At 44.7% G+C, this 72,089-nt stretch overlaps 2 protein-coding genes, 1 long non-coding RNA gene and 1 pseudogene across 3 annotated transcripts in view; 2 read left to right on the top strand and 2 right to left on the bottom strand.

Annotated features, from left to right (window-relative positions):
- Positions 1-19,979: 19,979 nt before the first annotated feature.
- Positions 19,980-20,073, top strand: LOC114691756 (annotated as a pseudogene).
- A 5,219-nt stretch (positions 20,074-25,292) lies between these two features.
- Positions 25,293-27,649, bottom strand: LOC119088167. Its single transcript, XR_005091764.1, has 2 exons — positions 26,483-27,649; positions 25,293-26,342 (listed from the first exon to the last, which is right to left on the bottom strand). It is a non-coding gene; the product is annotated as an uncharacterized LOC119088167 (long non-coding RNA).
- Positions 27,650-27,676: 27 nt separating this feature from the next.
- Positions 27,677-60,074, top strand: Rarres1 (retinoic acid receptor responder 1). Its single transcript, XM_028867234.2, has 6 exons — positions 27,677-28,018; positions 45,899-45,964; positions 51,265-51,448; positions 54,545-54,681; positions 59,308-59,370; positions 59,469-60,074. The coding sequence occupies exons 1-6, from the start codon at positions 27,773-27,775 to the stop codon at positions 59,616-59,618; spliced, it is 846 nt and encodes a 281-aa protein (XP_028723067.1). The 5' UTR covers positions 27,677-27,772; the 3' UTR covers positions 59,619-60,074.
- Positions 60,075-65,177: 5,103 nt separating this feature from the next.
- The window catches only part of Gfm1 (G elongation factor mitochondrial 1), a 48,315-nt gene continuing 41,403 nt past the window's right edge, over positions 65,178-72,089 (bottom strand). The window contains 4 exon segments of the mRNA XM_028867235.2: positions 65,178-65,524; positions 65,725-65,778; positions 66,918-67,078; positions 71,177-71,321. Coding sequence (XP_028723068.1) covers positions 65,393-65,524; positions 65,725-65,778; positions 66,918-67,078; positions 71,177-71,321 — 492 coding nt within the window. The 3' untranslated portion in view covers positions 65,178-65,392.

Genomic DNA, 72,089 nt, shown 5'->3' with positions numbered 1-72,089 from the left:
ATGATACAATTCTTTTTTAAACTGTTTATCCTCATCAGGAACTTTCTCCCTCACACGAAAAGGGAAGGAGGGATAAGAAGGGGAAACGTGACCAGGGTATGTGAGACACATACCACGGTGGAAATAGCTATTTTGTACACTAAGGAAAAGAAAACTACTATCATTTTAAAAGAGAGCAATCCTCCCCAGGCAATCAGGTTGCGGCACATTCCCAGGTCAAGGTTAAGGATCAGCATACTGAATGTGGGAAAAACCATTTGCAGTGTGAGCCAGCACAAGTTGGTGAAGACTCGGGCCTGGCCAAGCTCCAAATCCAGCCTAAATGACCTGTTCACTCCTCACGGAGATGGGCCGGGGATCACGTATGCTCCCGTTTAAAGTCTTTAGTCTGATGCCTGCGGCAGATGCTTGGAAAGCGGTGGTCTCTCTGATGGTATTATTTCTCTCTGAGCCAGCTGTTGGGGTACTCATCTTGTGGGTAGTATTCGACTGAAGCCACAGGTTAGGATGAGCAAAATAAATCTGCTGATGAAGCACTGAAATTTGTTCATTTAAGGATTAATTTGATTGACAGAAATAATGTTGGCAAAAATAACAAGGTGCAGTTGCAAGTTAGAGAAAAAGGGAGGAGCTAGGAGCAGACAGAAGTAAGGCAGGTTGGAGCCAGAACCCTTGACCTACTTTGGGGAAAGTTTCCACCCATCCGTGGAAAAATCAGTGAGTCAATGGGCAAGTGAGTTCAGTGCTACGGGAGATTAAGCTAAATTAAGTATAAGTCCTTATTGAGGACTAAGCCAAAGCCTTAAGCATTCAAAATGGCATGCCTCCATCAAGAAGTCAAAGGAAAATCCTATACTCACATATTTAAAAAATTGCCCCACCCCGTCCCTACTCACTCTAAATATAGCACACTGTGGTTACTTGTTTCTTCATTCAGAGTGATTACAGTCCTGAATTAGGACCTACCAAGGCTTCCATCCATCTGTGAGGATGCCTGGAGGTCAAATGCATTCCAGTCTTCTCAGTAGGATGTGATGTGTAATCAATGACACAGTAGACGGAATTGTATAGTCCCCATTCCATAGACTATGCAGTCTGTTTTATTCTGTTTTGTTTTTAAGCAGGAAGAAAATCTTGGGACTACCTGGTTCACAGCCAATCTGTCCTAATTAAAGCCAATCTGTTTCTGTGGCTACAAATTCATGATAAACATTTCCTTCCAGTTTCTCAAGTACAGAATGAGTTATCCAAGCTAGCTCTCTCTGGCTGACCCAGTTAATGACTGGAGCCAATCGGGTGGCATTTTAAAAATATATGATTAGTAATTCTGTCAAGTTCAAAAGCAGATGTTTGAAATGTACTAGTCATGTGCAACAGAGAGAACCCAAACCTGTGTTGGGGTTGGGGTGGGGTGGGAGGGCGATCGTCACAACCCAGCCAAGTATTCATGGGATATTAGCCTGTCTAACAAATGTAGCACAAGCCTCGGAGCTGCATGAGACAGGGCTACAACAAGTGTGCGCACAAACACACTTCACTCCTTCCTGACGGGTTTCAGGGAGTTTGTCATCCTGCCTGTGGGCCTGAAAAAAGAAGAAGAAGTTCTGTGGTTGCTGGTGTTCGTTTTGCAGTGCTGAGGATGAAAAATGTTTTTTATGTGAACTCAAACCCCAAGCCTACCCTACTTAAAGGGATAGAGTTCACATTTACAATTTTACTGGAGCACAGGAATCTCTTTTTTAATGACAAAATTCTTCATTAATTCTTTGGAAATGTCACATCATGTACCCCAATCCTGCCCACCTCCCCTTCTTCCATATTCCACCCCTCACTCCTGCAGCATCCCTTCAGAAGAAACACAAAAAAAATCAATTAAAAACAAAACAAACAAACCAACAAACCGCCTCGATCCTCTGTCTTTCCAACACCTCTCCATTCATCCTAGTGGCATCGGGAGCTGCTGTGTGTCACACAGTATACGCTTTTGTCCAGTCAGTCCCACCTGTAAAGTGTTCATTGCAATGAGTCATTGCTCTGGTTCAAGGCCTCTGGCACACCATCATCACTGGACCCTCACCAAATCTCTTCCTGGACATCCTGCTGTTGCCCTATGTCAAGGAGATCCAGCAGCTATCATTCCACAAGACCAGTCCCTTCACACACAGGTCATAGATGGGGTAGATGTGAAGGGGGGCCAACCCAAGGCCTAGGATGTGGGTCTGGGTGGTAGCTGAGCTGGTCTGTCCGGGCCACTATCTGGACCTCACTGTCAAGTGAGGGGCAGAACCACCTCCCCTAGGCCCATGCCATCTGGGCCAGCCCTCCCCTGCTCATGGTGAGGAGCAGGCCATCTCTCCCAAACATCATCAACTCAGACCCTGGCTGCTGCTGGGCCACAGACTCGGATATGGTCCTAGACAGCAGCAGTCCAGGCCCAGATGACACCATGGCTCCATGTGGCATCACAGGGCACACAGCTTAGCATGGCCCTGGTGGTGGCACTGCTCTCAGACACCAGCATGGCCACAGGTTGTGGCCTAGAACCCAGGCAACCATGTGGCCTTTGGTGTTACGATGGGCCACAGACATCAACACAGACCCTAGCTGGAGTAGGGCCATGGCCTACACAGACAAGGCCCTCAGCAGCAGCCCTGACCCAGACAACACCATGGCCCCAGGGAACAATGCAGGTCACTCAGATTGGTGTGGCCCTGGTGGCAGCATAGCCCTCAGGTGCCAACATGGCCACACATTGTAGCCTCGAACCCCGGCACAGGCCACAGACATCAATGCAGACCCTGGCTGTGGTAGGACCATGGCCCAGACATGGTCCTCATCGGCAGCCTGGGGAGCATAAGAATCTTGATCCAAGAATGTAAAATAAGTGCTGATCTGGGACCTCTCAAACTCTGAAAAATTAATGAAAAACAAATACTTTGGGAGATTACACAAAGGAATTAAGAACTAAATTTAGACAAGTGAACCATGTACCTAACATCAGAAGTTATTTTCCATCACATCTAAAACTTAGAAAATCAGCCACCTAGTAAGCAACAAAAGGTCTCTCCTATGTATCCAAATCCAAAGTATGCAGCAGAGCACACCTGAAATCATAGCACCCAGGAGGACAGCAGGAAAGTCAAGAGTTCAAGACAGCCCTCAGGTACATAGAAAGTTCAAAGCCAGTCTGAGATATATAAAGCCCTGTCTCATAGAAGCAAAAAACAAACAAACAAACAAACATTTCGCTATTATTCCGATCAAGGTCTCTAACTGCAGTAAAGTACAATTAAAATAAAAAACGAAAAAAGTTGATGTATTTGACTCTTTTCTAAATATCTCATGAGTAAAAAAATAATTTAAAATAATAAAAAGGTTTACAAATATACCAAAGAAAACCCCACTTTCATGGATGTGGCTAATGAAGGACATAGATGAAAATAGACATACTCGAAAAGAAGGAAAAAATTAATGATAGCTTTCAGTCCATGAAATGATAAAATTAGTAAGAAAAGCAGAAGGAACTAGCAAAACGGAAGAATAAAGTCAATGAAGTCAAACAAAACCTCAGAACTAAAAACGACAGATGTAATAAAACCCCAAGCTGACTGTCTTGGAATCTTTTCTGGCTGCTGTGATAACACAGTCTGAAAAGGCAACTTAGGGGGAAGAGGATTTCTTCGGGTCACAGCGCCAGCTGACAGCCCATCCTTGTGGGGAGCCAGGCAGGCGGGAGGCAGGAGCTCAAGGCGGAAGCTGGTCACACTCCACCCGTTGTCAAGAAGCAGACAACAACCTGTGGTCAGCTAATGCTCTCCTACCCACGCAGTACAGGACCCAGCCCATGAAGTGGTCTCACCACAATTAGGATGTTTCATCCGACTGAGGGTGGAGAGATGGCTCAGTGGATAAGAGCACCAGCTGCTCTTCTGGAGGTTCCAGCTTCCAAGCAACCCCCTCGAAACCATCTGTAACTCCAATTCCATGGGATCTAACGCCCTCTTCTGGCCTCCATGGGCACTGCAGGCACATGGTGCACAAACTTGCTGGCCAAAAACACCCTTATGCATGAAACAAAAATAAAGTCCATCTTAAAAAGGAAAAAGATAGTATCTAAAGGCCCATGTCTCGGCTGACTTTAGATTCTGTCAAACTGACAATTAATACTAAGCACACACAGACAATTTATAAAGAAATAAAAAAATGAGAAAACCTTCACAGAACCGCTCCATGATAAAGGAGAAAACTGAAAGGCAGTTAAGTGCATTTGCTGTTCCTGTAGTAGATCTGGGTTTTGTTTGCCACACCCACATGAAGCCTCACAACCATCTGTAACTCTAGTTCCAAGGCATATGATGCCCTTTCCTGGTCTCCTCTGGTTCAAAACACACACATACATACATGCAGGTAAACACTCCCAGAGGTACTTTTTTTAGGATCTAAAAAAAAGGGGAAAAAAGTTCATTATATTAAATATGCAATTTCAATATAAAGATGGAAAATTTTTATAATTTCATCAAAAAATACTATGAGTATTGAAAGTATTAAAATATTAAAAGTAGAAAATCATATGGAAACAATATTATAAAAAATAGAAATCAACTTGACTTAAGAATTTAAAGACCTGAAAGGATTTAAAAACAATTAGCTAATAATTTATAAAGTAAAAATGAATAAGGAAGCCATGCATGGTGGCACATACCTTTAATCCCAGCACTCAGGAGGCAGAGGCAGATGGATCTCTGAGAGTTCAAGGCCGACCTGGTCTACAGAGCAGGTTCCAGACCACCCAGAGTTACATGGCGAGACCTTGTTTCAAAAATGAAAAAATAAATAAAATAAGGAATTTTTAAAAATCAACAATGAACCAAACAACAGTGGGGATTTCTTATAAAAACTAAATATTCTCTTACAGTTTAGCAATCACACCACTTGGTGATTACCCCATGAGTCATAAATTTACCTCATACCCCAAAGTCCCCAGATGGGTGTTTATAGCACCTTTGTTCATCACGACTGCCAGACTTCGTGTGACCCGAGAGGACCTTTGGTAACAAACCGTCACATATCCAGATAATGGAAATGTACTGAACACCAAAGAGAAACCATACCTTGTAACTACGTGGAGAAAACTCAAACCCACACCACTCGGTCAAAGAAGGCAATCTGAAAATCATACTCAGCTATGTGGCGCTCTGGAAAAGGCAAAGCTATGGAGACATAAAAGGCTCCGTGGTTGCTAAGGGCTGAGGAGAAGGGAAAATGAATAGGCAGAGTGGAAGTTTGAGGGGGTAAAGCTGCTCTGTGTGGAACTATGATCCCATACATGTCGTTACACATTTGTGCAAATCCATCAAATGTGCAAGCACTGTGGGTGAATTTACTGTTTCCGACGTACTTGGGTTAACGATGTGCGCATGTGGACTCATGCAATCAGCAGACCACGGCAGTTAGGCACGTTGGCTGTGGAAGAAGTGGTGTATGCAGGGTGCAAGGGATGCTCAAAGATGCTGTACCTCCTCAATGGGGACCTACGGCTGATCTAACGGCGTCTCTTCTGTTTAAAATGGGAAAAGCAACAGCAAGACAATGATCTTATGATTGTGCCAATCTTTGAAGTCATGATAATCTTCAATGAAGAATTAGAAGACTAAATCCACCAATGTATTCAATGCTTGTTTTATGTGCACTCACGAGTGTGTGGGGGGGACCCACACATTCAGTGGATACGTGTCAAGGTCAAAGGACAGACATGGGTGTCAGTCCTTTCCTTCCACCTTGTTTGAGACCGGTTCTGTCTTGTTCACTGCTGCAGACGCCGAGCTGGCTGGCTGTGAGCTTCCAGTCATTCATTCCAGCTTTGCCTTCACATGCCAGGAGGAGCGCTCTGCAACTGCAGAGGTGTGTACTCCTGTGTCTTGCGCTGTGTGTGTGTGTGTGTGTGTGTGTGTGTGTGTGTGTGTGTGTGTGTTCATGTGTCCATGTGTCCATCCAGCTTTTACCTGGGTTGTCAGGTTTATATGGCAAATGCTTTGCCCACTGAAGTATCATATTAACTAACTCAGCATAAGGTTTATTCCAAAAACAAAATGATCATTTAACTTTAGAAATGTAACCAGCTGAATGTGCTAAAAGAGAAAATAATATAATTTAATGGAGTAAAAAAAATAAATTGAACAAAATTCAACCCCTCTCATAGTCAAGCTGCTGGTGTGGGAAGCAGACGACATGGAGGAAACACTCCCATTGGTGGCCCTGCTGGAGCAGGACATCCTGGGGGCTTCCTTTGCTCACTCTCTTTTCAAATGAGAGTTTTTCAAATGAATTGGCATGGCTGTAACCTGGAACCCTTTACGGATGTGTTCTTGCCTCTGAAGAATCTTTTCCATTTTCCAGTGAAAAGTTGAAAGCTTCTCTTTAACAGTGTTAATCTCCTTAAAAATTTTAGATGCTTCATTTGTACCCAGTATATCCACAACTCAAAACCCACTCAAGCTCTTTTCTTCCAAGCTGCATATTTTTCATTCATCTCTGCTCTCTGTCTGCTTGTAAATCTGGACAATAGCAGTGAGCATTAACCATTCCACAGCTTAAATGTTATGCTATCCTGAAATTTCCTCTGCCCCTACCCCCCCCCAACACACACCAAAATAGTCCTTTTTTTAATTCAGTCTTATTTAAAGCTTCAAGGCACAGCCAGGCTCATCCAGATTCTTTGCAGGAATATGAGATGAATAAGGTGTTCCTGATAAAGACCTTTGCTTCCCTCTGAAAGCACATGAGCACATCTTCTACTGTTGCCATTATGGTCTTCTAAAAAATGACCCATCAAGCTCTGCCTACAGTTTCTAGGGTTTCCCTAGCTCATTTCTCCAAATTCTTCCACATTATCCTCACAATCCCTATTCGAATACCTGTGAAATACATGACCAGTTGATCACTAAATGCACAGCAAGGAGCTTAAGGAAGGAGAGAGGTCATTTGCACTTGCTTTGAGACAGGGTCTCACTGTGGAGCTCTGGATGGCCTGGGACTTGCTATGTAGACCAGGCTGGCTTCAAACTTGTAAACCACCTGCCTTTCTGCCTCTCAAGTGCTGGGATTAAACATATGCACTACCATACCTAACTCAAGAGGGGTTTCATGTATCTCATAGTTCTTGTGTCTCATAGTTTGATGCCAGGAAAACCACAGTGGCAGGTAGCTCTATGGTAACAGGAACTATGGCAACTGCTAGCTCACATCTCTGTAAACGAGGAAGAAGTGAAAGCAGGAATCTGGCACTTGACTATCTCTCCCCTTTCCTCCTTTTTCTACCTTCTAGGATCTCAGCTCATGGCTCCTCTGGAAGAACAGACTGTATTCTTAACCACCGAGCCATCCCTCCATACCTTACTATCATGAATTTAGTAGCTTAAAATAACACGTACTTTATTATCTCACAGTAATAGCGTCCCGAAACTTGTTCTGTGTCCCAGGTCTCAGAGACCACAGTCAAGAAAGATATCGAGGCTTCCTTTCTCCACCATAAGCAGCTGTTTTTGGCCAGGCTTATTTGGCGGTGGTGGGGTTTGGTGGTTTGTGTTTGTCCGACAATTGTTTCCACTTTTTAAATTGTTGTTGCCTAGTGGTTATCCACAGGCTCTTGAAGCTGCCCGCAGTCCCTTACCAGCTGACCTTCTCACGGCCACCAGGGGGACCTCCTCCTTCACAGTTAGAACAGAGTTATTAGGCTGTAACAGGAGTGGCTATCCCATAATATACTCAGATCTTACACACACCCAAGAAAAGTTTATGCAGAATGTATATATCAGGAAGGAAATCTCGGGTGCTCTTCCGGCTTACCACAAAATAGAAAACCCATAGACAAACACTATTAATGATTATAACTAAGGTGATAGATTAACAGGACTCCCAGATAGATCATGGGCAAAACACAAAACATTTAGACTAGAATCAACTAATTAAATAACAACAGAAAAGGAAATGCTCATCCTGAGACAAGGTCAAAATTAATCATCACCAACCTGGTGGAAAAGCTCTTAACAAACCAGGTGTAAGATCCGGAGGACATTATAAAACAGATTAATGAGAAAGAAAAATTGTAACAAGTGGATTCATTCATCTCCATGGTAAGAAATACTAGAACTTAGCATAGTAAATGCATACATTTTCTTTACATTAGTCAATAAATGCAATGCAATTCCATTCAACACTTAAGAGATATTCTTCCAGAGAACATGCCAAGTTCATCCTCAAACTAATAGTAAAAAATATAAAATAAAAGGAAAAGAATCATGAAGAAAAAACACTGATAAGGAGCAGGAAGATCATGAGGAAGGAGATCACACACAGAAAATATGGCAGACAAATAGACCATGGTCTACATATCCATGTGGTTCTTAACACACGAAAAGCCAATTATGACAGAGGGGGCTTTACTATTTAGAACAATAAATGATGCGGAGGAAGTTGGCTCATTTATTTGGGGAAAAACTTTTCCAAAATTATTCTAGATAAATACTCCATGTGTGTTGGGGGTAGATCTTAAGGAAGAAGAATAGCAGAACTTCACACTCTGTGCTCCCAGAAAGAGGGGATCTCAAAAGGAAGATGTACCCCAGAACATGGTGTGGGCTTTTCTGGGTCTCTGCTGTCCTTACAGAAGTCACAGGTGGCACTGTCATGATGTGACTGTCTTCAAAGGGACACCATGAATCTAAATTAGATCCTGAGTGGTTCCTGAGGAGGAAACTGACAGGATTACAATGAGTAAGGTAAAAGTCTGACCCACAGGGATACAAGAAGTCAGCACATGTTTACTGGAAACAAAATTAACTGTCCTTTTAGAACATCTTGGGCAACGTCTGGAAAAGAATGAGACTCTCTCTACTCAAGGTCATCCACTTTCGGGCATTAAGACTGGTTTAATGTTCCTTACCACAAAATATTTATATATGGAAGTGTGTTGCCAGGCTTCTCTGGAGGAACAGAACTTATTATATATATATAAAAGCCATATCAATATGGCTTCAAGGCTTTGGTCCAGCTAGTCCAACAATGACTGTTTACTGACAGAAGTTCCAATAATCCAGTAGTTGTTCAGTCCACGAGGCTGGATGTCTCCGCTGGTCTTCAGTACATGTCAGAATCCTGAAGATGTAAGCTTTAATGCCAGTGAAGGAATGGACTCGCCAGCAAGAGCAAGAGTGAGCAAGAGCAAGCAGCCAAAGAGAGGCAGCTACCTTCTTCCATGTCCTTCACATGGGCTGCCAGCAGAAGGTGGGGCCCAGATTAAAAGCTATCTTGCCACCTGAAAAAATCTGGATTAAGGGTGCCTTTTTCTACATCAAAAGAACCAGATTAGAAATGAGCCCTCCCAGTTCAAATGTTTGAATTAAGAAAAAAATCCCCTACAGATGTGCCATCATTTGAGTTTTAGCTAATTCCAGATGTAGTCAAGTTGACAACCAAGAATAGCCATCCAAGTCTACTCCTTGTTAACTTGACACACAATTCTATCCCTTTATGTCATGCTTAATTTCTAAATGAAAACAATAGCCAGGTCATAATTACACTTAACACAATATAACTATCCCTTGTACAACTGCAAACACATTATAAATTTAGAGTAAGTGGTAATGTCTCTAGAGGAACATTTCTTCAGTATCTCAAACTTAAATATGATAACCACTGACATTCTCTTAACTGATTTTACATTACAAAATAGAGAAATAGAGGAAAAAAACATAAATATCTGTACAAACGTATTTTTAACAAAATATGACAGAAACACTCATGGCAATTATAATCCCCATTTCTGCAACTGGTCATGTGGCCTGAGCTGGTATGTAAACTACCTTCCTCTACTACCCATTCTGTACTTCCTCCACCCCCAGCAAGCACCTCAGCAGGTCTTGGTTCTTTTCCTGGAGGAGTGACCCGCACCTTCATTCCTGAAGGGTCTGTGCCCTTTGTCATCCTCGATCAGGCTGTTGTAGTTTCCCATTGACCTTAATCACAGGACATGGTAGCACCAAGAGATGCCCTAAAGGAGTCTCTGAACTCCAAACATAAGCGCCTTACCTTCACTGTGGAGAAGCAATTCAATGTCCCCTTGGTAATATGGATTCAATCACTGCTCCTAACTCTGTTATTCTTTTCTTAGCCTATTGGCTTAAGGGCAGCAGAAACCCAAAGTGGCCAGGGGGAAATCTGAACTTCCAGTTTAATGGAATATTTTCTGTGGCTCCTGGCAGGAGTGCTCCCAACTCTGGAACCAAAACTTCTAGGACAGCCAAACTTAAAGTAGGGGAACAGGAAGCAAAAATTTTCCTAGTGGGTCGATAGGGGTGATAATGAGTGAAACTATTCCCATTTCCACCCATTGATTCCTGGACCCATGGATTCTGTCTATGGGAGAAATAGTACCATATATTGGATGCTGACTGAAAGCATATACCACTTTCTGAAGGACCTCACCCTAGCACTCCAGGCTGTTGCCACCTAGTTGGCATTGGGCTGTGTCTTTAAAAGGCTATTTCATCTTTCTATGAGGCCAGCAGCTTCTGGATGTTGGGGACCATGGCAAGATCAGTGAATTCCATGATCATGGTTCCACTGTTGCACTTCCCTGGCTGTGAAGTCAGTTCCTTGGCCAGAAGCAACACTGTGTGGAATACCATGGCAGTGGATACGGAATTCTATAACTCCACATGTGGTGGTTTGGGCAGAAGCATTACATGCAGGAAAGGCAAATCCATAACCAGAATAAGTATCTACACTCCAATAAGAACAGAGCATTGTCCTTTCCATGGAGAAAGTGATCAAAAAATAGTCAACCTGCCACCAGGTTGCTAGCTAATCACCCTGGGGAATGGTGCCAGCTCCGGGGCTCTGTGTTGGTCTCCACTATTGGCAGATTGAGCACTCAGCAGCAGCCGTAGCCAAGTCAGCCTTGGTGAGTGGAAGTCCATGTTGTTGAGCCATGCACAAGCCCCATCTCTGCCTCCATGGTCCAACTGGGCAATGACAGGAATGGCTGGGGGAGAGACTGACTGTCCACAGAACAGGTCATCCTTCTACTTGATCATGGAACCCCTCCTCAGCTGAAGTCACCTTTTGATGAGCATTTACATGAGACGAGTAACTTCACATCTTTCACCCATTTGGAGAGAGCCATATACATACATTTTCCCCCAGCTGTCTTTCTTACCAGTTTTCCAATCGTCTTCTTTCTAAGTCCCTGACTATCCAGGTAATCCACTGGCAACATCCCATAAATCAGTGAACAATCACGCATCTGGCCATCTCTTCCAAATAAAATATATGACCGTGTACTGCCTGAAGTTCTGTCCACTGTGAAGGTTTCCCTTTACCCACGTCTTTTAGGGTTGTCCCAGAAAGGGGTTGTAATGTTACAGCTGTCCACTTCTGGGTGGTCCCTGCATAACATACAGAATCATCAGTAAACCAGGCCCTCAGCTCCTCTTCATCAGTCAATCAATCATAATGAACACTTTATGAGGCTGTAGGTACATGCTTAGCAGCAGATAGCATTGTAACCAGAGTAGAAACCATAGGCATTTGGGCAACTTCATGTAACTTTTTGTGCCTTCAGGACCTGCTTGGGCCTGATCACGTGTATACCACTTTCATTTGATAATGCAAGGACAATGTGCACATCCTACCTTATGACTTGGTGGGTCAGATAACACCCAGCTCATGAGGCGCAGCTCAGGTCACATTTTAGCTTGGTGGCCCATTGTCAAACATTCAGTTTCCACCAAGGCCCAATAGCAGGCCAAGAGCTGTCTCTCAAAAGAATAATTGTCTGCAGATAATGGCAGAGCCTTGCTCCAAAATTCCAAAGGTCTCTTCTGTGATTCCCCTAGAGGGGCCTGTCCAAGGCTCCAAACAGCATCCCTATCAGTCTGCCACTGACACTTCAGTTAACACCATGTCTGCTGGATCACATGGTCCAAGTGGTCGAGCAGCCTGCACAGCAGCCTGGACCTGTTGAAGAGCCTTCTCCTGTTCTGGGCAGGCCCCACTCAAAGCTAGCAGCTTTCAGAGTCACTGGAATATGGGCTGGAGTAATACACCCAAGTCAGGAGTGTGCTGTCTCCAGAATCCAAATAGGTCCATAAATATTGTGCTTTTCTGTCTTGAAGGTAGGAGTAGCCAAATGCAATAATTTATCCCTCTCTTTAGAAGGAATATCTCTGCATGCCCCACACCACTGACTCTTAACAATTTCCTTGAGGTAGCAGGCCCTTGAATTTGGGCTGGATTTATTTCCCATCTTCTGATGTACACGTGTTACCAACAAGTCCAAAGTGGTTGCTACCTCCTGCTCAGTTGGTCCAACTGGCATAATGCTGTCAATACAGTGAACCAATGTGATATTTTGTGGAAGAGACAGACAACCAAGATCTCTTAGTTAAGTTGTGACACAGGACTGGAGAGTTAATACATCCTTGAGGTAAAACTGTAAATGTGTACTGCTGGCCTTGCCAACTGAAGGCAGATTGCTTCTGGCTGTCCTTATGGACAGGTACCAAGAAAAAGGCATTTGCTAGATCAATAGCTACAGACCACGTACCGGGAGATGTGCTAATCTGCTCAAGTAAGGACACCACATCTGGTACAGGAGCCGCAATTGGAGTCACTACTTGACTGAGTTTTCAATAGTCAACTGTCACTCTCCATGATCCATCTGTCTTTTGCACTGGTCAGATAGGAAAGTTAAAGGGAGATGTGGTGGGAACCACCACCCTGAATCTTTTGAGTCCTTGATGGTGGCACAAATTTCTACCACTCCTCCAGGGATGTGATACTGTTTCTGATTCACTATTTTCTTTGGCAGAGGCAAATCTAAAAGCTTCCATTTGGCCTTTCCAACCATAATAACCCTCACTCCACAGGTCAGAGAACCAATGTGAGAATTCTGATAGCTTCTAAGTATATCTAACCCATTTATACAATTTGGGACTGGGGATATAACCACAGGATGAGTTCAGGGACCCACTGGACCTACTGTGAGTTGGATTTCAGCCAAAACTCCATTAATCACCTGACCTCCATAAGACCCCACTTTAAATGGAAGACCACAATGTTTCTTGGCATCTCCTGGAATCAGTGTCTATTTAGAACCAATGTTTACTAGACCCCAGTGTAGTGGGTAGCCATTCCAGCTTGGATCTGGAAGTTCCAACCCCCATTGAGACTCTGGCAACTGTCACGCCTACGAGCTGGGGCCAAGGGAGGCGCCTGGAGACCCCAGAGCTGGATGGGCCAGAGCTCTCTCTGTGCGCTCTCTCTGTGACGGGACCCTGAACATTGGAGGTGGACTGAGCAGAGCTCCAGAGAACACCGCTGGACTGCGATACACCTTTCCCAGACCCTGTGCGTGACCTACCTATAACTTAATTTGTGAGTTACACCATTAAATAAATACCCTTTTAACTACGTGGAGTGGCCATAATAATTTCACCAATACCCCAGAAAGTCTGATTCTTTCCTTTCCCCAAGTGTACAGTTACCCTTGTAAGAGGTCATAAGGTACTTATGTGGAAGGAATGGAGAAAAGCTAACAGTAAAGCTCTTGAGTATTTTATCAAGGTCCTTTCTCAGGATAATCTGGCCATCCCTTCATTCGAGGAGTTCTGGGTCTGCAAACTGGCTCAAGTCTGGAAATTGGTTCATGGGCCACGATTTCCTTTTGTCATGATCCACTGGAGCCTTTCCTTCACTTGAGAATGCTCTCACTTACACAGCTCAAACAGGAATGTTGAAGCTTCTTGTCTACTTCATGCCTGGAAACAACATGATTGATAAGCCGGTACCAAAGGTCCACACAAGTCATGCTACCATAAAATTCACTTTGCCTGTGCTGACCATTACAGGTTAGCCTTTTATGAACATTACTTTGTCTACACTGCCCAGGATGATAACTATCATGACCGTGCCTTTGGTGTTCAGTGCTGCCACCTGGCCCCTGCTACTTTGGGGCCCAATTAAACCCATTGCATTTAATCCACCCAACTGAGCCGCAGTGCCACCAACCCTAAGGTCTGGCACAAAGAGAAGGGTGATGACAGAGCTCTTCAGATACGCGTCCTGTAGGATTAGGGAAGGGTGTGTCTTCTCAGCCTTCCCGCTGGGGAAGACTAGGTTTTACAGCAGTCTCACTCTAGCATTTCAATTTCCTTGAGCCTTCAATTCCCTTCATCAACACTAAGCCGAGAGAATTCAGGCATCTCCAACCCCTTTTCAGGGGGCCATCTTTTGACAACTGCTTCAGCCAATCATTTAAACAAAACTTTAACACCCTTTTAACTGTTCAAGCTTCCATATTAAACCTAGAGTCTCCACTCAGTGAGCCCTTATCAATAAACTCAGCCTGATCCAGTTTTATGTTCCTTCCACCATGATCCCACACTCTTAAAATCCATCCCCACACACATTCCCCAGACTTCTCCTTGAATGAATTAGCACATTCATTAAGCTCTTTAGTAGTGTAGCACACCCCCTCATGGACTACACTTTCTACCTCTCCTCCAGGAGCCTGCATAGCTTTAAGTCTGGTTATAGGTCTAGAAGCAAGCATTGGTGGGGCCCAAGGGACATCAGTATTGTCTTGCCTGGAATCTCCTTCAGAGAAAGTCATTGCTAGTTTAGCAGACACTGAAGGATTATGGAAAAGGCAATATTTCAGGGATTGAGGTGGGAGTACTTCTTCTCTTGGGGGTGGAATGACTACTTCCTCAGGGAAGACAAACCCTTGAGATTGGAGGGTTCAAAGTTCCCAGCCTCAAAAGGGTCCTCCCACACATCCTCATCCCAAGATACAGGTCCCATTCTTTACCAGTTAACACCCTAACTTAAACTGCCCACACCCTCTGAGGCTGGAACTTCCATTTCACTGTAATTCTGCCAACCTTAAACGAGGGCTTTTGTTTGATTTTCTACAACCTGAGTTCTGTGGCTGCTGGAGAGCAATTCTCTTCCAGGACACACGTAGAAACCTTTAGACTATGAGCATCTGGAGCCAGTCAATTTTATCACCAAGTTCATTGCCCTTCACCATATTCTGAGATGCTAGAAGCTGGTTAATTTTACCATGGAGCTCATTTTTTTTTCCTTTGTCAGTTTATCCAGAGATGTTAAAAGCAACCAGCCAGTATCATCATTTTCCTTATTTTTCCACAAATTGTTAAAAATTTTATGTACAGAATCACCAAATCCATTGCCTTTCACAAATGGTGATTTAGGATAATCAAATGTAAAACAGCTCATACTATTGGGTTTTAGTACACTCTGAGCTCCCAGGAGAGGCTTCAGCAACTGTAGCTGTTGGCAAATGGAAAGCCTACTCTAGATACTTAAAGAATTCATCCTTACACTTCTGTTGCTCTAGAATCACTCTAGGTACCAAATCTGTATTAGTTAGGGTTCTCTAGAGGAGCAGAACTTATTGAATGAACCTATTTATACATAGAAAGGGATTTATTAGAATGGCTTACAGGCTGTGGCCCAGCTAATCCAACAATGACTGTCTATCAATGGAAGGTCCAAGAATTCAGTAGTTATTCAGTCCAAGAGGCTGGATGTCTCAGCTGGTCTTAAGTATACGTCAGAATCCTGAAGAAGAAGACTCTAAAGCCAGTGAAGGTGTAGACTTGCTAGTGAGGGTGAGAGCAAGCAGGCAAAGAGAGAGCACCTTCCTTCTTCCATGTCTTTTATATAGGCTGCCGGCAGAAGCTGTGGCCCAGATTCAAGGTGAATTTTCCCACCTCAAAGATTGAGATTAGAAATGGCTCTTCCTACTTCAAGTGATTTAATTAAGCAAAGGTCCCTCACAGGTGTACCCAGTCATTTGGGTTTTAGTTAAATACAGATGTGGTCAAATTGACAACCAAAAACAGCCATCACAGAAAGGAATATTAACTATCAGTCTCGGTCTTTATGGCAAATATTAATCAAGCTGGAATTCTTGCTTCTTGGCTGGTGAGAGGCTGCAATAAGACTTGGGTGTGTAGCTGCTTTCCTTTCTCAAGTACTCCAAGTTTGCCTGTCCGTCTTGCCTCATTCCAAAGTTTCCTTCACATCAAATTATAGCGATAAACATGGAATGGTCCTTACAAGGTGACATTGTATGGCATTGCCTTCTGCACACCCAAATGGGCCTGTCTAGTTCATACACAGGCTCCATTTACTGCTTCCTTTTACATAAAAACGCTTAGGAGCTCTGGGAAGAGATATGAAACAGAGGAGGGAAGGTACAGGGTGAAGGTCGGACATGCTTGTAACACCAAAGAATCAAAATTCTAACAGACAACACTGCCAGGCACCCAGATCCATTGGTAACCACAGCCTTAGATTCCCTGTATCCCAAAGGTCATTAGGAAACAGAAATTGGTAAAGAAAGTAGATTTATTTACAGTTTAGGCAAACAGAGGGAAAAAATCTATTTCCTCTTCAGTGTGCATGTGGCTGTTTTACAATCGATAGAAAACCATGAGGCAAAGGCCAGAAAACATGTAGATTTAGCTGTGAAGTGGGTGAACCCATCCTTTCCTCTCAGGAAGAGACCATTCTCCATTGTCTCCCTTCTCAGCAGGCTGATTCCATTCTCTGTGTGGAAGACACAGCATCTCCTTTCAGAATTTAGAATATCTCTTCTAGTTTGCCAGGGTTCTGGGCCATTCTCTCAGCATGGGAGCACGGAACAGAGTTGAGCCTGTCCTCAATCCTGACAGGAGGGTGAGGAAGCAAACAGAAGAGGTGATAAGCATCATCCTCCAGGAATAACCAGAGAGATGGTAGGACACTGGTAGGAAAGGTCTTGGGATAAGGATTCAAGGAGGACATTGAGATGGATTGTTGGGGATATAGAGTTAGACAAGAAATTGTTAACATCTTGATAGACAAACAGACCACAGCATGGTGGGGCTCTGAGGAGAGTTCAGGCTCCAGAACCAAACAGTATATTAAGGGCTCTGAAGAGAGCCCACAAGGCAGGAGTAGGGGGTCTCACCTTATCCATATCTGAGAATGGAGATGGGTCTACAAGGCTCTCCGGTACTCAGGAGAGAAGCAGGGAAGAGATCAGGGAACAGGATGTATGGCCACCAGCACTCACTTGGGTGTCAATTCACTTCCCCAGGGAAGAAACCCTGGCCCTGGAAGTCTATCAGCTTGAGATTCACAGGCAATGAGATAGGGACACCCACATGACAGTACAATCCCTTCTCTTCTTCCATAGACTTCATACTGGTGAGGCAGCGTATGCATTACTGTGGCCCTGGTAAGAAAGGCATTCTATAGAGAAATGCTTTATCACTATCAGATTAGAAAAACAGTGGACCCTAAAGAATTCTTCTAGAATCCCATGCTAGGTCACAGAAAAGACTGAGGCCCTGCTGCCAACAGGATGGGAACCTATTTCCCAGGAAGAGGTGTCACATTTATGACAAATTGACATGAATATTTCCTAGCTTTGGTTCATTTTTTTTTCCTACAAAATGGCCGCTATAATTCACACTACAAGAAAAGACAGAAAGAACCTAGGAGTCCCTCCCCCTGGTTTGGCAAAACTGTAAATAAATCTATTTTCCCTTGTGAATTCTCCTCCTGATTCCTTTTAAGATGTGCAGGGTTTGTGGCTCTGGGGAGCACTCCTGTGATACCATCCCAGAGAGGACTCAAGGACTCTAAGTGGGGAGTCAGGTAGAGGCCAGAGTGTTGTGCTTGGCAAGGGACTCCAAGACTTCCGAGGAAGAGGGTGCAGTTAGCCCTCACCCCGGGGACTTGTTTATGAGAAGCCGAAATGCTGGAACTAGAAAAAGGATTAAGTCTTTTTTTTTTTTTTTCCCCTCAAGACTTCAGTGAAATTTGCATAATTTTTAAAAAGAATGTTCTACTGAAACCCTCTGTTCTATAAACAAGAACAAAGCAACTGGAGGGTGAGCCAAGAGGAAGCGGGCCTCGCGAGGAGGGGTATTAAATGGTTTGTGTTGGGACTGAGAAATGCGGAAGAGCTGGTCCTGTTTGGCCCTTTCTAGCTCACGGTTCTGACTTAATGCTTTTGTCGTGTTAACTATGGCATCCCACCCCACCCATCGCACCCCACCCCACCCCATCCCCTCCACCCCACCCCACCCCCCAAACACCTAGTGTTGGGGGAACATGGGAAGCCGGTTTCCCAGCAGCTCACCTACAATTTCCTGCATCATGCTCCTGGAGTGTTTTGTGGCCAAACTGGGACCCACAGTATTACTGTCTCCTGGGCACTTGCCAGAAATGCTGTATCTTAACCCGTTCCAGACCCACTGACCTGGAATGCTCGGGGACAGGCTCAGCAGTTTGGGTTTTGCTCAGCAGAGGATTCTGATGCACACTCAAGTCTGAGAGGCACTAGCTAAAATAGTGCCTGATTGTAAATAGTCCGTGAAAGTAACCAGTCTATGATTTTCTAACATATAGCGTGAAAGAAATATTAAAGTCAGTTAAATAACCGAAAGTATTGTAGAGCAGCCAACCAGTGTAAAATCACCCTGCCCTGGCCTGGCCCCGAGCTCCTTAACAGCCAATGTTTGAGTGAATGGTCAAGCAACACGTGCAAACACTCCGTGCTTTTCCACTAGCTCACCGCGCATGCTCCAAAGCCCCTGTGAAAGCCTACCCCCCACCCAGCCCTCCACTGTCTCCATTCCGAGTCAAAGGCAACCACCATTCTGTTCTCCCCATTAAGTCTCCTGTGGAGTTTGTTGTGTTGTGACTTTGTGGTATTCCTTGGCTCCTAACTGCCTAGAAGCCCTTGTGCCACAAAAACCCTTACCCATACACTAATCTTTTGCATTTCTGTTGTATTTGTTCTATTTGGAGACAGTTTGGGGTGGGAGACAATTAGAGAAGTCTTCACACCTGCAATTATTTGTTTTTAATTTCAATCATATCATCTCTTTCTGACCACCATGAAGGACGTAGTGGGAGATGATATAATGGTTTTTTACTGTGTTCTGCTCCATAGACAGCACCACACATGTAAGAGCTGGGAAAGACTGCAGAGCCCCTAAGGACAGGAGATGCAGTGTATCCACATGTATGTGTAATCTTTGCAAGAGTAGTTCAAGCATCTTTCAGTTCACATAGACTTTCTGAAAACTCTGCAAAGAAAAGAAGTGTTCAGAAGAAAGACCCGATAAGCTAGAGAAAGGAAAGTTTGAAGGCATCGTCAGGAAATGTGAAAACCAGTATCTCCTAAAGGGTTCAACAGAAGTTCAGCAAGCCCTGTGTACCCAGGAGGCCTCTGTTGACCCCGTGCTTGCTCTGTTTTCTTTAGGAAACTTAATTTTTTCAGGATGCTTATGACAATGCCCAAGTTCTTCCAGATGTCGTTGTTTCCAGGGGTGGAGAACTGATACCATGTTAAGTAGCACACATGCTCAGCTGTGGTGACTGGAGGTGAGGCCAGCAGTCTCCTGAGCAGAGTGTTTTTGTATCAGTCTGGAAAGGCATCAACCTACTGACTCAGTTGTGCCTGAGAAATTGGAAGCCTCAGGAGTCTCATGCTGGGAGAAGGAAAGGCTGGAGTCTGGGGTCAGCCGGGAAAGAGATTTCTGACAAGTTTGTGAGACCCCCTCAGAGCAGAGACAGGAGATGACATACTGTTGGGTCACAGTGATGGGTGGGACCACACCTTGATCAGAACTTCTTAGTTATAAATACCGCTTACCCCTATTTAAACCTAAATCTCCTGTCTGGACTCCCAAAGATGGACTTAGGCAGTCATTGGATTTCCTTGCTACACTTAATTACCTCCTCTCTCTGGTTTTATCTATTGTCTGTTCAACTGGCTGATTGAGGACAGGTGGCTGTTAGGAATGTCTGAGCCCGGGCTCTGACTCTAACAACTCCAGTAACTCTATGACATGTTTTTTTTTAAAAAAAAAAAATCATATTTTTGTGCTCACTTTGTCAACAATACATACCAAAATAGGAATGATGCAGAGATTAGCAAGGGCCCTGTGTGATGACATACAAATTCTTGAGACATTCCTTTTTTTTTTTTTTCTTTAGAGAAAAGTCTTAATGATTACGATCACTTGCTGCTCTTCCAGAGGACCCGGGTTCGGTTTCCAGCATTCCCATGGCAGCCCACAAGTGTCACTCCAGTTCCAGAGGACCCAACATCTTCTTCTGGTCTCCTCAGGTACTACATGAATGTCAGGCACTTACATATGTGTAGGCAAAATACTAACACACATGAAATAAAGACAAAAAATCTTAAACATACTTTGCATTATCTCCCAGTCTTTTTTTAAAAACCTGGCTTTGTATTATTTCTATACTTATTTATGTGTATATATTTACATAAATATATCTTATACTTATTATGTGCACACGCACATGGGACATGTGGAAATCAGAAGACAGCTTGAGGGAATTGGTTTTCTGCTTCCACCTTGTGGGCCCTGCGGAGTGAACTCAGATCATCAAGCTTGGCAGCAAGCTCCTTTACCCACTGAGCCATATTGTTGACCCTGAATAACAGAAGGCGAATAGAGGCAACACATGTCTCCACTGGTCAGGAACATAAGAGTCTAACTATGCTTACTACGCTTTCTTTTTCATTTGGTCATAGCAATGCTCTATGCTCCACTAAAGTCTGCTCCATCCATCTGCCTCATAAAATTAAGACAATGGGAAATCACACAGTGATGCTTCCAGCCAGACTGGCATGTACATATAGTAAGACACACAATGAACCTTTGTTATGAAGCCCTGACGTACAGGCACCGTGTTATTGCAGAATAGCCTCACCTGTCCGGACTGCAACATCAATTTTCTCACAGTTTAAAATGAATCGTAGAGTTTATCACATTTCTAACGCCCAATAGCTTTATTTAATTTAAACAATAGACATATCAAAATTACTGATCTTTGGGGGTTTGGATTTTTAAAAACTTAAAATATCTTACTAATTAGGCAATGTGTGGCACCTGCAGGGTAGTCAGAGAATGCATAGCTTCTTGCAGAACGTGGAAAATGTGACTTAGTCCAAAGAAAAGACATTTTAACCAAGCTCTCCTCAGAGAACAGGTGCAGCTAAATGAAGATGCTTCACAGTGGACATTCCCTCCAAATATCACGTAATCCACTCCTCATCCATCATTCTGCACAGAAGAGGTCGAGCCAATCAGGTTAGCTGTGTTGGAACCAGACCCCATTCTGTCGTGCCATGCTTCTCAGTTCTTTTCTTTCTTTTTAAGATTTTTTTTTTGTTCAAATATGGGAATCGAGGTGAACATGAGTGCAAGGCCCCTTAGAGGCCAGAAGAGGACATCGGATCCCCTGGAACTGGAGTTCAGTGTTCACAGAATCAAGTTAACCCTGTGCAAGCTCTTGCAGCCCTGATACATGGATGCTTTTGAGCTGTCTGCCAGGCGCTGTCCATCGTGGAACCCCGGATTCTCCTTTCCTTTACCTCAGGAAGTTACTGGTCCTGTTCCAGCTGACCTCACTATTCTCCTTCCTGATGCCCCTGTAACTCGCTCTCTCAAGGCCCCCTCTGTCTGGAGCAGCTGCCCCTGGCTCGCTCTTCTGAAACACCACAAACCCAGATTTGCTTGATTGGCTTCCTAACACGAAGATCCAGCCATGGGATCACTGCATTCAGAGGGACTCAACCCACTGGAGTCTTCATGTGTCCGAGGTGATGGTGTCACCTCCCTACCAGTGCCGCTTGTGTTTACCCCACTCACTAGTGTAAACACGCCCTGTAATGCGTGCTGCGGAAAGAATGGCAAGACGGGAAAAACAGACCACGCACTCTAACCCACTGCTGCTATCTAGGCCATGCATGGTATGTGGGCAGCCACCTTCCTCTGCGGCATGAAAGGCGGGCTTTGATCCGCCTTGATAGTATAATCTATGCAAACTTAACTCACAAGCACTAATATCACAGTTTTCCCAAATCAACCAATCCACGAAGGTCATGTACACACACAGTAAAAATTATTCATTTTTAATTATGACCTTTTAATTCATTATGATCTTCTGTCTTTGGAATTTTCTTTGAAGAACATAAAATTCTAAGTACCATTTCTTGAGCGGGGGACTTTTTTATTATGTGATTCTGTCTGTAATGAATATACCAGATTCTTAACCAGAAAATAATATAGTTTACTATTTCAAGCTTGATTTCAGTGTTCTTTGGCTGAAAAAAGTGAAGTAGTCCCAATGAATAACCTATTTGACATCTCAGTTTATAGATGACAAGGTGTAGTGTAGACAAGGTGTAGTGTTAATTCATTCTTGGAATGGCAAATGTCCTGCCTTAACTGACTGATAGGAAACAAAACACCGTGCCAAAATCACCAGACTCACATGGCTTAGCTTTATTTATAGACACATCTTCTGAACTAGCATGACATGCCAACATTGATGGCTTGCGCCAGAAAATTGCAAAATCTAACAGAGATTACTGGCTGTTTCCATTTCATTATATTAAAAAACAAAGCAAACCATCTGTTGGCAATGACATGTCAAAATGAGTTTATTGAGTCTGAATGAGCAGTGCTTTTTTTTTCTTAAATCCATATAACTTAAATTACTTTGAGCTTCAAGCATGAGTACACGTGGATTTTAAAAGAACTGTATCATGTCCACAGCTAAGTGGAGTACCAAATTGCTAACAGGTCTTCTAATCATCTCCTACTTAGAGATACTCCTACATCCAGAGCGGGGACACGCAAACACAGACTGCCCTGCTGAGTCATGTACAGGCAACAGGGAGATCACCAAATAATCTGAGCATGGGAAACTTCATACTTCCATCTTCTATAGAAACTACAGACGTTATATGAAGCTTCTGTTAGCCTAGCTGCATCTCAGTGTCCAGAGGCTAGTCTGTGAGCTTCTCCTGGGCCATGAGTTAGACTCATGAAGGCCTGACTCCAGGCAGGCTGGTTACTAGACACTTGAGTACATAAACCTACCAATTAGGATAGTGATTTTTTTTTTCAAGTCAAAATAAATGAGGGAATGGAAATTGGTAAAATGAAATGAGTTTACTCAGGGTTTAGTCAGAACTAGGGAAGCTATTAGTTTTCACCTTGGCTGTAGTAGCATCATTTTATTAAAAAAGATGAAACAAAACCAGGAAATATGCATGTGTAAGAGCTTTCAGGACTGTAGGGCTCCACCCCACCCCCAACACTAGCATGTGAAATTTTACACACACACACATACACACACACACACACACACACACACACACACACACACACACACACATTGTGGGGGATACTTCTAACGCCATTTCAGGCTCACTGAGATGTGAAGGGGAAAACTTCATCACCTCCTTCCATATCCCTGTGAGCCCAACTTAATGCCTTTCCCCTGCTGGAGACAGACAGAAAGGCAGTCTCCAAAAGCAGCCTTTGAGTTGAATGTCTCCAGCAGAATTCTTCTTTTGAAATAAAATTATGCCAACTTCCCTCAGTTTACTTTGCCTCCACAGTCTAAGCCCATCAACTCCCCCTCGGTCTCCTGTTCCGACAAGAGTGAAATGCTCTAAAGAGAGACACTTGTGCCCTCCCTTTGTTTCTGAGTATTGAAACAGTGGTCCCCAAAGAATTACAGTTTCCCCGAGGGAATCTCATTCTGGGAGGAAGGAATGGCTGGTGGCTGGTACTAACCAGAGGAGTTTGTCTTCCAAGAAGAGATGTCGCACAACTCTGACACCTCATATGATGACCACCTTGCAGGACAGACTAGGCAGAGACAGTGATGGGTAAGACATGGGGCAGCATCACCCCTTGGCAAGGACTGCTTGGTGATACACACCTCTTGCCCTCTATTCAAATCTAACTCTTATATCAGGACTGTGAAAACTGATTTGGGGGGGGGGTCACTAGACCTCTTTATCTGTTCCTCTCTCTGCTTTTCACTATTATCTCTGCAACTGGCCTATTGGGGACAAGTGGCCACGTCGAGCTTGGTAGAACTGTCAGGGCTCACTCAGCTTTGACCCAAACAACCCCGGTAACACCTGCAGTTGTGGAAGAGATGAGACCATGCCTGAGTGAAGCTGACCTCCTTCCCTGCTCAGAAGGTGACGCAAACCCCGAGCGAGCGCCGTAACCTCTCTAGTTCCCAGCGTACTCCATAAACATCAAGCACTTGTCTAAAGCACTGCTCCCAAAATCCCACCTGCCATTCCATTAAATGAAATGTTGCAGCCAAAGGTCAGTTCTTCGACTGTCAGACTTAGCCATCACCAGCCACAAGCAGTTAAGTCTATTTAAATCAGTTTACATAAGGATGTCGGTTCCTCAACTGCATTTGCCATATCTGAAGCATAGTTGAAGTTACATAGACCTAGTGCAAATGTAACATTTTCACCAAAAAATTCAACTGGACAGTGCCCTGTCCGCTTGGGTTCTGAAGTACAAAGATTAAATACTGGTTTCCTTGAACTTTTTCCTTGTTGGCAGAAAAAAAAAATATGAGCTTCCTATTTGCTGCAGCATCTCTTTAGGATAAACCTTGCTTGTCTCCATTTCAGTCTTCAAAAAGAATTGGCTTTGCAGTCCTTAACCTCCTCGGTTCAGAAGACTCTGGCTCGACAACAGCCGCCTCCCTCTGCACTGCAGACTTCAACTCCCTTGGAGAGTGTGGGGCGATGTGGGTGGGCGCTGGAAGCTCCAACCTCAGCATTTCACTCCAAGAGTACCCCTAGGGTTTCACTGCAGCCACTGTGAGCTTCGGGTGGGGGGGACACATGAAGTCCCCCCAAGAACCCAAAGCACCTTCATGGCAGAGGCCAGAGACCAGAGACTGTACCTATTGGGAAAGCAATTGGCACTATCAAGTAGGGATCCTATTTTTTCTGTGAACAGCCAAGTGCCTTCCTCAAGGAGTTTTGAGACAGACATCATGGGCTAGGAACACGGTATAGGGAATGTGTAAGTTCATGGGGTTTAACCTTCACAAAAGCCAAGGCCTCTTAAAACATGAGATGAAGACCCAAGGAATCAGCCAGGGTCCCTGGTTCCATGGTTCAGAAATAACTTCTTCCCCATCCTGTCTGGGCTTCATTGGGCTTCAGCCCTCTATAGTCAGACAGGATGGGAAAGATGTTTATAGACGAAGGTAGATGGGCCACCCCTATCCTTCTGCTAAACCCATCTACCTTCATCTTTGCCAGGGGGAAAAAACAAAGAAGGAATATAGATTTATGTCTTGATTGTTAACAGCACTTATAAAACATTATACTGAGGAAATATCTAAGCCTTTATTGAATAGCCCAGCAGTTTTAAACACAATGCCTTTTATCATTTATGATAAAGAAAGTCACAGCTGGAGTTATTCTTTGTCAAGATTCTATCTTCTTTCTAATTTGATAGCAACAACATTAATAACAGCAATTGCAAATCGTCGTTACTTTGTGCTCAGCACATACATGCTTGAACCTCACAATCACTCAGTAAGGTAGGAGGTGCCACCCAAGCACAAATGGGAAATTCACCTTAACCCAAGTATCCTGGCTCCAAGCGCATGCTGCGGGCTCTGGATTACCTGTGGTGATAATACAGATCAGAAGCAGATATTATAAGTTCCCCCCCCCATTCCCATGCTCCATCTCCTTTCTGTCCTTCAAATGCAACCACTGCGGCTGTGCCTGGTTGGTTCTTCCAGAGGTATTCTGCACATACATGCATATCCAGGGGGCACTGGGAAGTCTTGACAGGGGATATGGATAGGGACACTTGTGTGTCCCATACTATCGAAAAGAATCTGCATGGGTATGTTAACAGTTTAGTACAGACACACTGTGAAGAGCTTATTTGTTGTGCATTAGCTCTCCAGCCCTGGACGAATGCCAGGTTGATTCCAGAAGACACCAACTAGAGTCCCTATTCCCAGAAAGTTCCTGGGCCTCAATATTCAGAGAATGAAAGAAGGCTGCTGAGTAGAGGACGAGAGTGACACAGACATCTCAAGTCTCAGAGATGTGGCTGACCCCCTGAGCAGAGGGGCAGGACAGCTCTGGAATGACTGGCTGTTTGTTTCCCTCCTGCTGCCTGGGTAGGAGGGATGGCAGCTTGTCCTGGGGTGTTAATCTGCCGCATTCACAAATTGCCTGGCTTTCGGAATATAGAGCAACACAAAGATCCAATACCTCTCCCTGCTCATTGGCATCTGTGGCAGGAGGGGGAACAGGTGTTCTGGCCACATCTCACCCATGTACACTAGGAGATCCATGTTTTCTGACAGCAGAGGTCCACTTTGCTTTCCAAGTGTCCGTGTGGGTACTTACCATGGTTAGTCTAGAGACAAGGAGAGCGAGTAAAATAAAGTGGAAATTAAGGGTGTCTGGGCCTTTTTAAGTATTCATTCCATCTACCCCAATGATTCTGCTGTCCCCTCTGGATATGACTTCCAGCCCTGACCCGGGTTAAATCTCTACCTTAGGGCTTCCTGATCCGTCCTCAATTTTCTGCAGAGCGTGTTATTACAAACAGCACAGGACACATTCTCTTGACCTCATTGACTGTCTGAGCCCCACCTGCCTAGGTGTGCTCCAGATGTTTATCCGGTTGCTCATCCTCATCTCCCCATGGCCCAGGTGTTTCACAAATCTGCAGAAGGAAAGACAGTGCAGATGGGCCACAGGGCGGAGTGTTGTTTGCATGGTTGCTCATTGTCCACGGACTTGCGGCTTGATGACCATGGAATGGCTTGCTCCAGAATCCCATCTGTGAGTGCCGGAGTCTAAGGCAGATGGCAGGCAGTAGGCTGCAGGGTGGAATGGCAGGGAAGCTACCCAACCAAGTGACCCCTTTTCTCGGTCGCAAGCAGGATTTAACAAGCTGGGTCTCAACCATTCTTTGGCCATTGCTGATGAGGTGGGCGAGACACTTGAGTTATCTCTGGTTGTCCTGTATTCATTCTCTCTCTCTCTCTCCATACATTTCATTTATTATTTAACTTGTGTCGGAGGTGGGTGGATGGGAGTCAGAGGGCAGAATATGTTCTCTCCTTCCACCATGTTGGTCCTGGGAAGAAACCAGTCATCAGTCTCTCAGCACCCGCCACGGGCTTTCTCTATTAACTGAGGTTTAGAAACAGCAGCCACCTCTTGCCTTCACTGCCACGTTGCATCCACGTCTGACGGCACGTCTGACTGCACTAGAATCTGGCTTCAACCCAAGGCCTCTCACCAGTATTAAGTAATCTCCTTGATTGTCAGAGCCTCCGTCCTGCTGCCCACAGCCCCTCCTCCCTGCCTCCAGGCTGGCCGGCAGGTGCTCACTACCTGCTCACGCCCTCTGCACGCTGAAGTCCCCATCAAGGCCTGAGGCGGCCCATTCCTGTCACCTCTCTCCTCTTTCACTTGCAGCTAACCTTTGGGGTGGGTTCGCTCTAAAACCAGACAGTTGCGAAATCGCAGCAGCAGCCTCAGGCGACAAAGCCAGGTCCCCAGAGCTGGAGGTCGGGGTGTGCCCTCGAAGAGGCGCCCCACTGCCCTCTGGCCCCTCTCACCGCGTAATCGGGGACACGCTCCCTGACCCGCTTTCCCGGAGGCGCTTTCTGGTCCTTCTGCTTGGACAGGGGCGGCGAGGAAGGGCGGTGACCCGGGGGCGGAGGGGAGTGGCCGCCGCGGCCTATTTCCGCGAACACCGCGAACCCGGTTCGGGGAGCTCGGTGCAAGTTTCTCGCATCCACGCAGTCTCCTTGGCCCCCGCCATCCGCGCCCATGCAGCCTCGTCGACCCCCGGCGCCCGCGCTGCTGCTGAGCCTCTGGCTGCTGCTGAGCCTCGCACTGCGCGCGGCTGCCCGGGAGCACCCCGATGTCCCCGCGCGGCCCCCGGCGGCGGCGGTGGGGCTGCCACGCGGGATCCTGCAGTTGGCGGCGCGCACTGCCCTGCACTTCTTCAACTTCCGCGCCGGCTCGCCCAGCGCGCTGCGGGTGCTGGCCGGTGTGCAGGAGGGCCGCGCGTGGGTGAGTGGGCCGCGACGCGGAGGGACACGCGCGGGCACGGCCGCGCTCCCACCCCGAGATCGTGCCGCGCCAGGGGCGCAGAGTCCTCAAACGCTGCCTCCGCCTTTTCGGTATTTCCGAGGCCAGAAATACTTAGCATGTGAAGGCATCATGATAGGGACGTTTGGGGAGACCGAAAAGAGGGTCCCACGACAGCCCGTGGTTGGGGTACCCAGCATGGGATGCTGTTGGGATGTGCATCATGTACCCAACCGACCTATGGCTTAATTCTATGGGGCAGTGTGTTCAAAGTGTAAGCCAGCTCTCAGCATCGCAGACAAGTTTCTGGTGTTTCGTTTCTGTTTGGTTATGGATTGCAGACTACTGTATAAAGGCTTCAGGATAAAGATTCCTCATAGGCCTGTGCAGGGACCACCTAGTTCTGGCGTCGTCCTGATCTAACCGACAAGTGAGAGGGCCAAAGCTTTCTTCTTCAGGAACTGAAAGCCGGTGCTTTCCAGGCTGTGACTGTGGGTGTGGAGTTGTGTGAGTGAAGCTGCGTGGCCCCTTCGTCAGATTTTAAAACTTTACACAAGTGCAGAGTCCCAAAGGCAATGTGGCTCCCTGGATGTTCTACAAAGCCACAGACCCGCGGCCTTAGATCTTACATAGCTGTGAGCCTAAGATTTAAATCGGTGGGATGGTGAAGACTGTCCTCTGTCTAGGATCAGATGATGTGAACCGCCCTTTGGACGTTCAGCCTTGTTCCTTATTTCTAGAAAAAGGCAATTTATTGTGACTGTTTACAAGCAAAAAAAAAAACTTTACTGTCTCGGGGACACCCCCTCCTCACTCCAAGCTCCAGCTTTTACTAGTTCTCTAGAGAAATGCGGTCACATTATGAGCTTGCCTTCTTCTCAAGGAGGAAAGAGGAGCCCTGAAGGCAACCTCCCTGATTATCTAGGGGAGAATTCTCTATTAAAACAAACAAACAAAAACCAGACTAACAAAGCACACCAGTTTTCAAAGGCCAGGGATCATTTTCCTTCGTTCCAAGATGATTTTTTAAAATCATAAAACAGGGCTAGTGAGATGGCCACTGGGTAATGGTGGCAGCTGGCAGCAAGCCTGATAATGTGACTTGGTCCTCTGACCTAGGAGTGATAGAAGAGAACTGACTCTCCCAAGTTGTCCTCTGACTTCCACTTCCTGCTACGGCTTGCACGCACACACAGAATACAATTTTTAAAAACCATTAAATACCTTGCATTCCTGTGCTTTTGGCCACCCCTTGGGAAAGGAGTCCTTGGCATCCTTATGAAATAAGCTAGATCTCAAAACCTGAAGGAAAATGCATCCCCTTCCCTTCACCAAGTGCTCTGGTTCTGTTCATCATCTGTACTTGTACAAGGTTCCTGAACTTTAAGGAGACCCTACTTCATTGCAAGGGGTGTGTAGGAGAGTAAATAAAACATGGGATCTTAGACATCAGCCCCAAGAAACAATTCCCTGATGTTGTGTTTTCCCTTAACCCCCCTGATTTTTAACATTTCTGTGGTTGTGGGGGACAAGGAAAAGAAGTCAGTGTGCCAAGAATCAATTTCTGCCTGAATCTAGTGAAATTGTTTTCCTTAAAGTGTTCCTAAAGAAAGGTCCACTCTTAGAGATGATCAGGCAGGCCAATGTTGGGGAGATGACCATCCAGCAAGGACATGCAAAGGTCTGTGAGGAAGGCAGAAATAAAGGAGAATGGCTGGGAATGGGAGTTGATTCCTGGTGGGGGATCGATCGTATGGGGCTGGCTTCCTGGGATCTGCAGCAGGTCATATTTATACTTTAAACTGGCTCCTGTTTTACCTCCAAAGAGCCACACAACCTGAAGACGTAGATGTAAGCATTCTCTAGCTATCATCCCACTTAGGATGGAAATAACATGTTGCGCCAACACGGGGGTTTATACAGGTTGTGTCATGTGATAAAGCAGGCAAGGTATCCAAATATGTCTTGGGGTAGTCCATCACCCAGTAGCTATTTCTGGAGCATTTTGTGTTAGGCATTAACCTGGATTTTGTGGCCTTAAATTATATGTGGGGCAGCATCCCTAGGAAAGGCCTCTTTGGCACACTTTTTGTTTTGAAGTGCTCAGCCACCTAAAAGAACACAAACATAGCCTGATGAGGGCAGCTTCCAGAGAGGTCTGTAGGCACTCCCACAATAAGGGAAGCCACAGCACTCAGGGTGCTTGTCTGCTGCTGGTAGATGGCCACCCACAGTCTTCATTCCAGGGGCACTGGTAGTATAACGCACTAGGTTGCCACACTGTATCTGTCCTGCACCCAGGACTGAGCAAGGGGGAGCAAGTGGATGCCTGAGTGAGACAAATGTAACACATAGGGGCATAGGGATCCTTCTTCATTTAGAGGTGAGTCTACTCCTTTTTTAACACGAGGGCTGGGACTAAGTCAGTTTTTCAAAGTAAGGGCCCATCAGCAAGTTATGAAATCGATTTCTGTGGGTCCAGTTGTTTTAATTTTGGGTGTAGGGATTGAGTCCACAGCCCCCTTACATGCTAGGCACATGTTCTGCCACTGAGCTACACCCAAAGTCCTATGTAATGAAATGACTCGAGAGTGAATAACTAAAGGAAGAGTGATGTTTCACAGTGTGGTCCAAATATATGTGCATGAACTACGTCATGATGAGGGATGCAATTCTTGGTGCAGACTTCATCTGGAAAACAAACAAACAACAGAAAAACAAACAAAAAACCATGAAAGCCAGGGGACCATATTTAAAGACCTCTTCCAGCTCAAAGATTTCGTTGATTTCTCTTAGAGCTTCGAGTCCTCATTCTAGAAACGCTGTTGCCCTCTGGTGGTCAAATGCAGTAATTACTGGAGATTATGGTTTAAGAAAGCCCAAGGTCTCTGGTCTCTCCGATTGATGAGACCTTACAGCTGCCTATGTTCTCTGCTCTCCCTACCTGATGTCACCTTGTTCCTGGTCACACACTATCATGCCATAACCAAAAACTTTCTACTTTTCTACTACGACGTGGCACAGCCTCAGGACCACTGTTGGAGTGGAGTAGATTCCCAGTGGTGTTGGAAGTTCTTAGGCTAACTGGGTGCCCTGCCTGGGTCAGGCCCATGGGGTTCCTCCACTCCTGGATACTCTGCTTCCACTGAGATGTATGGATTTGAGGACAGTTATGTGGGCACACACTTCCTAAGAAAGCCAACTCACTCAGGAATCAGCGTTGGGGAATCGGTAAGTGCCCCATTTCTCATCCAGGACCAGACACATTTCGAACAGCTGGGCAAGGTGTATTGGGGGAGGGATTGCCCATGCTTCATTCCAATAAAAACCAGTAAGCATAAATGTATCCCTTTTATTTTGACGTGGGGCCGTTTAACTGGAGCTCCATAGGGGTCTTCCTGGCAAGAAAACACGGGCATCATTTCAGTTCTGTTTTGGTTCACTGCCAGTGGGGTGTGCACTTAGCAAGGATATGACACACAATCCTCTACTCTTTCCTTCTCCTCCTTCTTCCACAATCTTGGCTTCCTCACAGTAAGAGTTGAGGAGACAACCTCATCAGTTCTTTCCAGAGCATTGAACTTGGACTTTGTGAGTGCGCTGGGCAGTATTTTGTCATCTTGGCACAAGTCTGGTAAGAGGGGAACCTCAACTGAGAAAATGTCTTCATCAGATTGGCCTGTAGACAAGTCTGTGAGCGTATTTTCTTCATTAATCATTGATGTGGGAGGATCCAGCTCACTGTGGGCGGTGCCACCATGGGCAGGTGGTCCTGGGTTGTATTTAAGAAGGTGGGGAGGGGGCGTGCTGAGAAAGGCATGGGGAGGGAGCCAGGAAAGCGTATGACCGCTGCTTCAGTCCAGGCCTCCAGGTTCCTGCCCTGCTTGAGTTCCTGTCTTGGCTTCCCTCAGTGATGGACTGTGAGAGGGAAGTGTAAACAAGGAACCCTTTCCTCCCCAAGTTGCTTTTGGTCCTGGTCTCTCTCACAGCAATAGGAAACAAACTGGGTCAGTGGACATGACACATTTTTTTTATACCTGTTCTTCCCAGCTCATCCAACATTGAGGGTCTCATCAGGTAGTAGTGCCTCTTGAATAGCCGGCCTGGAGGCCAGTCCGTTGGTTTTGGGAAAACAATGGGCCACACTTGTTAGGCCAGAAGGTAGAGCTGCAGCTGCTCTTCCAGGATGCAGACTAGCACAGGTCTGAAGTAGGAGCAGCATTCGTCCCCTGGGCCATACAGACCCAAGTGCATGCACTCCACTAAGAATCATCACTTTTCACTCTACGAGGCACTTTAGCACAATATTAGACACCTAATTACGACTCTCCTTGAATCCTTTTCTCCATTAATGTCAATAATTCAGAGTCGGTCATTAAGAATAGGAGGGCAATGCATTATGTAGAACACATTACCTTGAAGCAAAAATTGGGGGATTAAAGAGGCTGCACTGCATGTGTGGGAGAAAAGATAATAAAATAGTGAAGTCATGTCTTCTGTCACAGAAAAAAGCTCTTAACTTTTAGGGCCTTTGTGAGACAGCAGCCAGGTCAGAGGCACCCCCATAGGATCATGCTGTCTCCAGGCCTGCACACTGCCTAAGGGGCAGACCTCATAGCACAGAGCAGAGGGCCACGCAGAGTAGCACACTCCTGCCCCAGCCTGAAGATGCTCAGGCAGACTACAGTCTTTGCCCACCACCCCAGCTCCTGGAGGGCAGAGTGTGGGTCCAGCATTGGGCAGGGAATGCCAGTGGTGTCAAACCTGGACGTGGCTTTCTTTGTCCCTTGCCCCAAGTCACCCAAGCTCACTGTACCCAGATGAACTAGCAAGAAGGAATGCCCTCAACCATTCGTAATAAGTTGATTTTGTTCCTATTTTCCCCTGTCCACATTTTTTTATTTGGTTTTCCACATATGAGACCAGGGTGTCTATAATCATGTGTTATTAGTAGTGCCCCAAATACAGACTACTGGTGGTGGTGGCGGGGTATGCTTCACAGGAGTCCGCCCTGAAGTCTTCCTTTAAGGCTCTTAATGATTCCACTGGAAATTGAATGCAAATACTCAGCAAATTACATAATGCTCGTGGGCTCAAGACATGAGATACATTCACTTGCAGTTCTAGATGTCAGAGGTCTGAAGTGGGTCACACTAGGAAGGGAGCCAAATGTCCCAGGGCCTCGGGACCCTGGAGGCTCAGGGAAAGCCCCGTTCCCTTGCCCCTGTTGGGTACCAGCTGTGCTCCTCGGCGCATGGTTCCAGCTCCTACCCTCCAGGCCAGCAATGTCGCATCTCCTGTCTCCAGAATAACCTCGGATAATGTCATCAGAATGATTATGGTACATTATGATTATTCATGATATAATGATTATGAAGGACCTTGCGGGGAAATCCCATTTTGCATCGTAAAATGTGTAAGGCCATTGTTTGCTCAACCACACCAGTCCTGGGGCCCTTGAAAATACTTCCCACATTGCCATGCACTGTTGGTTCTTGGGAAATGGCTGTGCTTGCTCCCTTAGCTTGACTCTTGAAACCATGGCAGCCTTTCATGGGAACCATCTGTCTTCTGCCCCACTTCTTGGGATGAACCAGAGGAGTGCTTTGACTTGGCTCTTGAATATCCAACTTCCCCCACACACACACACACACACACACACACACACACACACACAACACACCCCTTTGTGGTCATGTCTGCCTCTTGGGTTACGCTGTAAGCTTCTGCAGGTCAGGAGCATCACATCACTTCTGCTCCTGCACTGCCCAGTGGAGAGAGGAGACCTCGAAAGCTCCTCTTACATCTAGGCTTTCCTTCTTAGTCCCAGCATGGGCCCAGAGATGAACTAAGCTGAGAACAGGTTCTGGCAATTTCCCTTCTAGCTTCCTACCCCAAGTCAAGAACTCATACCCAGATTCTGCCGAATGGAAGCTAACATACGCTCTGTCTTGACCCGCTAAGTCGGGCAGCTCCTGCAAACTGTCGTCCACAGGTAAAGACTTCCTTTAGTCCTCTGGCTGCGGCCTGTTCTGAGAGTAACTGACTTCCTTAAAATGAACTCAGTTTATTTTATCTGCCCTTGCCTGAAAGGAGGAAATGCAGTAATATGATTCCAGGGCATAATATGATATGCACTCTCTCCAGAACCTAAGAACAGCACAACAATTTTTATTCACAAATGAGTTATTTTTCTCCAACTAAGCCTGACTCATGAAAGTAACCTTATAAAGCGGGGATGTTTGCTTTTTTTGGAATAGCATGACATTTATCTTTTCCCCACCAAATATGAAGATGGAGGGGACATTTAGCAGCAGAATGTTAGACCAGTGGGTCCCAGTGTGGTGAGGGGAGACTAGAAGCCCTCTGAGCTTTTGATAGTTTAACCTGTTTCTCACTTGCCCTCCTCCCCAGCCTGAAAACAGGGAAAGTCCCCAGCTGTGACCCTAAGACGGAAGGAGGGAGGCAGGGTTTAGCTAGCAATGGTGGAGAGGAGAAAGGAAGGAGTATTTTGCTGGAGCACGGGGCTTCCGTTCTCATGCGAGCATTGGGTGTCTTATCACTCCAGATCTTGTGTTGCCAATGAGTTTAAAGGGGGAGTTAGATTTGTAAACTCTGCTCGTAGGATAAATACCTGTCACTTACCTTCGAGTTCCTTGGCTTCTTTTTAAGACTCATACCTCACGTCTCAATGACTTATGCAATAATTCAGAGACAATGCAAAACAAGAGACCTGCCACTGGTTAGAGCCTAATAAGATTCTGCTCCAGATACAGAGGGAACCATCTCTGATCCATTAGGACGAAAATAACTTTGTGGTTGATGATGAACAGCTTTTACTGAAAATAAGGCCTGAATTGGTAGAGCTGCACTTAGAACATGTGCTTTTGACTTCTTGGTGCATATACAAGTGCTATATATAGCCATGACACGACCACATTGGTTTTGGCTTTCTGTGGTTTGTTGCCGATAGTCAATAGCAGAAATACTAAGTGGAAGTTTTCAGAAATAAATAATTGCCAAGTTTTAAATGACATGCTATCCTGATAGTGTGAAGCCTCATGCTAGCCCACTCTGTCCTGCCCGATGTGAATCACCCAAGGGTCTAGCACATCCACACTGTATATGCTACCCTCCTGCTAGTCACTTAGTAGCTATGCTAGTTATCAGGTCAACTGTCACAGTAATAGAGGGCTTGTGTTGAAGCAATTTTATTTATTAATGGCCCTAGAGTACAAAATGTTACTATAGAATGTTACAATTGTTCAATTTTATTAGTATTAGTTTTCGCTGTATCAGTCAGGGGTCATTAGTGGAGCCGAACCAATAGGATGTACGTATCATTTAAGTGGGGATTTATTAGATTGGCGTACACGGTTAGATGCAGGATAGTTCCACAGTAGCCACCTGCAGGATGGAAAGCCTGGGAAACTAGTTTTCCAGAACTTGAAAGCCTAAGAACAAAACATACCAATGCTGTGGTCCTAACCTGAGGCTGAAGGCCCAGAGGGTAACTGTACAAGTGCATGTTCAAGGCTGAACAAGCTAGTCCACAGATAACGGCCACAGCAAGAATGCCTGCTCAGGATGCTGAATGTACCAGAACACAGAGTACATGTATGGAATTACAAAAACCAAACTTACTATTAAAAATAGTCACTCAACTTCTTTCAGAATTTTAGATAAATTCTAAGTAAAGTGCCACACAGGTTAGGAGGAAGAGAAATCATCCAATGTATAAGTTTCCTCCACCTTCCATCTTTTTGTTCCATCCGCACCTCTAGCTTATGAGACCCATGCTCAGGGTGTGTCTTCTCTTCTCCGTTCCATTCAGCACATGCCAATTATTTCCAGAAACATTCTCATAGACACATCTAGAAGCATGCTTTACCAATACTCTTGGCATTCATTTCTTGATCCAGTAAAGTTGACAACTAAGATTAACCTATTAATCCATTACTGTGCCTAGTTTATTGACAATATCATAGGCATGCATTTATACAACAAATACCAAATATGGGGCTTCGTATCGTCTGTGTTTTCAGGCATCCATTAAGGGTCTTAGAACACACGCTGCTGTTCTGGCTAATCCTGGTTGCCAACTTGAATAAATCTGGAATTAACTAAAACGCAAGCAGTTGGGCATTACTACCGGTGAGGGACTTTTCTTGATCCGACTACTCAGGTGGAAAGGCCCACCCTAAGTCTGGGCCACACCTTCCGGTGGCAGCTCACCTAAAAGGACAAAGGAGAAGGAAGCTTGTACTTTGCCTGCTTGTCCTCACTCTCATCAGCAAGTTCATCCACCCTGATGTTGAGGCGTTCCTTCACTGGTGTTAGAACCTGGGGCTTTGGGGCTTTAACAGAGCAAAGACTGGCCTCCTCTGCCTCTGCCTCTGCCTCTGCCTCTGCCTGGATTAAAGATGTGCACCACCGTGCCTTTTAAAAGTCTCCAGAACAGGCTTTCCAACTTGCCGACACCTCCAGTTCCTGCACCCTCTCCTAGCAGCAGTGTGGAGAGGGCTGGAAGTCCATGGTGTGAACTGTTTAACCACCTGAGAAAAATGCATTGGATTATCCTAATTCACTCACCATGAGAAGCAAAGAACTTGGTGACTCCATACATAAAACTTGACAATTGGTAGAAAAAAAAACAAAAACAAAAACAAAAAACGATTCTGTCTAGCTGCTTTCAGTGTCCCTAGATAAATTAACAAAAGAAAAGAGTGAGCTCCATAAAATTAACCATTGCCTAGCATCTCAGGATATAGTAGCAAAGGGAAAGAATGAACTCTGTACTACAATTGCCCGGCTCCAGATATGCATAGTCTAAAGGTTTCTAAGTGTCCCTCGGAAAAGAATCTTTAGCAGCCACAGAGCTCAAGTTGTAGAAAGTCAAACCAAAGCCCTCATGATGAGACTGGCTGAATTACAACAAAAACTCCAATCCCAGCCTCAGAGGCCACTCACTAGTAAGGAACGGGATCCTGTAACTTGGGATAGAGATGTGGGAGGACCCTACTGAGTAGAGAACTTTGACCCCTAAGATTCTCAAGGGTTTATGTCACCCAAAGAAGTGCCATCGCATTCCCAGTGAGCTCTCTCTGCTGTGGATCAAGATGAAGCCCTGCATCAGCACCATGCCTGAAATCCTGCCTGCCCGCTGGGAAGCTCCCCAGCATGATGGCCATGGACTCTAACCCCCTGGAACCATGAACCTGAAATTAAGTACTTTCCTTTATAGATTGCCTTGGTCATGGTGCTTTGTCAGCAATAGAAAAGTAACTAAGACACCTACGCATAGCTACACATAGTTACATGGGTAAGTGCCTGGTTACAATACAGCAAAGGACTTACCCATGTGATTGGAAGCAAGAAGTACATTTTCCTTAAATTGTTTTATTTCAGACTGCCTTTTCCAAATGTCTCTTCTTGGAAAATAGCCCTGACTAGATTTATAGTCCATCAGTTGCTACTCAGGCAAAGGGTAAACTTGCCACCTTGATTTCTGCAGTATCATAGCTTGATTCTCTGGAGACTCTGGGTCTTTGACTGACCACACTTTGAAATAACTTTTCTCTATCACTGATCCTGATGATGCCTTCACTTTACTACTAAATGAACTACTTGTCCCGTCTTATCCCTCAGAACTTCCATGGTACCGCCCAGCAGCTAGAAAGAACTCAAAGTGTGGTCCCACGACCAGCAACAATGATATCAGCTGGAATTTGTTAAAATGCAAGTTCTCAGACCCCACCCCAGACTGACTGAGTTAATACTTGGTGGGTGGGCCCAGAACACAGGGTTTTAGTAAGCCCCTTTGGGGCATTCTGGTGAACACCCACGACTCTAGAATAAAGTCTGGGTAAGAGACCTCCTCTAACCTGGCCCCTGTCCAGCACTGTGACCTCAGCCCCAAGTCTACCCCCTGTTGATGTGCTGACTCTCAAGCTGGGCTGCTCCTGTGCACTGGATCACACTCTGCTCTGTCTGGAGCAGGTTTTCTGTCTCTTTCTTGTCTTTTAGTCTTTTAGTCTTTTCTGGCACTTTCCACATCTACCCTGAGCCATGCGTCCAAAAGGGTCTACCTTTAGGTACAGTCCCAGAGCATCATTACACCCAAGCTGTAAAGAGAGTCTCAGGAGATGTAATCCAGGGACAATGAGGTCACACTGTGCTAGCCTGGGCCTTAAATCCAGTGACTGCTGTCCTTCTAAAAGGGTCATGAGAAGCTACAGACAGAGGAAAGAACACCATTTAAAGACCGAGGCAGAGGTTGGAGTGATGCAGTTGCAAGCCAGGGATGCCAGGGAATGGGATCCATGACCTGGAGCCAGGAGGAAGCAAAGATGGATTCCACCTACTACCAACTACCTGGCTTTAGCCACCCAGTTGGTGGTCCTTTGCTATGGAACCTCAGCAAACTAGCGCACAGGCCCTCCTCGGCCACTGTCTCCCTGAGAAAGGTTCTCATCTACAGGATCTGGGTTGCAGGCACACACAAGGTCTGCCTTGGCCGCCTCTCCCTCATGCCCACACAGCAGGAGCAGGCTCGCTGTCATCCTTGTCCTGGAAGGGCTGCTGAGATCTGCTTTTCCAACTTCTGTGCTTGCAGTCTTGGGAGGATGGGCTCTGGGGATAGATCACAACTGACAGCTCTTGAGTGGGCAATTCTTTGTTCTGGGACAAGCTGCCTGTTTCTTCATTTATAAAATGGCATTAGTGGATTATCTACCTCAAGGCTTTGTGATATAAGTTCCTACACAGGATCCATGTGAAGTTAGGTGAGGCATAGAATGAGAGTGGTATATATGTAGAGATGGATGACAAGAACGATAGATAGATAGACAGATAGATAGATAGATAGATAGATAGATAGATAGACAAATGATAGATAGATAGATAGATAGATAGATAGATAGATAGATGATAGATAGATAGATAGATGGGCCTGGTTGGTTGTAATAGGTACAGACATAAATTCATTCCCTCCCAGTGGCTTGCAGGGTGCTTTTATACATAAGCACTAAATAAGCACATGGTATTGATTTGATAAGGATCTGAGAAGCATTTCTCTTACCAAAAAAGGAAGATCGGTATAGGGTGATGAATCTAGTTCTTTGAAGGCACCCCACTGTATGTTTTCTCAAACAGAATTTTAAAAGTAGCCCCCCGCCCCGCCCTCCCAAAGGACTGCAAGTCAAGCCCAACAAATCAAGGTGCTGAACAATTCCCAGCAGCCAGAAGGACAGTACAGCCAGGAAGGGCAGATACAACTCTTTTCACGGCCACTGGGGAGCAGGCACTAAGGGATCGACAAACTATATGCACAGAGTCCAGATTCAGTATAAACTCCACGCCACCAAAGGTCCAGTCTGTAAGGCATTATGTTCTAGGCTGAAGCATATAAACTCCCCTTTGATGCAGAATTAAAAAGAAGCCTGTGCTAACGAGCTACTAATTCTTTTGTGTTATAGTCACATGGCCACTTGCTTTGTTTGCCGTTTCTTGGCAAAGAACTTTTATTCTGGAACGCATGGGAATGATGCACTCTACCTCTGGCTCTGTTTAAGGAAGTGGCATGGGCCTCCTCATCTGTTTTGCAGATGGTCAGTTTGGGTGGCATGGGATGCCGGGCATTAGCCACTCAGATCTCCCCTGCAGTCTACTCCCTGTGGGGGGAGAGCTAGGGCTGGCTTGTCTCTGTACAGTGTTGGGTTTGGCTCTGTGAACTGAACGTTCTCACTTTACATCACAGATGCAGATGCATGGTGGGCCAGAGGGGGTCCGTTGATCATGAGGGGCCATCCCAGGACCTGGGAATTGGGGTAGACTCAAAACCTGGCATTGTGCTGACCACTTACCTGGATCTAGTCACTCTGACAATGAGAAAACTAATGAAAATGTTAACCTAAGCTATGGGGCGGGGCACCTGCACCATGTCACTTTGAGTTGGATTAATGTTTTTAAAGGCTTTTGTGTCTTTTTAAAGGTCTGTCTGCAAATTTGTTTTGGAAAGGGTAGGGGTGGTGTGCTGAAGAAGCAACTTTCTGGTTCAAAGTGCATAGTCACCTTTCCTTAGTGGTGAAGGAGAGAGAGAGGGGTCATTTTTATGCTTGTCCCCACATCCACACCCACCATCTACCACCCCACCACCCCCACCACCCCCACCCCCACCACTGGCAGCAATTTCCAAATGTAAGCTGCATATTCTACCTGTAACCATTTTTTTAGGAAGTTATATTGGTTTGTAAAAATCAAGGTTTTTAAGATTTGTCCATGTTGCTATATATATATATATATACCTACTTCGTTCCCTAGGATTGCCGTATAATACTCCACAAAGGCACCCTCACAGTAGCTGCTCACAAACACCCACGTACCACATCATGCCTCAATGAACACTCTCATGAGCCAGTGCCTCATCAACCTGCTCGCAGCTTCTTTGAGACATACGGAGCAAGGTTTCTAATTTGGAGAATGCCCACACAGATTTGGTTTGATTCATTGTGAAGAGTGCTGATAGCCAAGCTGTACCAGGCTAGCCTCCCACCAGCCAGGCGTGGCTGTTGTAACCCCAAGTCATGACCTGCAATCGATCCCATCCACCGTCCCATTGCTGGTACTCTAGGAGCTATGTAGTGGCGACTCAGTTTCCTTACTTTGCATTTCCTTCTGCAGAGTTCAAGCAGGCCTTCTGAGCTGCCTTAGCATCTTTAATGCATGGAGAGTATTATGAAGTACCAGCACTGGCCCAGTCTGCTGTCTGTCATTCTGCATGCATGAGCATCTCAAATGACCCTTGACAATCGCATGTTGTCTCAGTATAAAATGTGTTTTTGGTGTTGAATTATGGTCACTCATCAGTTAACAATGAAAATGTGTGCTAAGAAGTACACTGTGGCCATTTTTCCTTGTATGGACATCAGAGAGTGTCATCACACAAAGCTAGATGGTACTGTCACTCAGTGTGGCTCATGAGTGTGACTGAGAGACGCATGAAGATAAACTATGTGCAGCTGCTGCCAACCCAGAGCATCAGAGGGTTCTGCCACAAATTTTTCATTGTATAAGTAGAATATACTCTAAAATGATCAAATCATAGTGTAACAGGCATATAACCCAGAAACAGTCATTTATTATCAAGGGTCACACGTTATCTGTAATTTGATAGGCTACACTTTTGAGAATTTTTAATTTGAGTGTGTGTGTGTGTGTGTGTGTGTGTGTGTGTTTCCAAGTGCCCATGGAAACCAGAAGAGAGCATCAGATCCTCTGGAGCTGGGGTTACAGGTGTTGTGAGCCACCTGATATGGCTGCTAGGAACCGAACTCGAGTCCTCCGAAAGAACGGCCAGTGCTCTTAACCACTGAGCCATTTCTCAAGCCCCTGGGAACTGTATTTTTTCTACAACTGACACAGAGGCCATAATAATCTTGTAGAACCACATATATGTGGCCCGTGGTTGATCAACTCTCACTGTGCTTAACTTCTTTTTGTACCTGCTTTAAAAATTTAGATTTACTCCTTTATGTGAACGTGGATGTGTGCATGTCTGTGTACCACATGCATGCCTGATGCCCTCACAAGAGATTGCCAGAGCCCCTAGAACTGGAGTTAAAGGTAGCAGTGAACCACCATGTAGGTGCTGGGAACTGAACCTGGGTCCTTCTGTAAGGATGCTGGACCACATTCGTGGTCCCTGCCTTGGCTCAAGCCCCTCCCGCCTAGTGTCTACTCAGGAAGCCTCCTGCATTCTCTACATTCTGTTCCATCCTCTCCTTGCTGTGGGTATCCCTCTCTGCTCTCCCACCAGAGGCCTTCTTAAAGCCCCTCCCCCACGTCATGCGCACTGTAACCTTCAGGGCAGTCCTCTCCCACCTGGTCAGCCGCTTCAGGCGCTGACTCTAGCCTTTCTGTCCTCCAGTTCTCCTGGCTGCCCCTCGGCCCCTTCACCCTTCTCCTCACTCCCTATGAGATGACTCACCCACTCCCCTCCAGTTCCTCGTCCATCTTCAGAGTTGGACTCAGATGCCACCCCCAGATCCCTAGATCGGATCCTAGCCTTTCAAAGCTCAGAAGTCAACACTCTAATCCGATAATCACGTCTACGGTGGCACATGAGTGAGTTCTTTCTGCTCTAGGCTACCTGAGGGCAGACAATGGTATTGTTTTTGCCTGCTTTCCCCTCACCTAGCCCAGGGATGGGGGTAAGGCAGACACCCTGTGATCCTGGAGCCAGTGGTGCTGAATAGCAAAGTCAATCCACTCCAGATGAAAGTGGCCCGGCCTCGTGGGCCTTATCTCCCACGGGCCAGCAAAGCAGCTTGTGACTAGGCTAAGGAAGAGGGGGAGGCTTGGGGAGATTAGATAGGAGGGAGAGCCTTGATACCCGATAAAGAATGACTAAAAGGAACCAAAAGTCCTATCCTGGATGAAAAGTAGAAGCTTTCAGGGTGCCAAGTTAAAATAAGCAGATCCTGTCAGCAGAGAAAACAACCCTTCAGAGAGAGACTAGCTCCCTTTATGAAGGGAGCAGACAAAAGCATCTTGTCCCAAGTACTGCCATTTTGACTTCAGACTCCATTTTACTTATAGGGTGCAGTCGAGTTCAGGTTCCCAAGCCCTGGAGGAGCTGAGAGCTTTCCAGTGGCTGACCAACCTCCTCCTTAAACAATAGAAACAGTCTGTTACGCCCCTCAGTTCTCTAAGACATTATGGCTGTTCCTAACAACAGAAAGGACAGATGAATCTGATTGCTTGGACTGAAAGGCTTACATTCTGTGTCGGTTGACAATGACGGAACCCACAAGGAAAGTCCCTGGTCTTTGATTCCTGATGGGGAAATTTTTAATTGTAACTTGGCAACAAATGTTTGTGATTTTTGTGCTTATAAAGCCAGCTTCTGCCCCTGCTCAGGGCTGCCAGAAAAAGCAAGGCTCCTGAGTCCTTGTCCTTCAGCCCTGATCTATCAGTGACCTGCTTCTGTGGTGAATTATTAAAGTCTTTGGGACCCGTGAGTGTTATCTCTCTTCTCCGTGGTGCACGATGAGCTAGGTGTGACATTTGAAGCCTTGATGAACCTGGCTATGGTTTTCTCTTACCCCCTCCTGCTAAAGAATATTTTACTGGGACTTCACTTAGCTTCATGTGTTTCCAATGTAAATGTAACAATGTAATAATGTAATACTGTAGTATTACATTATTATAGTAGATAGTAATAATGTAAATACTATCTTAAGTCCCCTAGCGCCTTTAATCTTGGTGCTCCAAGATCCCTGTGAGTTTTAAATAGTGAGTTCCAGACTAGCCAAGGCTACAAGTGAGACCCCCATCTCGAGCAAACAACAACAAAAATAAATTAAATGTGCAGGATTATTTCAGAATAAGGAAGATTCTGAAGAATGCTTCTGTCTGGCAAATCAGCAGCCCTGACTTGTTATTGACGTGAAGGCTCATGTTCCTCTTGCCTCTTCTCTTTCTATATGTCATCCTGGAGGATCTTGTCCACTTCCACACTTCAATCACCTCTGCTAAGTCCTCCTGCACACCTCAGATGCTTCCCATCTGGCTTGGCTTCTTCCTCCTTCTCTTCTCTTAAAGGGCTTCCCCTCCATCTCTGCCCTCCCCCATCTGGAAACCCGAGGGAAGTTCTGGCTCCCACAGATACAACTGCACTCAGAAACTATGAAACCCTAGGGAACATGCTGGGCCCATGGCCAGATCCTCAAGGGCAGATGTGGAGGGCAGGGGCCCAGAGCCAGGGCAGTAAGCCATTAAAGGCCTAGAACCCGTGGTTAAGGAGCATTGCCTTCTGTGGGCTCTAACCATTCTCCCTGATATGCCAAGTCCTACCCTTTATGTCCATATTTTTGTCTGGCTAATAATGGCTCAAGAGTTAATTCAGGGGCTGGTGAGATGGATTAGTGGGTATAAGTGCTTGCCACTGTTAAGCCAACCGGGCAAGAATAAGGCCAGTACCACAATTTTTGAGCCCAATTTAAAGCAAGCTTTATTAAAGACTGGCCAAGACCATGGATACTGGCCAGATCCATACCTGGAATTCCCAGAGTATGGCTCCAAATTACATTAGGCAAGGGCTTATAAAGGCAAAACCCACAAGGCTACGTACTTCCTGCCTTCGTCCAATCAGAGGCAACTACACATCCTAACATACTTCTGCCCACATGTGATCAAGCACACATCCTGTGCAGTTGGTGCAACCAAGCTTGTTTACAAAAGTGAAAACACTTAACTTGTGTTTTACATGAACAACAGCCCCAGCATTCCAGGAAGTTATCTGTCTTTGGGCAAGCAGGGCTTACAGGTCAGAGGTGTTTTTGTTTCATAGATCTTTTAAGCACAGTAATTTAAAGTTGAAAAGTAACTTTAGCCATCACACCACCAGGCCTAAAGACCTGAGTTGGATCCCTGAGACCCACATGGTAGAAGGAGTTGCAAGTTGTCCCCTAACCCGAACACACACACACACACACACACACACACACACACACACACACACACACACACACACACCAAAGAAATGTAATTTAAAATTTAAAAAACAGTTATTTCAGGCTTCGCCTACTGCAGAAAACCTTCCTAAACTTAGGACCCACAAGGCTGCCCTCCGCCACATTGTCTGTGCTCAACTGCTTCCACACTGGAAGTAAGTTCTGAGAAAGCTGGCTAGGGAAGTCTATGTATCCTTTAGTTCCCAGTACCTGGTACAAGAAGTGGAAAAGAAGAATGGGTGGACAGAAAGACTTCTGGTAACACATTAAAAGTTTAAAATGACCCCTTGACAAACACCATTCCCTTCCAGAAACAGCCATACATTTTCCTATGTAAATATTTTCTACATAAATAACTGCCACTCACTCCTACCTCTTATCCAGTTGTTATAGTAGGAATGGATGAGATGTATGTATGTGTGTGTGTGTGTGTGTGTGTGTGGTGTGTGTGTTTGAACTCAGGACCTTTGGAAGAGCAGTCAGTGCTCTTAACCTCTGAGCCATCTCTCTACCCCCTATTTTGGTCTGTTTTAAAAATGGTGACAAACAATATAAAATTGCAGATAATTTAAGCTTACTCCAAAAATATGTGCTAGACTCAGTTCAGAAATTTAAGACATCCAAATATGCCTATGAAAAGCTTAGAAAGTCTGCTCACCTGTGAAAATTGTAAGGGGAAACCAGGTCAAACAGCTTTCTGTTACAGCAAATGCCCAAGACAGTCAACTCATAAAGGGAAAAGTTCTACTTTTGACTCGCAGTTTCAGAGTTCCAAGCCATGCTGGCTCCATCTCACTGTATTTGGGCCTTTGGTGAGAAAGTGCATCACAGTGGGGATGTGTGACTAACAAGACTGTCCTCTTCATGGCCAGGGAAGAAAAAAGAGAACAGAGAAGAGACTTGCAATGGCATGCTTCAGTGGCCCAAAGACCCGTCACTGGACTCTACCTCTTAAAGTCCCTTGAGAGGCCTTCATTATTTCTGCCTGAAGGGCATCCCCAGACCCCTATACTGGAGTAACAGGCAGTTGTGAGCAATAATGTGGGAATTGAACCTGGGTCCCCTGGAAGAGGAGAGATTGCTCTTAAGAATGAGTCATCTCTCCAGCCCCAAGAACATGAGTTATTTAATTTCATTTTGAAACAGAGTCTCCCTATGTAGTCCTGGCTGTCCTGGAACTCACTCTGTAGATCAGGCTGGCCTCAAACACACAGAAATCTGTCTGCCTCTGCCTCCTGAGTGCTGGGGTTAAAGGTGTGCCCCACCATAACCCGACAAGAATATGATTGTTGATATGAAAATGCTTGTGATGCTCCCACTATGTTAAGATTCAGTTTCTGTATTTCAGGTCGACCCTCAAGAGGGATGTGAAGTGAACTTGGTGTTTAGCACAGAGCGCTACAACCCTGAGGAGGTAAGCTGCCATAATTAGTGATGTAACCTAGTAGCAAAGTCAATACATACAGTCTTTAATGGAAAAAGTGAGAATCTTAATAGGAGACTGGGTACCTACAACAGTAGTGAGGAAAGACCGGCAGACAGCAAGTGATCTTACCTTCAGGACAGTAGGGGAGAGCTTATTGAGCATGCTGTAAGATGGCAGCAGGCTGGGCAGTAACCAGCATCTAGCCTGCATGGAAGGCAGGATGGTTGCTGAGACTGCATTGGGGAATTTCTTTTACAGTTATGTAGATTTTTTTTTTTTTAAGATTTATTTATGTATTATGTATCAGTTTTGCTGCATGTGTCCTTCAGCAGAAGGACCAGATCTCATTACAGATGGTTGTGAGCACCATTGTTGCTGTAATTGAACTCAGGAACTCTGGAAGAGCAGTCGGTGCTCTTAACCAATGAGCCATATCTCTTTTTTCTTAAGCCAATATGTTCAATTTTCATTTAAAATATTTTAATCTATTCTTTGAAAGTTCTATACCTGCATACAATGTAGCTTGAGCTTTCCCACCCCCTTGTGCCTTTCTCCAATTCCTCAACACCCACCAACCTATCTCCCTCCAGACTTCATGTCCGTGATTATCACTATTGTAATTATTATGGTTAGCACACAAAGTCTAATCAGTAGCGACCACGTACAGATGTGTGTGGCCATCCACTGGGGCATGGGCAACCTATCAGTGGTCACATCCCCAAAGAGAAGTGTGGTGGTATTGTGCTCCCCAAAATATTGTGTACGCTAATAAACTTATCTGGGGTCAGAGACAGAACAGCCACAATATTAAATATAGAAGTTAGGCAGTGGTAGTACATGCCTTTAATCCTAGCATTCCAGAGGCAGAAATCCATGTGTTCAAGCATACAGCCAAGCATGGTGACTCATGCCTTTAATCTCAGAAAGTGAGCCTTTAATCCAGGGAGTGGTGGTAGAAAGCAGAAAGGTACATAAGGTGTGCTGACCAGAAATTAGAAGCATTTGGCTGGTTAAGCTTTCAGGCTTTTAAGCAGCAATTCTGGATGAGGACTCAGAGACCTCCAGTCTGAGGAGACAAGACCAGCTGAGGATCTAGTGAGGTCAGGTAGCTGTGGCTTGTTCTGGCTCTCTGATATTCCAGTGTTCACCCCAATAGCTGGCCTCAGGTTTGATCTTATTAATAAGAACTTTTAAGGTTCATGCTACAGAGAAGTGTCTCCCTCCTCTAGCAGCCATCAATTGCCAGTAGCTCCTCAGCCAAGGGTGGGGCCTGCTGAGGCTCCAATCCATGGGAGAATCTTAGCTGGCTTGACCCTGTGTAGGTCACCACATCTGCTGTGGGTTGAGTTGATGTGGGCATCAGTCCTGTCATGGAAGGCAGCCTTTTAAAAAATTGTTTTATGTGGATGGGTGTTTTGCCTTGATGTATGTCTGTGCACTGTGTGTGTGCCTGGTGCCCTTGGAAGTTAGAAGCAGACTCTAAAACTGGAGTTACAGACAATTGTGTCATGTGCGTGCTCAGAATCAAAGCTGGGTCCTCTGGAAGAGCAGCCAGTGCTCTCAACGTTGCCCCATCTCTCTAGCATGAAGACCTTTCCATAGGTTTCATCCTCACCTCTGACTCAGATTCTTTTTGTGCACTCTTCTTTGATGTTCTCTGAGACTTGGATGTTGAGGTTGACCAGATGTCCCATCTACTCATCTCTGGCTGAGCACTCATGTTCACTTCTTCCCAGCATTTTGATCAGTCATAAGACTCAATATTAACCACTACTCCCTGAAAAAGAAGTTTCCCTGACCAAGGTGGAAAGTAACGCAAATCTATGGGTATAAACATAAATAGTTAAGAAGGCAATGTGACAGAATGACCATTTATCAAAACAACACCCCTGAGGCCTCTGATTTCCCAAGCCATGGGCTTTTGACAAGGCTTCTAGTAGCAGACATGCAATCAGTCCCATGGAGCAGACCTCGAGTTCTAGCAGAAACTGATTGGTTACCTCCATAAGCTTCATGCCACTATTGCACCCGTGGCTACAGCTTTGCCGGCAGTTCAGTGTTGCATCTTGCAGGCCCCAGTGCTGAATAAGACCATTGATGGCTTTTCTCCCCCAGCAGCTTGTGGAGCACCTTCCAGTGCGATGAAACCCAGCCAGCAGGGAGAGCTTCCTGGTCAGTTTGAGATGGATTTCCTGATGTCTTGCAACCATGGTTGAAGTCTTCAGGAGCAGGGACCTAATATTTAGTTACAGAGTTTTGAGTACCTCTCCTGCCTCCCTGACCAATGACTTGTAGGGAGGTTTACTATGCCCAGCACTTCCATTTTCTTGAAATAACCATTTCTTCTGGGAGATGGTGTTCGAAAGCCATTTCATGGTGTGTAATTCCCGTCACATGAAGACACAGTTCAGATTGGCAGCTGTGCTATTCTGGGAAGTTATTGTGAGCCACTTTGCACGTAATTTCTAATTGTGCGATCTCTGACATGTAAATAAGGGCCCTGCAAATTGGAGGAATTTTGGTTGATCACATATCTGTCCTGGTCAAAGGCTCACGTCACAGATATTGGGCTGCAGAGCTCTGTGGCAGCAGTTGGGAATTCCTGGACCATGCTTGGGGACCCCTTTTTCTGATCTCTCAGTAATGGCTTCAGCAGTTACTAGTTTCCTATGTCTGCATTTAGAACCGTCCACATACCTGCCATTTCCCCCTTCTTCAGGGCCCCCTGGGAGAGAATTTCACAACTCCCTTGGGTGTCCTTCCTCACACTTCATCGTCCTTAGAATGACTCACTGTGAAATGCCAATATGTTCTTTTTCCTGTCAGCTGGTGACATTTCTAGTTGGCAGGCTGGCACAGTACGAGGCCAATTCTGTATCAGGTTAGAGAATCATTTACACAGAGGCATTGCATAAAACACGGAGCAGTGCCCATGCATGCTGCAGGCACTGTCTGCCTCTCTGCCGTCCCCACCATGCAGCCCACGATTTGCTAGGTCGCCTTCACCCCATTTTCGCGAGAGAGTAAGCAGAAATGCTATGTGAAAATTAGAAGAAGATGGACGTCCCTGTGAAGGGTCTGCCCGAGAGGCGGCAACCAGAACATGGGTGGAGAGGCCAGCCCAGATTGTCAGCAGTGGTGGTCTGAGCCTAAGAAGCCTGGAAATTGCAAGCCGCACCCCACATCAAAGTGTGACATGGAGGCAGAGTTTCAGAGGGGAAGGCCTGCATCCCTGGCCTAGTGCCTCTGGAAGAAAGCTGGCCAGGATTCAGAAGCAAGTTCTAGCACAATACACGCAGGCAGACCTTGCTTATTAACTGCAGAATTAATTTTTCTGAATGTACTGGAAAGATGCCTGTGATTTCTAGCTTTGCAAACGGCAAACATTGAAGCTAAAAGAGAACGATGACTGGGCTTTTCTGACCAACAACACTCCTCTGGATGTGATGGGCCGGTACTCTAAGAGTGCAGCCAGCTAACTGGAGTGAAGGTCAGTCTTTCATCTTCACAGCACAGCACAGCAAAGCTGTCTGATGGGAGGCACATGGAGAGGACATAAATATCTAGCTCTCTTCCTCTTCCCAGGAAAGGGCTAACATCAAAGGAGGGAGGGGTGGGCCTTCTCTGATAGCTTGAAGAGCCTTTCAATTTTTCTGTGCTGCACCACTAATTAGCATATGAGTTAGTGCACTCCGGAAACCCCTCCTCCCATCAGGAATAGACTCTCCTAGAGAAAAGTTACCCAATGGAAAGTTTGTTTCGGTTCTAGAAGCCGGCTTATTTTGAAGACCCAACTTTGATTATAATTTCTTTCACAGTGGACCTTTTGAGTTTATTTCTGGTTCTTGCTTCAAAACCAGGATGCCATTTAAATCACTAAAAAGAAACGAAGGGACAGGCAGTGGTGGCGCACAACTTTAATCCCAGCACTCGGGAGGCAGAGGCAGGTAGATCTCTGTGAGTTCGAGACTATCCTGGTCTAGTTCCAAGACAGGCTCCAAAGCTACACAGAGAAAACCCTGTCTTGAAAAAAAAGGGGGAAGGGGTTAGAGAAATGAAGGTTATTGCTTCAACTATTCTACCAGCCATGTTCTGATAGGACACCCTGACTAGGAGCCCATGGCTTGGTTTGGGTGGGGCTGCAGCTAGTGAATATGAACTCCTCATTCCAAGTCCAATGCCCATGGTATGAGCCTATGCATTTTGCTAGGGATAGGTCCTTGGCTTTAATGGTCAAGTTAAAGAACCTTGACCAAAATGGGGAAGAATCACTATCCAAGAGCATACACCTGAAGTCTTCGGGTTTGAAATAAGTGGGGGTGGTCACAGGATCCACAGTCTAAGTGCACGCAAGTGTCACTCAGTGGCTGAAGCTGTCCTACCTGGATGATTGGGGTGTTTAATTTGGAAGAGATCTCAGAATAAGGAGGCAGAATTATTATAGCCTAGGTTAGTAGCTGAGCTCAGAGAGGAACCAACTCGAGTCATACGAGCTGAAGACATGAAGTGGGTTCCTTTTTAGAAATTAGCATTTTGGTCTTTAGGAAAGGAGCTAATTCATGCGTGCACATGCTGGTATTTTTGTCAATAGGAACCAGCGTCGTCTTCTGACTCAAGTTAGTAAGCGTAATGTCCAAGTACCATAGTGTTAGTTCCAGACAGAGTGAAGCAGCCACTATCCTGGAAGTGAGAGCCAAGAAGGGCTCAACAGACAACAATGCGATTTCTTCATTCCAAGAGGTCCATCCAGCATCGTTACATAAAGATGAAATCCAAAGGTAAAAAGTTGAAACGACAGCAAGACAGAAGGACTATTCTGTTTCCGTTTCCTTTCTGTTGCTGTGGCAAAATACAGACAAAAGCAACAAGAGACAAAGGATTTGTCTGGCCCACAGTTCCAGGGCACAGTCCATCAGTGGGAAGTCACAGTGCCCCCACCATCAGAAAGCAGTGAGTGATGAGCCTGCCCCCCCCTCAGCTCCCTCTCTCCATTTACATAACCCAGGATCACAGACACCCAACAACAGGTAGCCTGACTAATACAATCAAGACAATCCACCCTGGGCATGCCTAGAGGTCCGTCTCCCAGGTGATTCTGGGTTCTAGCCAGTTTATAGTTCCCACTAACCTCAAGCCACGAGCACAAAAATCACCTTCTCTATAGTTAAATCCCCTCTGTTGATTCCAGCCTGCCAAGCTCAATGGATTCTCAGTCTGGGTTTCTGTGAATTGTAGTGGGCACAGTTGATAAGGAACCTTCTTGGGTAACTTCAAAACTTTTATTGCAGGAAGCTGAGGAACGTTTGGGCAAATGTTCTGCAAGGGTGTTTTTCAAGAATCAAAAACCCAGACCAGCCATTAATGTCACCTGCACAGGACTCATTGAGAAAATGAAGAGACAAGAAAGAGATTATCTGCTTTACAAGCAAGTGAAGCAACTGAAGAGTCCTCTGGACATCGTCAGCATTCCTGGTATGAATCAGTAGCTAGGAGCCCTATATTCAGGAATGCATATAATCACTAGATGTAAAAAGAATGATGATTTACATTTGCATGTCTGGAGAGGTGCTAAAGTTCAGCTATAGATCGGGATGTCTCATTATTTTAACGAGGCTCCCAGGTGTCATTTTCTGTTCATCTGTACAATACACTAAAGCTACCAAAAGCTGAGTCCCTTTAGTTGACCATTTTTGCATCCCAGAATGAGGACACAAGAGCTGACTCTAGGAACAAAAGACAAAAGTCCTTGCAAAGACAATTGTGTAGACTGGAGTACAGATTGCAGGAAAGTCTAGAACCCGAGGTGACACTCGTAGAGTTCTTGTTGATAGCCTTGGGAGGTTTAGCTGACAAGATACTCCATGTCTGTGCTCAGTCCCTCTGGCCCAGGGCTGCCTGAGTGACTGTCTGGGCCATTCTGGGCTGCTGCAGTGGGGTCATGTTTATCTCATTTCAGGTCAGTGGCTAATGGGCAGTGGAGCCGTCTCCAAGAGATGTGCCCTGCCCTCTGCAGTGACTCAGCTGGAGTGGAGAGCAGCCCATTTGTCTTGGCACTCAACAGAGTGTGTGGGCAGCACTAGACATTCAGCACTTACTGGCAAATCCAATTTCCCAAGCCACAAAAGTCATCTCTGGACTTGCACTTGGGCATGAGCTTGACATCTGACCACTCCAGCACCCGCCTCCCCACACGCTCGCTCAGTTTGCTCACTGGCCCAGATACCCTTCGATTCCTCATCAACACCTGCGAACCCCAGGCTCCGTTTCTCAAGGCATCTGCCCCCACTTACTGACACTGACCAAATGCTTGCACTAATATCACAGCAGCCTTGAGTGATTCTCACCTAATGCTTCCTTGACAAGGAAGGTCAAATCTGGAGCCAAAGAACTATGAGAATTCAGAATAGTGTTGGAGATACTCTTGTTACTTGGAATAAGTGAGCTAATGACTAATATTTAAAAATCTACAGTTGCATCGACATCTTGTTTCCCCCTTAGATTTGGAAGTAGGGATCATTTGATGCTTTAAAAAAGATTTATTTTTAATTATGTGTAACTGTGTGTGTGTAGCTGAAATCAAGTAACACAGTGGATGTCTGTAATCAATTGAATTTATAAATTTCTAGAAACAAAAACAAACCAGAGGGCTGACTTTAGATTGAGGCCAACTATGGAGACAGGCTTGGAGTAACCAGTTCAAGTCTTGGCAGTTTCTAGTCAATATTTAGTTAATGCACAGCAATGAACTTTCGTAGTTTAATTAATAAACAAGACAATCTAATCCTAGCTCCCCATTCTCTCTTTAGTTAGTCCTCAAACTTCCCACAGATAAACATCTGTGAGTAGAGGGAAAGGCCGGAGGAGCTTCAGATTATCAGTAACACCCCATGTTGCTAAGTGCACTTATCCGGTCACATGTCCTCACTGCTGACCGTCTTTAGTGTAACTCATTTATCTTTGAGGGTAATGCATTTGGCTATCACAAATCTAAAGCTACAGTAAGATAAGAAAGCGTTGGGGAGCTGAAGGAAGTTTCAGTCACTGGAAAAGAAGGGGGGGGGAGGATGCCAGAACCCTGAGACAGGAGACCAAGGCAGAGACATTCCTGTCACTGTGTGGCTTTGGAGTCCTGCATGACATGTCCCGCAACCCTAAGGATTCAGCTAGCTGCTCACATCAAGGAGAAACTACAAATTCATTCATAAAGTGTTCATACTTCCGCCAAGCAGCAGAACTCGGAAGCTTCTCTACGATAACATGAATACAGTCACAGCTCCCGTTGATAAACGTGTTCTGGCGGGTCGACAACTGGGTTACGGGAGTTAGCTTGAGAAGTCAGTGGAGGACCACAGTGCTCGGCTCTAAGCGTGAAGGCACTTGTATGGGTGGTAACAGAAGAGAACGAGAGACCAAATCCTTAGAGGAATCATGTCACGGCAGCTGACGGCAGAGCAGGAAACCAAGGCCTTCCATCAGCTCTACTCTCAACAAGTTTTCTTCTACAAGCACTTGCCAAGTGCCGGGCCTCCAGTACACCCATTACATCTAATATCGTCTTGCTCTCTAGAACACAGCCACATGCGAGCTCTTGCCTTTCTATAGGCACAGAGCATGCCAGCCTGCGCACGTACAGTGAGACAATTTTATCTTCTGCTCTCCGGAGCATGAGCCATTTGCTTCCTCAAATTCTAATGTTGACTTATTTTGATTTCTATGTGGGGGTGAAGGGTGGGGGACGTGCACATGGAGGCTGGCTTTGTGGAGTCAATTCTCTCCTTCTACCTTTATGTGGGGTCTGAGGATTGAACTCTGGTCTTCCGGCTTGCATGACAAGTTCTCCCCACCCCCGACCACAGCCATCAGGGGATCATCTCTGGATGCTGGATCCCCACAGACCAACCTATAGGATGTATGCTAAAATTTACTTTACCTGAAGAATGTTTCCTAATGAGCTCGCCTTGGAGTACCGCACTGCTGGTGGGCCACGACAGAGGGTGTCTCCACCGAACTGTACGCAATGATGATCCGTGATATTATTTACTAAAGTTTGACTTTCTAAAAGTAATTAACCATAGTATCCCTGTCTCTTGAAGTCGGACATTGAGTGGATTTTAAGGGTTTGCTGAGTAAAAAAAAAATATAAATAAAAGGTTAAAAAACAAACAGCACAGGAAAAATCCATCTGATTTTTTCATGTGTTCAAAAAAGTGACTGGGAAGCTGCCATGTCATTAGTTAGCTTTAAAGGACACAATGGCACTCACTTTCAAGCCAAGTCAGTAGGTAAGGAGATGGGCGGTAGACTTCAACTAATAAATGTCTAGATTAACGTTTATTATCATGGCTGTTTTAGCATACATATATCCATAGTGCTACAAACTGCCATTAAGTCGGTTTATATTTATTTGGTGTATCAAATTCAAGCACATAATCTCCATCTTAACCTCATGTCCAGTTGAAGATACTCCTGTGAGACGATCTAATACTCAATCCCTAATTTCATTACTGAAATTTCTCAGATTTCGTCTTAAAATGCCTTAGTACAAATGTGCTTTTTTCTCCCTCTCAGATAATCATGGACATATTGATCCCTCGCTGAGACCCATCTGGGACCTAGCTTTTCTCGGCAGCTCTTATGTGATGTGGGAGAAGACAACCCAGTTCCTTCACTACTACTTGGCCCAGCTCACCAGTGTGAAGCAGTTGGTAAGAACCTGAAAACTAGCTGGGTCGGCGGAGTCACAATGGACGCCGGGCAGGGCTCCCCGCCTGAACCAGCGGGAACTCTTACCTTCATGGCAGGAGCTTTAACTACATTTCATTCATTCAGCCAATATTTGAGTGGCCGCAATGGCTCAGGTATTGTGTTAGGGCTGGAGGAGGTAGCTGTAAACAAAACCACCTTCGTTGACTTCAATGAGACCCAATTCTAGAAAGAAGCCAGATAGAGTTAACAAACCAACGAATATATATCAAACAGTGGTGGGAAACGCTATGGAAAGAAGAAACCAGGAGGAGGACCCACAGGCTCTTGCTAGACAGCTTACATGGTCAAAGTAAGGCTAATGGAGGTAGAGGTGACATTGGAGCAGAAGCCACAAGGCCCCGAGAGCGAGAGAAGGAGACATGGAACTGGGGCAGCAGGGTGGCCGATGGTCGAGGGAGCTGCAAGGCCCACGGGTCGTGCAGAGTGACCAGAGAGCCTGTGCAGGAAACGAGATGGCACGGCCGGAAGTGGAGGGTATCTGTCAGTCTGGGAGGTCGTTAGCCCAGGCTTGTCTTTATCCTGTTAGGAGGAGAGTGACAGGATGTGATTTTCACAGGGTCTTTCTGGCTCCATTCTGAGACCAGACTACAGTAAAACAAGGGAGGAGCCGGAAGGCATGGTGGAGGCATGGACTAGAGGCAGCAAGGGAGGTGGCGGCGTGTTTGGATTCAGGCGGACTGGCAATACTGCTTAGGGGTGGATGTGAACATTGGAACGTGGTCAGCGCTGAAAGAGGAGTCTCAGGATTGGGGCCTGAACCTGGAAGGCTAGTTTCTATGCACTGATTGGAAAAGACACCATCAAGCAGTTTTAGAGGAGATGGTCTTGGTTTGTGGCGAGAAGACAATATGGATAGTCATCTTGTCACAGAGGTTTGTGTTTAGGAGACAGCGATGGGCTGTAATCAGGCCCACGTGATGGTGTTTAAAGCACTGACCGGGAAGGCTCCCAAGCGGTGGTGTATACAAAGCTGCCGAAGACTGGATCTAGCACTCTTCTAACCTTAGAGCTGACAGTGGACTCCACCTGTAGGGAGGAAGGAGACGACAGCAGCCAGATGACAGTCACAGGTGACAGTAGCCCAGGTGGGAGCCTCTGAGCTCTCTGCTCTGTCCTCCCAGGGAAGAAGCAGAGCCATGAGCCAGGGGTGACCATGAGCGGATGTGTTGGGGATGAGGTGGCCTCACATGAATGTGAGTGACCTGTGCAGGGGGTTTGTCACTCTTTGCAGGGGGAAACAGGTGAGTGGCTGCCTTCCACTGGGGTTGGGATTCTTCCCAGGTACATGTGATGCAGGGAGAGAGGGGCTTCTCCAGAGTGAAAGCTGAACCAACTGTAAGTACTAACTAACAGGAAACACGTTCACGCTTTACCCGCGGATGGACCTTCTGTGTCTTCTGAGGAACTTGCCAAACATTTAGTATTTTTAATGCCAATAATAATTTAGTCTGCTTTCCATAGACCATTGGAAAACAGACATCAAATAGAACCTAGCTTTTTTTTTTTTTCCTTCACTGATCTTTGTATAGAGTGTCTTTTAACAGGAATTACCCTAAATTGATTGTTGCTAGGTAACCAACCAGTCAGGGTATGGTCCAGTGTGTTTTGTTACATCTCCCTCCCTCCTCCTAACAGGGCAACGGAGCTGATAAAGCCAAGACAGCTCAGAGCAGGAAGTGTTGGGGGGCTTCTCACACCCCCCCCAACCTTTCTGGGTGGGAATTATTATCTCAATACTCCGGGTTAAACTTACCTGCTAATGCAAGAACATAAGGAGATGCAAACTTATAAACTCCCAGCCCCCAAAGAACAAGAGCCAACAGGAAAGTGGGCAAAGAAAGGAAAGGCTGAAATACATTCATAAAATAAGACCTGTCATCCAGCCGCAGTCATTTCTTCAGAACCAAAGGATAAATGGCATCCCCAACACTACAGACTGTGCCGAGGACAGGTGACTGTATCAGCAAAGAAAAATGGGGATAAAGACTTCTAGGGTACCCCCAGCCTTTCACATGAATTGACCAAAGTAAAACTGTGTATTAATCTCATTCTAATACACCAGTACCAGATCTTGTAGTCACTCTAAAATATCTGTCTACCAGTGGTCACCACTCAGTGGTGCAGGTTTATCTCAGCTTAAGGTTCTCACTAGCCCAAGACACATTGCAGAATTACCTTGCCGGCCAGATCTATTCTGCTGACAAGTCTCTTTTCGATAACTTATGTTAATACTTTAAGCCTCCTTACTTTATTAAAACCACACTGGTTCTATTAGGGCTTAGTCTCTCCCTTAGGAGATGCAGGAGACCTGGGTGGTAGGTCACAAAAAAATGGGATCAAACAAGGCTTCCTTCCCCATGGTTTCCAGGAAGATTAAAGTTCTAAGTTACAAAAATAAAAATAATAAATCATCATCAATCTGGAATATAAGCACTTGGCATTTGTAATGATTTGAATAGATGCCCAAGAGGTTATTTCTGAATAATATTAAAAATAATGACTTCTTGGCAGGGCTTGACGCGGTGAGGGCAGACTGTGAGGTATAACTGTTTACCTCTGCAGTTCTGTACCAAGCTGTGCTTTGGGCCCTTCCTCCTGAAGGAAATACAAGCCCGGGGGGTTATAATTCAACCTACACACTTAACCTGTGTAATGTCTTTCTTTTTGTCACAACTGGGGAATGATCTATAGCTTCACGTGTGCAAGGCAGGCACTCTACCACTAAACTACACACAATCTGAGCCCTGCTCCGTGGGTGGTCTGAGCAAAATCATTTATTAAAAGAAACTGGTGTTCCACTGCTGATGTCCAGCCCAGCCCCTTTTTACCTAAAACTTGAAAACTACCATAATTTCATTTTTTAAAAAATTGCTGCTTTGAAAGCCAGGCATGGTAGCACTTGCCTGTAATCTCAGCACTTAGGAGGTGGAAGTTCAAGACCTGCCTCCCGCTCCAGAGTTCCAGGCCATGGTGGACTATATAAGACCTCTCAAAAATATACACATTAAAAAATAAGCCATTTCCAAAAGCAGAGTAAGAAAGCACTGCCTTGAAAAGATGTCTGTAAGTAAAAACAATTCAAAACATTTAAGACTGCATTATAAAGCCAGGCCTTGGGAAACAGTAGAAGTGGCATTGAAGTCTGTGGCCGTCAACAGGGGTCCACTGGTGAGCAACAACTTGGGAAAGGTCAGCATTCCCTTGCAAGGTAAAGTCACCAAAATGAAGGCCAGGCAAGGCCAAACACACACCTCCAAATGAATACCAGACTGACAGAGGTGTCCCCTTGCATCTGTGGGGGACTTAGAAGCCCCCCACATTCTCTCGCATACTTATCTCTGGGTTGCCTACCTGCAATGCAAAGGCTGTATCCACTGTGGTACTCTGATTTGTTGGGAACAGCAATGGAAACTGCCCAGACATTCAGAACTTAGAGTTTCCGTTCTTAGTTGGTTGCACACATGGCTACAGAGCCCACAGATTCAGAAGGGTAACTGGGAGAGGAAGTGCTGGTAACTAATTCTCTTAAGAAAGACAGTTTCCCCCGGTGCATTTCCATTGTGTGGCTTGTGCCTCAGATGTTTGCATACTCCTGTGTGTGCTGCCAGGCCAGAGAGAAACCTACCCAATAATGCAAGGAAGTCACCATACAAGGACAGTCCGCTTCTGATTCATCCACCTCTTTCGCATCTTCTCCAGCCCCCTTCTCACTGACTGTACATGGCTTGTGAAAATCTCCATCCAAATAAGAAAAGCAAGGACAAAGCCCAAATCAAGTTCCTTTTCATTGTTTTTTTTTTTTCCTGGCTCTTTCATATTCTTTAGTAGTTTTACTAAAAACTTGGTAGAAGACTAAAGTTATATTCCAAAGACTGAAGGTTTTAAAAATAACCCTATTTTTATTATTAAAGAGAAAAATCATCTTGATATATAAAACTAAGAAATATGAAAAAGGAACTAGGCAATTGACTTATTAAAGTGAATAGAAAACAAGTAAATAAAGGGTGTGGGGACCAATGCCCACCTACCAGAACATACCTAACATACTGGTTTTAGCACAGTGGTTAGCGGCATCATGGGAGCACTTTAATGCAGCATGTATGGTGTGGTGGCCCAGGGTCAGACCTAGGTTTTAATCCTGCAAACAGGAGAATCACATGAGAAAATGTATCAATTGCCAAGAGTAACATCTGGCCCATGGCAGGCACCGTAGAAATACTGTGCTTTTCCCTTGTCTGTCAGAGAGGAGCAGGGAGGCACACATAGAGTACCTAGATCACTGAGGTTGCCAGGAGATTCTCCTTATCCTCACAGACTTCAGCCTTCTACAAAAACCATCAATGCCAGAGGGAAAAAGTTTTAAGGACAGTCAACCAGACTACCATAGAACTGAATGAAAAACCTAACCAGAATCCACGACTTTGCTAGCTTGACCCGGAACACCACCAGGGTGTTTAGCAGCAGAGTTAAGTCACCACCCCCGGGAACACACAACACAGCCTCGCAAACCCCGAGCTTACAAAACCCACGGTGCCTGTTATGCTAACTCTGTCTTCCCTCCCCAGAAAACTGACGCTGACGGCATCGACTTTGATTTTACTGTTCTGCTGCATGAATTCTCAACACAGGTAAAAAAAAAAAAAAAAAAAAAAAAAAGCCACGTGTGTGTCAAACTGTTCATATTCCAAGTGTTTCAAGTTATAACATTTAGAGCTCTATTTCCTAGGAAATCATCCCCTGTCGGATTCACTTGTTCTGGTACCCTGGCAAACCACTGAAAGTACAGTACCACTGTCAGGAGCTGCAGAGCCCAGAAGAAGCCTCTGGAATGGAGGAAGCATCAGCCATGGCACCAACAGAGCTCAGTAATTTCTAAAGAGAAAAGAGCGATCCGCTTCTATCATATTCCAAACAGAGTGACTCCACAGGCCTACTTCATCACTCCTGCATGAAAGCAGGGGCTCCCAGCAACTTAGACAGGCCTGCGGTTACAGGCAAGTGTTTCCCCCCAGATCAGCCTCGGTGTTTAACTCCGAGAGCCAGTGCACACATGTAGCTATCTGCCCAGGGCTTAGCGGTCAGAGCACATTGCTAAGACTTTGTGCAGGTGGATCAACAATTGCTTTGGGGAAAAGGTTTCATCTCTGAATTTGTGTTTTTCATAATTTTAGACATAGTATAGCTATTTTATGTTGCTAAATTGCTCCTACTTATTACGTCAACAAACAGTTTTGTCAACGAAAGTAAATTGCGGGGAAATATTAACTGCGAATTTCAGGCAAGCATTCCTTTTTAACTTTGAAATAAATGTTTGCATTTCTAAATAACAAAATGTGTTTGTAAGCTTTTGTATGCACAGCAAAATGTAGGCTCACCTAGAACGACATCAAGTCCCACTACTGCCTGATTCAAATCTTACAAACACCACGCCATCTCACATGATAAAGCTGCAGACACACAGCGAAAGAAACACTGATCTAGCTCAGAGCATACCAAAATATACTTATTTCTTTATTCACCAGGACAACTCAGATCCAGTGTTGGTGTAAGTAATCAATAAAAGCCAACATAATATGTAATAATCAAATTCAGCAAAGGACCTCCTCAAGGCAGGAAGAATTGATCCAGGAAATGTCATCATCTGCCTCTCACAATTATTAAAATTTAATGGAACACTTATGTCACTGTCCTAAACTCTTGAGCCAGGTTCCTTGGCCGGTAACTGATTAGGGGACATCAGCTTCAAAAAAAAAAAAAAGGCATGCAGAGGCACCCACATGACGGGTGAGGTTATGTCCCCATAGAGGCTGGAAATGCAGTCAACGCACCTAACCACCCAGCCCGACAACACACAGACTTTGCTGTTACCCTGGTGCTCATGTGGCTGCAGAACTGTGTCCTGCTGCTACTGTCCCAAACTTCCAGAGTCTCATACAGTCTATTCCTTAGCTAAGGCCCAAACTGTCCATATGGTTTTCCAGAAAGAATGCCATTTCGAGTCACTGTCCAATTAACTACTAAAAATGGAGTTATAGTCTCTACTTAGATAACAGGAAAGTTTGCACTGCAGAGGAAGGTTTTAGGCAGGGACACTTAACAAAATAGCCAGAAGCAGATCTGATTGTGTGTGTGTGTGTGTGTGTGTGTGTGTGTGTGTGTGTGTTTCTGTTTTAAACCCCAAACTGTTGCATTTACGTCTCCACTCCTTGTAACAAGTCCTAAATCCTCTGCATAAGCTCTGAAGGGAATCAGCAGCTCTCCTCCTATGCAATAATGAAGACAAAGTACTTTTTCTAAACACCCAAGAAGCAATACGTAATGATTGCACTGAGCCAAAATCAAGCCAACAGATAAAAGTTTCTAACTGAAGTTCCCTGAAGAATCCTTCAAAAGAGATCCCACGAGCGCTGCATAGATTATAACACATTGCTGTCCTGTGATCTCTATCCATTCTTTACTATGCTTCTAAATGGTATCTCAGCTTTCTCCAAGATCTTACTTCAAAAGATTTCTCATTACGCTTACAAGTGACCATACTTCAGCCAATGAACAACAAACAACGTGAGTCTTAAACTGACTGATTTTGCTATAGAGGGTGAAGAGGGATTGTATGCAGAAGTCTCAAAGTTAAAACAACTAGATGTTTCTCAGTGTCTTCATCAGAACATCTTTTCTATCATGAACTCTGAGATTGTGAGCTTGATTTAATTAACATTGATTTCCCTGGCTAACAACAGAGCAAGTACTTCATTTGCCTTAGCATAAAATGAAGAACTGAATTCCCCAAGCCCTCTTTCCACTAGCGGTATAAATTCCGAGTCACCGAGTCAATGGCAGTTACATTTACCATCACATTCACCTAACTTCCCGGGAACTCTTCAGATACATCAGAAGCAGTACCAGGATTTTGTCTGCCGTTTCATTCTCTTTTACTCAGTTTCAATTTTTCCTACTTGAATGGTGGTTTGAATGAGAATGGCCACTATAGGCTCCAGGCTTGGTCACCAGGGAGTGGTACTATTTGAAAGGATTAGGTGTGCCTTGGAGGAAGTGTGTCACTGGAGGTGGGCTTTGAGGTTTCAAGGGCCCAAGCCAGGCCCAGTGTCTCTCTCTTCCTGCTGCCTTCAGATGCAGATGTAGAACCCTCAGCTACTTATCCACCATCTTGTTTGTCTATGTGCTACCATGCTCTCCGCCATGATGATAATGGACCAAACCACTGAAAACTGTAAGCCAGCCTCCAATTAAATGATTTATTTTATGAGTTGCTGTGGTCATGGTGTCTCTTCACAGGAATAGAACATTGACTAAGACAGTTTGTTTGAAGGTCAGTTGAAATGTCTATATTTGGACTTGAATGTTAGTCCTTCAAGACCTTATAGTTTATCACACTGACTTTTCTCAGTTTAGAAAATTCTGTCAGCTCTGTGACCTTTCCTAGTTTTCAAAACACAAGTCTCAGCCACCATGTTCCCTAGCCTACATATGAATGGGTAACTGACTAGAACGTTCTCTAGCAGTACAAGTAGGTTTCTTCCGTGAGGCACTGCTAAGTTAGCTAAAGACTTCACATTCTCATTCAACAATGTATAGTTTCAACAACGCAAAGAGCTACCTTCTTCAGTGGGATAGTTCCGGCACATCACAACTCACTCCTTCCTGGTGGCTGCCAAATTTAAGACTCATATGTTAAATATTAAAATACAAAAATTCCCAACTTTCAAAACTGATTAAGTTCTGTTGAGTCACAAACTACACAATGAAGCAGGGAGGAAAAGAATAACAGAAAACTGAACTGCATTTGTTTAACGTCAGTTATCAGCTGAAGGAACACGAGCCCAACTGTAATATCTCACAAAGGAATATTGGTATTATACATTAGAATTACAAAAAAAAAAATCTTTAAGTTCATGTCCTAGGCCTTTGTGCAGGTGACATTGCAGTCATTAGCATCAAATGCGTGCTGGAGTCAATTGCACAAGTTCAGAGAGCCCCGGTGTGTAGAGATGGGTCCTCACTTAAGTGAGTCAGGAGGAGGGCAGCCATGCAGCAGCTGCCAATGAGGCCTCTCCCCATCACAAGCTAACACTTGCTTTAAATTAGCTAAACCTACCCTTCCTAATAGTAGTGTCAAAATCTTTATTTATTAATATCCACATTGATCTTTTCCACGCTGTAGGCTTTGTTTGGTCGTTACCATCCATCCATCACTAATCTAATGAGTTAGCAACAGATGTGGCTGTTCTTGTCCTACGGGATCCTGTTCCATTCACGCTCCAATGTGGATCCATGCCATCGCCTATGAAATGCTGCTGATGGACTAGAAACCCAGGATAGTTACAACTTATTCTCTTCTCTTCTCCTTCCTCTTCTCTTTCACACCCCTCCCTCCCCGCCTTCTCTTGAAACAAGGTCTCACTGTGTATCCCAGGCTGGCCTTGAACTCACAGAGATCTACCTGCCTCTGCCTCCTGATGGTATAACCAGAATATTTAACAAATTAAAAGGCACTCAGTTTTATCCATTTTTCTGACTATTCTCAATATCCAGAGACTGCATTAAATTCTGTGGCAGTATTTCCTTACTAGAATGTACTCACAGTACCAAAAGCAAACCTCTTCCAAGGTCTGATGCCATGGTACAGCCACACACATTCATGGAGCTAGTGAATTGTAACCACATGATCTATTTGAAAACTTAAGGAGCATGGTCTTCAAAAACTCTATCTCTATATGTTTTCTCTGGTTACAAAGACACAGTATTTACTTTCATGGGGTTACAAGAGTTAAATTAGATAATGCATCTAATTTTAAAGCAGGCAGTCAATTTAGATCTTTTTATGCTAGAATTCTAAAATTATAAAGTCTACAAATAAAGTCAAAAGCTTCACAAGATGTTGCAGGCCTGTAAAACCAGCATTGCAGAGGTCAGAGGTGGTGTGTGTGTGTGTGTGTGTGTGTGTGTGTGTGTGTGTGTGTGTGTAGGTGGAGAGCAGGAGTTCAAGGCTAGACATGAAAGCCTGTCCAAAACACCCGAAACTTATTTCTATTATCTACTTTTATTGAGTAAGGATAACAGATTAGGGTATATACTGGCATCAGAGGTTTTGGGGTGAAAATTCTTAAAAGTATAAAGCCAACTAATTCTGGAAACAAAGGCTTACATTCACTCTTTCTCAACTTCAATGAACACAACATAGGCCAAACTCTAGTTACTCAACTGAACTACCATGCATCACAAACTGAGCGAGCAGCAACTCTACAAATCCCACTTTATCCCAATCTATGAATGCAAATAAGGAGAACGTAGGCAAACTCCTTGTTCTTGTCTGATACAAGACTGCCGATACCACTGTACTCCTAACACAGGTGGTTATATGTGGGCAGAAGCCACAAACTGAAACCATTTGCCATCTTCACTCTTTTAAGAGCCCAACGAAGAATCTGAAAATGCTCTCTAGTAAGATCATGATTCACACACGCCTCATTAAGTGACACTCCAAGAGATGTCATGATGTACAATGTTTACACTCAGCCTCAACAGAGTAACTTCTAGAATATCAATGCATGCCGCAGACAATGGACAACTTACTTGAGAAGTAAATCACTGAAAATTATTGACTCTTGACTATAAATGGAAGAAGCTACATGGCTATTCTGTATTGTTTTTTTCAACTTTTTTGGTATGTTGAAAACTCTCATGATAAAAAATTGAGGGAGCTGGAGAGATGGCTCAGTTGTAAAATGCTGGATGAGTAAGCAAGAGGACCCGAGTTCAATCCCCTGGAGCCCAGCTGGGCACGGCACATGCCTGTAATCCGAGTGCCGCGGAAGCTGGGGTGGGGGTGGGGCAGGAAGATCCCTGGGGCTTGCTGGGCAGTCATACTCGAGTTCCAGGTTTAGTGAGAGACATTACCTCAAAACTAAGCTGGAAAACAATGAGAAAGACAACCTCTGGCAGGTACATTCACACACAAAACCACAAAGGTACATACACGAGCACATGGAAACAGGGGGGCATGGGCTGTATACCCACAGTCAGAGCACACGCACATGAGATGGGGGTGTGTGCTGTATACCCACAGTCCTAGCACATGCACACGGGGTGGTGTGTGTGCTATATACCCACAGTCCTGGCACATGCACACGGGGGTGGGTGTGTGTGCTGTATACCCACAGTCCCAGCACACGCACATGGGGTGGGGTGTGTGCTGCATACCCACAGTCCTAGTACACGCACACGGGGGTGTGGGCTGTATACCCACAGTCCTAGCACTTGGCAAGAGGACTGTTTGTTTTGAGGTCAACCTGGGTTACACACATAGACCTTGTCAAAATAATTTGCAAACTGAAATACATTCTAAGCTGAAATCATTCTCTTCTTCCCTTAATATTAAATATTTCTCTTCTTTCCTCAAATAAATATTAAAATATACTTCAGTAACAATCAATTTTATTTAAGGTCTTTCATTTAACAATAGTCAATATAGTTTAAATATATACATATCATTATCTTTGCATATACATAGAAGCTCCTGACCGTGGAACAGCAAGGGCTCCTCAAAGGTTTCAGCCATCTGCCTTCATTCTACTGGGATCCATCGCCTCTAAGTCTTTAGTCACACAGTCACTGCACTCAAAGGGAGCAAAGTCAGTTCTTGGCTTTTCCTTTCTTTACAGGGAGTTGACCTGTAGCTTCCAGATACTTATTAATGAGGTCTTCCTGTGTGGCTGGTGAACACGGCTGGTATCTGCAGTACTCCATTGTGTACTCTCCTTTTCCCTGGACGTTAGAGAGAGAGAGAGAGAGAGAGAGAGAGAGAGAGAGAGAGAGAGAGAGAGAGAGAGAGAGAGAGAGAGAGAGAGAGATCTGCTTACAAGGCTCAGCACACAGAGTCCAGCTTTCACAAATGTGATTACTTTGCCAGGCGCTCTCCTGAAGAGCCCTGAAGTGAGGTTTCACCCCACTTTAACATTGCTTACCTCTGTGCACGACCTAAGTTCAGTGGAATAGCCGAACATATTATTTAGGGGAACCTAAAAACAAACATAATAAATCTTTTAGCACCACTTGTTAAAAAAATATTTGAGGAAAGTATGAGGATGCATTAGTCAATTTAATGTCTTACAGTTAGTTTTCTATTGACAATTTAGGTTTAAAAGAATCAAAAGCCAGGTAGCTGCTGTCGTATTCCCAGACAGGAAACCCTATTTGAAAATTATTTAACAGGCATAATTAGACCAAATCTTTAATTCCAGAGTGTATACCATTGATGCCCTTCCCTTCTCATCCCCACACCACTGTCGACCTCCTTCAGTTCAGACATTCACAAGTGTTTCCTCTGGAAATGTTAATGAGTTTCGTGTGTGTGTGTGTGTGTGTGTGTGTGTGTGTGTGTATGTGTGTGTGTGTGAGAGAGAGAGAGAGAGAGAGAGAGAAAGAGAGAGGGGGGAGGGGGAGAGGGGGGAGAGAGAGGGAGGGAGGGAGGGAGAGAGAGAGGGAGAGGGGGAGAGGGGGGGGGAGAGAGAGGGAGGGAGGGAGAGAGAGGGAGGGAGAGAGAGAGAGAGAGAGCGCGTGGTACTGGGCACTGAACCCAGAAGCTCATCCATGCTTGGCATGTGCTCTCGCACTGAGCTGCACCCAAGTCCTCCTTTGGATACTGACCTGATACACTGACAGCAGATCTTTCTAGAGGTGATCTATAAAGTGACTGATACCTTCTCCTCCATGAGATTTAAGGTCAGACAGGGTACAGACCAGAGAATTGAATACTAGCCATATAACACAATAAAGCAGCTACACAAAGAAGGTTACAACAGGAAAAAAATAACTATACATCTAAGAAACAACAAATTCACCAAAAATACGTGGCCAAGATATAAAGAATCCTATTTTTGGCTTTTGGACTTAAAAGTTGCTTACAGAAAATTACACGAAGTGCCACAAAGTAGAAGCTGCAAATTCAAAGCAAATGCTTCAGTTTGCTCTACAATTTCTAAAACCAAAGCTAACTGATTTGCTTCTGTGGCTAGCAAAAGCAAGACAAATCTGTAACCCCTTGAGGCTGAGGCACCAGGATTAGCATGAGTTCCTGGCTAGCCTGAGCTACAGTGTGAGAACGTATCTCAAAAAACAAGACAAAGAAACCTGGGAGACCATCCATGACCATACTTACATCTGCATACAGGGTGAAATAGTCCTCGATCCCATCCTGCCCTGTGATTACTCCATGGCGCCGGTTAATTCCTCCTATTACTGTTCCCTGAAATTCATTTGGAGCTATAACTTCCACGGACATAATAGGTTCAAGAATACATACTGTGGCATTTGCTAAGGCTAGGTTTAAAAATAAAAAACAACAACAAAAAGAAAAGTTAAGAACACTGGTTGTTGGAATTCTCTCCAGCTCTACATGAGACAGGCGACACCTTCCCAAAGGAACGCAAGCGACAAGCTTCAAACCTCCCCCGACTCATTTTTTTTTAATATTAATGATAACAGTTATCTATGTGGAAATTCCAAGAGATAACACTTCATTCTGGTATTACTATTTCGATTAGCATATTTTTAAAAATCCTTAGATCTCATTAAAGTGCAGAGCACAGAAAACATCAATCATCAAGTCCTGCACTATGTGAACTACCCAGCTGTGCTACTTCATCTCTTACTTCACATACATACATACACACACACACACACACACACACACACACACACACACACACACACACCCTACACAGCAGAGGGTGACTGAAGAAAGAGATGAGTCACTTCTGAGAAGCCTTTCCTCTTCTAGGCTGAACAATCCCACTACCTGCCTGAGACTCAGGTTTATCTTCCGTCCTCTAACATGCCATTGCCTCTTGTGAAAAGTCTGTCAAGGTCTTAAGTTTCTTCATCAATAACTAAAAACTATCAGACTAGCTGTTAGCAGTCCCTTTAACGTGAAACTCTTTGTGTATTTTTTTGTCCCATCTAATACACAACTACTATACTTCCTGGTTACAAATACTGACTCACATTTATGGAGGAGCTAGAATACAACTCCAAATATTTACACTTAATGTAGTAGCTTGCTGGAGCAGAATGTTTAGCCTCAGACCAGCTGCACTGTCCCCAAATAAGAATGTCTAAGCCAAACACAGGAAAGACAACTAAGAAGCTGTTTTGTTTGAAAATAACCACAGTTTTTCCAGAGGCATCTATCTGTTCGTAAGGAATTAATTAGCAACATTTCTCGTATATTTATATAAGCCCTTCTAAAGACACTACAGTCTTAAGTGCAGTAACCATTAGAGTGATAATGTAACACACACTCCTCAGTACCAGTTGGGGATTGGCACCGGGACCTCAACTAGGTACCAAACCCCACAGATGTTCAAGTTTCTATGCCATTTTTAAAATGTCGCAGTATTTGCAAATAGCACTCTTAAAATTACCTATAGATCCTAATACCCAATTCAGTCAGTCTATGTAATAGTTTCTATTAATAACATTGGTGACTCCCTATTTCAATCCCAATAGGAAAAACGCTAGCATCAGCAGCCCAGGTGCTTAAGTGGCTGAATGAGGAGGTAGTCAAGGGCTAAGACTAGTCTAGGTTTAACTTTAAGCTCTACCAAACTAGTATGTCAGCTTGGGTTATGGAACTAATTGCTCTGAACTCAGTTCTCTCAGCTCTAAGGTCATTGTGAAGACAAGCTCTCATGTACTCAACATAACACAGCATACACAAGGGATCAATAAATGTTATGAGCAACAACCGAGGTGGACACACTTGGAATTGAGTGGCATGGCGCCATGCTAAGTCAAAGGCAATAGAACAGGAAGAAGTGTATTTAGTGTGCCTTATGTATGTATGTATGTATGTATGTATGTATACACTCACATGTATATTAGGCACATATAGGCAGACTGGGGAAGTTAAGGTGATGGCCTGTTTCTACACAGTGAGGAGAAGAGAAAGAAAGACTTGAACACAAAGCCTGGCATGGAATGGCAAGAGATCCCAGAGCAGACTGTGCCAGGTTTAATGAGCTAAGGACACAATTCTGCTATGTTTAAAATGGCCAGACGGCCAGTGTTTGGGAGAATACACATGGTGTTCTCTCTAAAAACTACTTCTGGGGGAGACAGCAACACTCACATCCACAGAGCAAAAGCAGGCCAAGCACATCTGGTTTCATACTTCAGTTTTAAGTCACATCACTGATTCATCTCTGAGGCAAGTTCAAAATTTGGTTTACACAGGAATACATGAGAATCTCAACTATCTTCTGATCTTATACTATATCACATATTTTACTGCGAATAATAACAGGCACAACAGCCTAAGCATAAGCTGCTCTAACACCGAGCTCATTTATCAAGCATCACTTACTCCAGAGCCCTCTGAGGGCATTCAGTGACCTGTATGTATCTGTTCTTTTACTGCTTGGTGAGAACTTCCTGCCCTTGATTTGTATTAATTAATTAATATTGGGTAGCCCTGGCTGTCCTGACTTGTTTTGTCGATGAGGCTGGCCTCAAACTCAGAGATCTGCCTGCCTTTGCCTCCTGAGTGCTGGGATTAAAGGCATCAAATCTAATGCCTTTTCTTTTTAAAATTGCATTCTATTTTTGGCAACTATTTGCATTTTATTTATGGACAAAATGTTGTTTCATATTTTTTTTTTTGTCTTTAATCATGAAGAAATAAGAATCACATGGAGAAAACCCAAATCAGTTGTTTTTTATGCTAGCACCTTGCTTGGCTGCACAACTTAGTTTTAAAAAAAAGTTCCTATTTCAATTATAATCCAGAGTTTTCCCTTTGTACATCTACTAGGTAATTACTCGTCTCAGTTACTTTTTCATTGGTATATGTGTATATTATAGGTATATACACCTATACTTACTTATATTTAAATATAGGAAGAATTAAAAAGGATGAAGTTATATATTAATGTGCAGATAACTTATCTTAGCCTTATCTAACTTTTATTTCTGTGAAAGTTACAAACTTCTAATCAAGAACCAACATAAAACAATTAGTGCTTTTAAATTTAATTGTATTTCTGAAAAGTATTAATGTGATTTAACACTTCGCTTAAGATGTGTTAAAGCAGTGAACATTTCAAGGTCAAAAGGTGGGCAGTCAATCTGAGCTATGCCTAAGAACATCCACATCATTTTCTTTTCTTCAGGCTGTCCAAATTCCTGCATCACAGATTGCAGAGTCTGTTTAATATGCAGCTGATAAAAAAAAAAAAAATGGAGGATCACTCTCCCTTTCTACAACTAAAAACTAGAATATAATTACTGATTTTAAATAAAATAAGGAATTAGCAACTTAGTTTGGAAAACAGCAGCCCTCCCAGACACTGCCTAACATTCACCACAGATGCAAACTGAGATCAAAAGGAGTTCAGAAAGCTCAAAATTCATAGAGTCAACCAAATTCTGATTTACAGAATGCATAGGAAATAATGATTAAGAAATATTAGTTCTCTACTGCCTATTTTTATTCTCTTTAATGAAAATATTTTTGAAATGTTTTATGAATCATAATTTTGTTGCATAAAGACACTTATGTATGTTACCAAGGAACTGACAAATACTAGATCTAGATAAGGAGGCAGAGAAAATGGAGTTTCTGGCTTCAGGATAACTGTGGGACTCTTTGCTGGATTCTGATGTCAAACAGCCTTTTGTCTTTTGTTTTCCACCGTCCTGAATTAAAAGCAAAGAATCAGCAGGCTGGAGAGATGGCTCAGTAGTTAAGAACACTGACTGCTCTTCCAGAGGACCTGAGTTCAATTCCCAGCAACCACATGGTGGCTCACAACCATCTATAGTATATATGCAAGTAGAGCACTCCTATGCAGAAAAACAACAATAACAATAAAGCAAAGAATCACATATGCTTGCCTGCAACTGCTCAGAGTTCTAATTTACAGTTTTAGGGTGTATAAGGCTGACAATTTTAGCAGTTTAGTGGGAAGTCTGTATTATGCATAAAGTTTACTGAATTCTTTCAAAACACTTTTCCATTCTCATAATAATGCCTAACAGCTTAAAATGTGATATATGAAAAAAATACTTACAAATTTATGAACTCCTTGACATTTAAATAAATGAGTAAAAATAACATGACTAGTTAATTTATCTTCAAAATATTTCTTAAGAGTTCTGAGCATTTGTCTTCTCTATTAAAACCAGAACTTCAGATGATATATGAACTTAAACACATTAAAAATAAACACTCAGAGAATTTAGAACAGGGTAGGCTTTGATATTTGCAAGAAAGAAAACATGATCATCTCCCATCACGTCACTCTGTAAGTATTCATCCCTTGCCTACCATACTCCACCCCACGTTCTGGAAACACAAGGAAAATACAAATAGTGCGGCTTTTGAGGCTGTGATGGTTTCTCAAGGAAGACACAGCATACCTTGTTTAAGAGCACCTTCTCCAGCTCGGATGAAAGAGATTTCATTGGAATCAACCATGTGATGGGCACCATCTTGCAGAACAAAGCGCAGCCCAGAAAGCTTGTGACCGGAAAGAGGGCCCTTTTCGCAGGCATCCAAAAACCCCTAACAACAACAGATGAATGCAAGTGCAATGAGATTTCACCTGCAGAGCATTACCCAAAATTCCAAAACAGGTTACTGCTCAGAAATGGAATGTTCTTAAGATACATGCTGTCTTTCACTTCTCAAAATTTTTCCGAGTAAACTGGGCTTTTAGATGAGCAATCCTGGGGCTGGAGAATGAAGCTAAGGACACTCACCATCACTGCCCCACCACCTCAGCTTCAGGAATGACTTAACGTTCACACTCCCTTACAGACACAATGAGGAAAGGCAGGAGAGGCACACTAAGGTCACCAACTCTACCAAATCTATGTGTAAGCAGTAGCTGTGGCTTGAGCTCCTATTACAGACCCATCACTACTTTGCTGTCCGGCAGAGCACATCATAAAAATCACTGCGTAAAGTTGCGTGGTCTTGTTAAGAACTAGAATTAAAGGAAATTTCACTTTTCCAAATGCAATTCCCTTTTTAAAAGACAGCTTCATTAAGGTATCATTTACATACAACAAACTGCATATGTTTAAAGAGTAGAGTTGACAAGTTTGCCACTCGTTTTCCGTCACTTAAATACTTCTAGAAACGCCTCCAATTCAGTCACACAGCTACACACACAGTGGATTATATTTCTGACATTTCAAAACTGTAAACTCGGTATGCTGAAAAATATGTAAATTCTTCTTCTCTTTCTCCTGTGAATTTTGGAGACATCTGGTATTTAGAAGTGTGTGAATGGCAAAGAAGTATCTTAAAATAAAAGTGAAATACATT

This window comes from Peromyscus leucopus, chromosome 6, assembly GCF_004664715.2.
Source record: "Peromyscus leucopus breed LL Stock chromosome 6, UCI_PerLeu_2.1, whole genome shotgun sequence".
Lineage (NCBI taxonomy): Eukaryota > Metazoa > Chordata > Mammalia > Rodentia > Cricetidae > Peromyscus > Peromyscus leucopus.
The sequence above is the reverse complement of the archived record's forward strand: the minus strand, read 5'-3'. Positions and strand labels throughout refer to the sequence as shown.

Coding starts and splice junctions, on each gene's coding strand:
- Rarres1 (XM_028867234.2), top strand. CDS start 27,773: ATGCAGCCTCGTCGACCCCCGGCGCCCGCGCTGCTGCTGAGCCTCTGG. Junction 28,019..45,898: donor TGCAGGAGGGCCGCGCGTGG/GTGAGTGGGCCG, acceptor TCTGTATTTCAG/GTCGACCCTCAAGAGGGATG. Junction 45,965..51,264: donor AGCGCTACAACCCTGAGGAG/GTAAGCTGCCAT, acceptor CTTTTATTGCAG/GAAGCTGAGGAACGTTTGGG.